General features: G+C 40.2%; 2 protein-coding genes and 1 pseudogene across 4 annotated transcripts in view; all 3 read left to right on the forward strand.

Annotated features, from left to right (window-relative positions):
- The first annotated feature begins 3808 nt into the window (after positions 1 to 3808).
- On the forward strand, positions 3809 to 60066 carry NUP107 (nucleoporin 107). Of its 3 annotated transcripts, none has more exons than XM_050748588.1 (28): positions 3809 to 4048; positions 5965 to 6056; positions 6537 to 6623; positions 7548 to 7663; positions 9204 to 9348; positions 14508 to 14611; positions 18729 to 18856; positions 20737 to 20785; positions 26567 to 26638; positions 27330 to 27418; positions 30113 to 30191; positions 32028 to 32141; positions 36080 to 36170; positions 36317 to 36393; positions 37841 to 37900; positions 38572 to 38717; positions 38835 to 38883; positions 42439 to 42508; positions 43207 to 43325; positions 44053 to 44091; positions 48480 to 48630; positions 48976 to 49088; positions 50348 to 50450; positions 51147 to 51307; positions 52403 to 52528; positions 52925 to 53038; positions 59215 to 59382; positions 59737 to 60066. In XM_050748588.1, exons 1-28 carry the CDS (start codon positions 4041 to 4043, stop codon positions 59842 to 59844), a joined length of 2778 nt encoding a protein of 925 aa, XP_050604545.1. In that variant the 5' UTR covers positions 3809 to 4040; the 3' UTR covers positions 59845 to 60066. The 3 variants fall into 3 exon arrangements, with proteins under 3 accessions (XP_050604545.1, XP_050604546.1, XP_050604547.1); XM_050748589.1 differs by lacking the exon at positions 3809 to 4048 and adding an exon at positions 4073 to 4625 and having other exon boundaries at positions 7520 to 7663; XM_050748590.1 differs by lacking the exons at positions 3809 to 4048; positions 5965 to 6056; positions 6537 to 6623; positions 7548 to 7663 and having other exon boundaries at positions 9247 to 9348; positions 14540 to 14611.
- On the forward strand, positions 20792 to 26559 carry LOC126930984 (keratin, type II cytoskeletal 8-like; annotated as a pseudogene).
- A 4044-nt stretch (positions 60067 to 64110) lies between the features above and the next one.
- Positions 64111 to 72089, forward strand: part of SLC35E3 (solute carrier family 35 member E3) — a 20440-nt gene continuing 12461 nt past the window's right edge. The window contains exons 1-3 of the mRNA XM_050746804.1: positions 64111 to 64782; positions 65951 to 66061; positions 69970 to 70128. Of these exons, the coding sequence (XP_050602761.1) occupies positions 64381 to 64782; positions 65951 to 66061; positions 69970 to 70128 (672 nt within the window). The 5' untranslated portion in view covers positions 64111 to 64380. The remainder of the gene's footprint in view (positions 64783 to 65950; positions 66062 to 69969; positions 70129 to 72089) is intronic.

Here is a 72089-nt window from a genome sequence, read left to right on the forward strand (position 1 = left end):
AATGGCGAGGTCTTGGCTCACTGCAACCTCCACCTCCCGAGTTCAAGTGATTCTCCTGCCTCAGCCTCCGGAGTAGTTGGGATTACAGGGGTCCATCACCATGCCTGGCTAATGTTTGTATTTTTAGTAGAGACAGGGTTTCACCATGTTGGCCAGGATGATCTCGAACTGCTGAACTCATGATCTGCCTGCCTTGGCCTCCCAAAGTGCTGGGATTACAGGCATGATCCACTGCACCCAGCTCAAAGAGCTGTTTAAAAAAAAAAAATTGGGGTGGGGCAGTGGGGGTGCAAATAATGATATTTGATGCCTCAGCTGTTGGGGATAAGGAAGGTGAAGGATGCTCCGGAGTGAACAGTTGGAGTTTGAGTGCCTCCGGGAAAGACACTTCCTGGCCTTCAGCTCCTGAGGAGCTGTGCTTTCCCAGACCTTTTCTCCAGTTTCTTAACAATTTCAAGAGCTCCTGATGTGTTTCCAGTAAATTCCGTTTTAAGTTAACCATAGTCAATTTCTGTCATTGCAACCAAGAAAACTAAACATAAAGCTACCATGTATACAATATACACCACAGAAGAAATTTATTTCACATCCTTTTAAGGTAATGAAATGAATATGTTTTGAAATTTTGGCGGGGGTGGTATGGTGTTTATGTCTACTAACTAAATGTGTTAAAAGTGAAACCCAGTGCACTTTCTTTACATATGAACTGAACACAGGGATTTTTGGCCCCAAATTGCTCTTCTTTTTTATTGTGTGCTTCAGGGCCAATCAGCTCAAGTACTCTTCAAGTATATTACATGACTAAAACTCATTGGAATTCAATTGCTGAGGGACACAGAGCAAGAACATGAACCACAGATCACACTTTGAATAAACTTGCCCCAGCACTGACAAAAATCATTAGGACTACATTTCACTTTCCATAAGAAAAAGTGAACTTTTCTACAGGAAAATTAGGAGGTTGGGAGAATGAGACCATGCCAGGGCATAATTCTTCAGAAAGGTTATTAAAGGAGAAAAGTAACATTTCAATGACCTGCTATGTACAGTATACATTTGATGTCTCTCTCTTTGGTTTTTTTTTCTTTTTTTTGAGACAGGGTCTCACTTTGTCACCCAGGCTGGAGTGCAGTGGCATGATCATAGCTCACTGGAGTCTCGGCCTGCCAGGATCAAGTGATCCTCCTGCCTCAGCCTCCCAAGTAGCTGGGAGCACAGGCACGTGACCACCCCTGGCTAATTTTTAAAACTTATTTTAGAGACAGGGACTCCCTATGACATCTTGTTTAATCCTTACGACACCCCCGTGACAAAGGTATTGTTTTCTCCATTCTACAGATGAGGAAACTGCAGGTGCAGGGGGCTTGAGCCTAGATGGAGCCCAAAGCAATGTTTTTATCAAAATGCCATGTTGTCTGAGAGGGGATAATAAGGTATGAAGAGGCCTTCCAGAGAACTAGGCTTCTCAGAATTATAGCAGAACATAAATGGCTAAGGCAAAACTTCCACTGATTTCCTCTTTCCCAGCTGAAACCATAGAGGGTATTGAAGACAAGAAAAAGAGATTCCTGCTGTGCCAGAAACCCTTTAAAAATGTGAGGGAAGGCTGGGCGCAGTGCTTCACGCCTGTAATCCCAGCACTTTGGGAGGCCGAAGAGGGCAGATCGCAAGGTCAGGAGTTTGAGACCAGCCTGGCCAGCATGGCGAAACCCCGTCTCTACCAAAAATACAAACATTAGCTAGGCATGGTGGTGCGTGCCTGTCATCCCACCTACTTGGGAGGCTGATGTAGGAGAATCGCTTGAACCGGGGAGGCAGAGGTTGCAGTGAGCCAAGACTGCACCACTGCACTCCAGCCTGGGTGACAGGGCAAGACTCTGTCTCAAAAAAATAAAAACAAATAAATAAAACACGTGCAGGAATTTCACAGAGCTGAAGGTCAAGTGCCTGAGAAAGACGTTTGCCCACAAAATGCTTGGAAAAGAAAGGAGAAGGCCAGGCACAGTGGCTCACACCTGTAATCCCAGCACTTTAGGAGGCTGAGGCAGGTGAATCACCTGAGGTCAGGAGTTTGAGACCAGCCTGGACAACATGGTGAAACCCCATCTCTACTAAAAATACGAAAATTAGCCGGGTGTGGTGGCAGGCACCTGTAATCCCAGCTACTCAGGAGGCTGAGGCAGGAGAATCGCTTGAACCAAGGAGACAGAGGTTGCAGTAAGCCGAGATGGCACCACTGCACTCCAGCCTGAGCAATGGAATGAGACTCCATTTCAAAAAAGAAAAAGAAAAAAGAAAAGCAAGGAGAAAGCTACATCTATGAAAAAGCTAAGCACTGTTGGATGTGGTGGCTAACCTTGTAATCCCAGCACTTTGGGAGGCCCAGGCAAGAGGATGGCTTGAGCCTAAGAGTTTGAGACCAGCCTGGGCAACAACATAAGACCTCGTTTCTCCAAAATATTTTTAAAAAACGGGGTTGGGGGGCAGGCATGGTGGTGCGTGCCTGTGGTCCCAGCAACCTCAGGTACTAGGGAGGCTGAGGTAGAAGGATTGCTAGAGCCCAGGAGGTCAAGGCTGCAGTGAGCCATGACTGTGCCACTGCACTTGAGCCGGGACAATAGAGCAAGACCCTGTCTCAAAAAAAAAAAAAAAAAAAAAAGAAGGAAAGAAGGAAGGAAACATAATTTAAAAAATCAAGTCCAAAAAAAAGCAAGCAAGAAGAAGAAGAAGAAAAAAGCTCAGCACTGTCACAAGGAATATATGACAAGAAAAGCTGGCAATTTCTATATACCTGTGAAATCCAAATTGTCACTTGCCTTAAGGTATCAATGGTGTGAGCCCAAAAGTCTGTCAAAACCTCTTCACTTTCCCCAGATCTTCCATGGCACCTCTGCTAAACTCAAGGCTTCAGTTAACATGCTGACTATTGTGGAACCATACATCGCATAGAGTACCTGAACCTGAAATCAATAAATGAACTGATCTACAAATTGGTTATGGCAAAACCAATAAACAAATTACCTTAACAGATAACTCTTTGATTGATAGATTTCTTGATAAATATGGCATCATCTGACTGGAGAATCTGATTCATGAGATCTATGCTGTTGAAAAACTCTTCAAGTTCCTGTGATCCTTCAAATTATCTTCTCCACGAGGGAGAATGACTACCTATTCTGTATTACTAAAAAGTACAAATGCCAGCAACAGAAAAGACCATATCAACAGGCTTATTAAACGGATAAACTGAAGCATCTAACGTTATTTTTGTAATCTGGTCAGTTAATAGCCAGTCGCTACTTTCAAACTGGAAAAAACAAAAACCGAAACAAAAATGTGACTGACTCCTTCAAGACCAAAATATACCACTTTTTGCCTAGACGGCACTTTGAAATAGAGGGCAATACCATCATGTTTTACGCTTGCCTTTCTACTTTTTAATACAGGTGAACTGTTTCTCCTTAATAGAAAAGAATACCAAGTAAAGAACAAATAGCAGTTATGGAAAACAGTTTCAAAAACTGCAGGGGGCTAGAGAACAAAGGACTGAGTGTAGGGAGAGAGATAAGAGATTCCCGAGGTGTGGGGCAGAGCCCACGCATCTGAATTCCAAGAACAGGCGCTTTCTGACAGAGAATACCAGGAAATGACTTCACGTCTTTCCAGACTATCAACATGCTTCATTTTTCCCAGTAGGAGAACCCAGGGCCTGTTCCACGCCCACAGACGTTGGTCAGGCAAAGCGGCCGCAAGGCGTCTGGGCTAAACGCAACCAGGTCCCGCCCCCGGCCCTGTCTGGTCCAGCCAGGCACACGTTGGCAAGCTTTTGCGCCTGCGCCCACCGGGCCGGCACCTGTAGGCTGAAGTCGCCCATGCGCTAGATGGGAACGTCGTTTCTTCTCCCCTACCCCTTTTCTGTGGGGCTATTTTAGGGAGAGACTGCTTCCGGGTCGAAGGGCTTGCTTCCGGAGAGCGGGAAGGCTAAAACGCGGTAGCTAAACTGGAGCCGACATTTATTCTGTGTGGAAAAGGCTTTAGGCATGGACAGGTCAGTTCTGATGATGGCAGCTGAACCCAAAGCCTTGCCCCTCTCGCCTGTTGGCGAAACGAAATAGGTGAAACTAGACTCCCAGAAGAAGCCAAGGAGGTCCCGGGTGCTTCCCCTAAGACTCCTTCCCCATGCCGGGAAATTTGGCTACAAATGGGGAAAGGCCGCTTGGCCTGCGTCGGGTGGGGTACGGATCATAATGGTCCCCTACATTCCCACTACGTTCTGCAATCTATTCGGCGCTTTGGGGCAGCAACACTTATCGCTCCTGGGGTGGGCGGGGTAGGTAGCCCGGCGTTCGAAATGCTAAGTGACCAGCCTGTGATCACAAAGCCAGTCAGTGAAGATACTGGGATCTCAGCTCAGACTTTCTGATTACAAGTGCTAGCATCAGATACTGAGTTCCCTCTGTGATCTGGGTACTGTGCTAGCCGCCTGCAACAAAGATCAGTTATTCAAGATCCTTCACCTCGGGGAATTAGTTGTGTAGTGGAGACAACCAAGCGGTATAAAGTGATAAGTGTTTGGGGGCGATTAAGTCTCCCTGTCACTCTATCAGAAAGACCTCTCAAAGAAGGTAACTTTCTAGCTGGTCTTTGCATAATAATAGTACATTATTCGTACTCCAAACATTGAGTACCTACTATATGACTGCCATTGTTGGCTTTGAATATATATTATCAGTTTATTTAATCTTCAGAACAAGAGCAATCCTATGAGGATAGGTACTGTTATCCCTTTTTCATATATAATACTGAGACTAAAAGAGGTTAAGGAACTTGCTGAAAGTTAGGAAGCTAATAAATACAAGAACCAAATTGCCAACCTGCCTCTGTGTGTCTCCAGCCTACCTGAGGCTCTTTGAGGAGTAATTAGTTGTTGACCAGGTGCCCAAGGGGGCAAATGTAGGTCTTAGTAAAAGAAACATATTCAAAGGTGCTAGTATATGAAAAACAAAAGTACATGTAGCTCAGTGGTCACATGCAGTATATGTTTAGAGTGATGTTTGTGGCTGAATAGAAGACTGAACGCCTAAACTGGGGTCACATTGTAAATATCATTTTAGGAAATTTGCACTTCTATAAACCAGAGAGAGCTATCTGTAGGTTTTTTGTTTGTTTTGTTTTTTAATTTTAATTATTAAACATTTAAAATTTTTTCTATGTGGTTGTTTCCCATACTTTCCTGCTGAAGGAATATCTGAAGGTTTTAAGTGGAGGAAAAGCATATTAGATTCTTGTCTTAAACACAGGCCTTTTAGTCCACACAATTTAGTTTCTAGACCTTTGAGTGAAACTGACAGAGTGTTGTGATGGGACAGGAGACCTCTTTGGTTGAAATAACTTGAAGGGTCATTTTGCTACAATTTACCAGAATTTTTTTACTACTCTTCTATCTCACAAGCTCTGTTTGTTGTTGTGGTTGTATCTCACAAGCTCTGGTTGTTGTTGTTGTCTGGTGGTGGTTGTTGTCTGGTTGTTGTTGTTTGTTTTTTTATAGTACCCATGGTTTAAAGCATTTTGGATTCTGCAGAAAATCTTTTAAGAGAGAATTCCTGCAATTAGGTAACTTCTCAATCCAACCAGGGAAATAAGATTCACTTTTATGAAGCAATTACCTAAAACAGTGTTATAATATAGATTCCAAGTGTTGAAATAATTCTTTAGGAGAAAATAACATAGTGAGTACTAGAAAGTCGGAGAAATCTTTGTGCAGGTAACATTTGAGTAAGACTTTGAAGAATAAGCAGGATTTGGAGCCACGAGTGCATTCTCAGCAAAAGATCCAAGACTTGGCTACTGGAATGACCTATATCTTAACTTACTCAGGGTCCTTTACTCCAGCTGTGATGATAAAATTCTTTACAAATGCTATATTCTCGTTTCACTTATATAAGCTTGATTATACTACTTTAGGAGTGGCTTTGGAGATATATCATCCCCTGTAATCCGGGAGGCAGAGGTGACACGGACTGCACGGAAACAGAGTGCTCAAAAAAGAGTTTTAAGTATCCTTTGCGATTTAAGCATCATTATAAAAATTGTAACATGTTTGGAATCAGTGTTATAGAATTTTCTTTTTATAAGAGTATTAAATGTTAGCTATAATAAAATCCTGTAGAAATTTTTTTCACTCCACAGAGCTGTCATTAGGTAAACATAATGCAAAAATTTAATAAGATTATATTTCCTTAAAAATAAAGATATTTCTTACTGCTGACTATCATATTGTGGTTAGCTTCTGCTGAGATTTTTATTATTTGAAAACTGACTAAAAACATTTAGTTCAGTGTGTAGTTATCTAAGACTGACGTCTGAGAATTTAAATGGCAGAAGGAATGGGTTATTTACCCTTTGCATTGAAAAATGGTAGCCGTAAAATACCTTGTTCTTGAAAAATGTATTCACATAATTTGTATAGTAAAAAGATGGTTAATTCTCATTTTAATCTTTTCTACATGGAAAACTTTTCTTAACTCATTGTACAGTTCAGGCATCTCAAGATGAAAGTTTCGGTAATACTACACCAAGAAACCAGGTTATCCCTCGAACTCCTGGCTCATTTCGACAGCCTTGTAAGACTTTTTTGCTTTTAAAGCATTTAATAATAATGATAATTATAATAGCAACTAACATTTATTGTAACATGGTAAGTATAGTATTTGGTTACAATATCAATAAACACTAATAATAATGATTGCAGTTATTATTTGTTTGAACTCTTGCCATGTACAAGGTACTGTACTTTCCATAAACACACAGTAACTATGACATAGGTATCGTTAGCTCTATTTTACCGAAACTGAACGCGAGACTTAGAGAAGTTAACTAATATAGGCAGTAAGTATGTAAATAGGCTGGATGCAGTGGCCCATGCCTATAATCTCAACACTTTGGGAGGCCAAGGTAGGCGGATCACTTAAGGCCAGGAGTTCAAGACTAGCTTGGCCAACATGTGAAACCCTGTCTCTACTAAAAATACAAAAATTAGCTGGCGTGGTGGCGCATGCCCATAATCCTAGCTACTCAGGAGGCTGAGGCAGGAGAATTGCTTGAACCCAGGAGGCAGAGGTTGCACTGAGCTGAGATTGTGCCACTGTACTCCAGCTGGGGTGACAGAACAAGACTAGTATGTAAATAGTGGAACTGGGATTCAAACAATGATCTGTTTACTCCAAAGTTTATGCCCACTGTACTACACTGCCTTGGTATGCCTTATAAAATTAAAATATGAAGAATCCATTGACTGATTAGTGGCTTTAACTGCTCAGTTAGGCTATAATGAAAGCATCTGCAATTGCAGTAAAATTTTTCCTGTTAGGCTCAGTAGTACTTACAGCTCAAATTTAGAAAAATAATTTAAATCCTTGTATCATGGAAATGTTAGCATTTAAAGTATTTATTTGGTTAGAGTACAGTAAAAATTTATTCTTCATTGTTTGTTTTGATAATGAATGCTCACGCACTTTAGGTTCTTTCTACCAACCTTTTGTTTATAGTTACCCCAACAAGCCGAAGCTTACTAAGGCAGCCAGATATTTCCTGCATTCTTGGAACAGGAGGGAGGTCGCCCCGACTTACACAGTCTTCAGGGTTCTTCGGAAATCTCTCCATGGTATGTAGAAAAATAGGACTAAGAACTTTTGGGTCGAGTGTGGTGGCTCACACCTGTAATCTCAGCACCCCCTGAACTCCTGACCTCAAGTGATTCTCCCGCCTTGGCTTCCCAGAGGTCAGGAGTTTGAGACCAGCCTGGCTAGCATGATGAAACCCTGTCTCTACTAAAAACAAAAAAATTAGCTGGGAGTGGTGGCTTACGCCTGTAATCCCAGCTACTCGGGAGGCTGAGGTGTGAGAATTGCTTAAATCCAGGAGGCAGAGGTTGCAGTGACCTGTGATTGCAAAAGAAAAAAAAAAAGAGAGAGAGAAAAGAAGTTCTCCCTTTTTATAAAAGTATAACATTTGATGTAAAAGCCTTTTAATGAATATTGAGTCAGAATCATCACAAAAGTAACTTTAGATTATATGGATTGAAATAATTAATTAGACATTAAAAAAACTGAAAACCTTATGCATCTGATATCACAGATGGAAACTGTGACACCAGCAACCTTTAAATGCAAATAAGATGTTTTAATCTGTCAGTTTGCTGACCAGAAGAAATACATGCTGTGGTTGGTTGCTGATGGCTATAAAATCTGATCCCTGTTTTGAAGCATACAAGAGTAGGAATCAGAGGGTAATAGATGCAGAGTATCATAAGGAAGAGATAAAATGTATTAAAGAGGATACAAGAGAAAATTGGAAAAGGTAGATGAGATACTCTTTAGGAATCACTATGGAACAGTATTGAAAATAGCAAAATAAATGTTATGTAAGCTGTGATTCAGAATGACTTCACCTAAGTATTAAAAATACACTATAGGCTGGGCGTGGTGGCTCATGCCTGTAATCCCAGCACTTTGGGAGGCCAAGGCGGGTGGATCACGACGTCAGGAGATCCAGACCATCCTGGCGAACACAGTGAAACCCCGTCTCTACTAAAAATACAAAAAAATTTGCCGGGCGTGGTGGCAGGCGCCTGTAGTCCCAGCTTCTCGGGAGGCTGAGGCAGGAGAATGGAGTGAACCCAGGAGGCGGCGGAGCTTGCAGTGAGCGGAGATCGCACCACTGCACTCAAGCCTGGGCGATAGACAGAGCAAGACTCTGTCTCAAAAAATAAATAAATAAATAAATACACTATAGTAGCCAGGCATGGTAGCTCACATCTGTAATCCCAGCATTTTGGGAGGCTGAGGCAGATGGATCACATGAGGCTGGGAGTTTGAGACCAGCCTGGCCAGCATGGTGAAACCCTGTCCCTACTAAAAATACAAAAATTAGCCAGGCATGGTAGCACGTGCCTGTAGTCCCAGCTACTTGGGAGGCTGAAGTGGGAGGATGGCTTGAGCCTGAGAGGCAAAGGTTGCATTGAGCTGTGATCGTGCCACTGCACTCCAGCCTGGGCAACAGATCCAGACCTTATCTCAAGAAAAAAAAAAAACCCACATACATACATATAATTTTTAGAAATCTTACTTGCTTTTAAAGTATCCACTCAGTGACAATAACTCCATCACTTTTCTCTATTTTTACTTTTTTGTTTTTTTTTTAAGGTTACCAATCTGGATGACAGTAACTGGGCAGCTGCATTTTCATCACAGCGTTCTGGACTCTTCACAAACACAGAACCTCACAGTGTAACAGAAGATGTAACTATCAGTGCTGTTATGTTACGTGAGGATGATCCTGGAGAAGCTGGTAAAATGGCATTGAGCTTTGTAACAAGTAGCTTTTCACTAAGATCAAGGAAATCGTCTCTTCCTGTTTCTGAACATCATTATGTTTTTCTTTTTCTTTTTTTTTTTTCTTTTTTTTTGAGACGGAGTCTTGCTCAGTCGCCCAGGCTGGAGTGCGGTGGCGTGATCTCGCCTCGCTGCAAGCTCCGCCTCCCAGGTTCACGCCATTCTCCTGCCTCAGCCTCCCCAGCCTCCTGAGTAGCTGGGACTACAGGCGTCCGCCACCACAGCCAGCTAATTTTTTTTGTATTTTTAGTAGAGACGGAGTTTCACAGTGTTAGCCAGGATGGTCTCGATCTCCTGACCTCGTGATCCGCCCGTCTCGGCCTCCCAAAGTGCTGGGATTACAGGCGTGAGCCACCGTGCCCGTCTGTTTTTCTCTTTCTTTTCTTTCTGTCTTTTTTTCTTGAGACAGTAGCTTAAACAACAAATTTTTGTGTGTGTTTTTTGAGACAAGAATCTCACTCTATTGCCGGGTGTGGTGGCTCATGCCTGTAATCCTATCACTTTGGGAGGCTGAGGTGAGCGGATCACGAGGTCAGGAGTTCAAGACCAGCCTGGCCAACATGGTGAAACCCCGTCTCCACTAAAAATACAAAAATTAGTTGGGTATCGTGGCACATGCCTGTAATCCCAGCTACTGGAGAGGCTGAGGCAGGAGAATCACTTGAACCGGGAGGCGGAGGTCGCAGTGAACTGAGATTGCACCATTGCACTCCAACCTGGGCTACAGAACGAGACTCCATCTAAAAAAAAAAAAAAAAAAAACTCACTGTGTCACCCAGGCTACCTGCAGTGGCATAAGTATGGCTCCCTGAAGCCTTAACTTCCCAGGCTTAAGCAATTCTGCAGCCTCGGCCTCCTAAGTAGTTGGGACTGCAGGCGTCTACCACCATGCCCAGCTAATTTTTTTTTTTTTTTTTTTTTTTTTTTGAGACAGAGTCTCACTGTGTCACCCAGGCTGGAGTGCAGTAATGGGATCTTGGTTCACTGCAACCTCTGCCTCCCAGGTTTAAGTGATTTAAGTGATTCTCCTGCCTCAGTCTTCTGAGTAGCTGGGATTATAGGCACATGCTACCACACCCGGCTATTTTTTGTATTTTTAGTAGAAATGGGGTTTCGCCATGTTGGCCAGACTGGTCTCAAACCCCTGACCATGGGTGATCCACCTCAGTCTCCTGCCTCAGTCTCCCAAGTAGCTGAGATTACAGGTGCCCACCACCACACCTGGCTAATTTTTGTATTTTTAGTAGAGAGAGGTTTCACCATGTTGGCCAGGCTGATCTCGAACTCTGACCTCGAGTGATCCGCCCTCCTCAGCCTCCCAAAGTGCTGGGATTACAGGCGTAAGCCACTGTGCCCAACCTAATTTTTTATTTCTTTGTAGAGACAGGGTCTCACTATGTTGCCCAGGCAGCTCTCAAACTCCTGGACACAAGTGATCCTACCACCTCAGCCTCTCAAAGTGCTGGGATTATAGGCAACAACAGAAATTTATTTCTCACAATTCTGGAGGCTAGATGTCTGAGGTAAAGGTCTTGGCAGGATTGGTTTTCTCTGAAGCCTCTTCTTTGGCTTACAGATGACTGTCTTCCTCCTGTGTCTTCACGTGGTCTGCTGTCTATAATATATTTTTCATTAAGCTAATTAGTTGTGGTTATGGCTACGGTGTTTGATACAGTATCACTAGAAGGTTGAGAACCTCACCTTAGTTCTCAATCAGAGCAACATCTTGCCATTTTATCTTTTAATGTAAATAGCAGCCAGTTAGACAAGTCTCATATTGTAATTTATTTCTTATTTGTGCTGTTGAAAGTGCATCTGTTAGGTCGGGGCACGGTGGCTCAAGCCTGTAATACCAGCACTTTGGGAGGCTGAGACGGGCGGATCACGAGGTCAGGAGATCGAGACCATCCTGGCTAACACGGTGAAACCCCATCTCTACTGAAAAATACAAAAAAAAACACACTAGCTGGGTGAGGTGGCAGGCGCCTGTAGTCCCAGCTACTCGGGAGGCTGAGGCAGGAGAATGGCGTGAACCTGGGAGGCGGAGCTTGCAGTGAGCCGAGATCTGGCCACCGCACTCCAGCCTGGGTGACAGCGCGAGACTCCGTCTCAAAAAAAAAAAAAAAAATAAGAAAGTGCATCTCTTTCTTTAGGTTTAGTTCTTAATCTAACATTGTTGATGTGTTTTGTTTTGTCCTGGACCCTAATACGGTTATTTTTTTTCAGATAGTGTTATGACCACTGTACAAGCATTAACTCATGTAATCCTTATGGTGGTCCATTAAATAGGTACAATAATTATTCCCGTTTTAGAGAAAAGGAAACTACTGCTCAAGGTGGTTAAGTAACTTACCTCAAACCACCTGGCTAGGAAGTGGTGGTATCAGGATTTGAAACTAAGCAGTTTAGCTCCAGAGCCCTGCTCTTAACACTTTGGTAACTACTACTTTCTTGTAGTGTCTGTTAAAAATAGGTACTCATATTAAGTGACTCAAAATACTTTCTACTTAGGCCAAGTGCCTGTATTTTCCCAGAGTGGAACATGCCATTTAGTATGTATTATAACTTTCTCCACTACTTTGTAATGGTGTGCTTAAAATATAATTCAGGTATTTTAAAATCTGGCTCAATTTCTTAAGTAATTGTTTATAAAATAAGTAGTATATCTTTGAGATCTTAAAAGACCTTTACCAAAAGAAAAAAATAGATAAATTGGGCTACATCAAAATTTTAAACTTTTGTGCATGAAAGGATACAATCAGCAAAGTGAAAAGGCAATCCACAGAATGAGAGAAAATATTTGCACATCATATCTGATTAGGGGTTAATATACAAAATCTATGGAAAACTGCTACAACTCAACAACAGAAAAATCAACCCAATTTAAAAATGAGCAAAGAAATAGAATAGGCACAGGCTGGATGCAGTGGCTGATGCCTGTAATCCCAGCAATTTGGGAGGCTAAGGCGGGTGGATCACCTGAGGTTGGGAGTTCAAGACCAGCCTGACCAGCATGGAGAAACCCTGTCTCTACTAAAAATACAAAATTAGCCAGGCATGGTGGCGAATGCCTGTAATCCCAGCTACTCGAGAGGCTGAGGCAGGAGACTCGCTTGAGCCCAGGAGGTGGAGGTTGTGGTGAGCCAAGATCACACCATTGCACTCCAGCCTGGGCAACAAGAGCAAAACTTCGTCTCAAAAAATACATAAAGAAGGAAAGAAATAGAGTAGACACTTTTCTAAAGAAGATATACAAATGACCAATAAGCACATGAAAATATACTCAAATGTCACTAATCGTTAGGAAAATCCAAATCAGAACTACAGTGAGATACGAGATACTGCCTTACACCCATTAGTATGGCTACTAGAAAACAAACAACACAACAACAAAAACCCAGAAAATAACAAATATTGACAACAATGTGGAGAAATTCAAATCCTTGTGCACTATTGGTTGGAATATAAAATAGTGCAGCTGCTATGGAAAACAGTATGGCAGTTCCTCAAAAAATTAAAAATACGATTACCATATGATCCAACAAACCTGCCTCTGGGTATATATCCAAAATACATATATATATCTGCTTTGAAAGCAGAGTCTCAGAGATAATTGTATATGCATGTTCATAGCATGATTCATAGTAGCCAGAAGGTGGAAGCAAGCCAAGTACCTGTTGATAGATGAATGGGGGGAACAAAATGTGATCTATACATGCAATGGAATATTATTCAGCCAAAAACAAAGGACATTCTGACACATGCTACAGCATGTATGAACCTTGAGAACATTATGCTAAGTGAAATAAGCCAATCACAAAAGGGCAATACTCTGTGGTTCCACTTACATGAGATATTTAGAAGAGTCAAAACGTGTAGAGACAAAGTAGACAGATGGTTGTCAGGGGCTGCAGTAAGTGGGGAGTGGGGAGTTAATGTTTATTAAGTACAGAGTTTCAGTTTTACAAGATGAAAATAGTTCTGTGGATACATAGTGGTGGTGGTAGCACAACAATGTGAATGTACTTACTGACGCTGAACTATACACTTAAAAATGATTAAGCCAGGGTTAGTGGTTCATGCCTTTAGTCCTACCACTTTGGGATGCTGAGACAGGAGGTAGCAAGACTCTCTCTACAGACTAATAAACAATTAGCTGGGCATGGTGGCTGGTATATACCTATAGACCCAGCTACTGGGGAGGCTGAGGTGGGAGGATCGCTTGAACCTCGGAGTTTGAGGCTATAGTGAGCCATGATTGTGCCACTGTACTCCAGCCTAGGTGACGGAGCAAGAGCCCCCCTCTCTTAAAAAAAAAAAGAAGAAAAATGATTAAGATAAATTTTATATTATATGTATCTTGCCAATTAAAAAAAATTTTAAGGCCAGGTGTGGTAATCCCAGCACTTTGGGAGGCCAAGGTGGGCTGATAACGAGGTCAGGAAATCGAGACCATCCTGGCTAACACAGTGAAACCTCATCTCTACTAAAAATACAAAAAATTGGCCAGGCGTGGTGGCATGCGCCTATAGTCCCAGCTACTCGGGAGGCTGAGGCAGGAGAATTGCTTGAACCTGGGAGGTGGAGGTTGCAGTGAGCTGAGATCATGCCACTGCATTCCAGCCTGGGTGATAGAATGAGACTGTCTCAAAAAAAAAAATTTTTTTTTTTTTAATATAGCAGTGAATTTATAAAAGACTTGTAGCTATTTCGATTTTCAAACAGGCTGGGTGCGGTGGCTCATACCTGTAATGCCAGCACTCTGGGAGGCTGAGGTGGGCAGATCACCTGAGATCAGGAGTTTGAGACCAGCCTGGCCGATATGATGAAACCCCATCTCTACTAAAAATACAAAAATTAGCCGGGCATGATGGTGCATGCCTGTAATCCCAGCTAATTGGGAGGCTGAGGCAGGAGGATCACTTGAACCTGGGAGGTGGAGGTTGCAGTGAGCTGAGACCATGCCATTGCATTCCACCCTGGACAACAAGAGTGAAACTCCATCTCAAAAAATAAATAAATAAACATAAATAAATTTTAAAACAAACAGAATTACCTAGAAGTATGTCACTTAACTTTTCTTTATTCCTTTTTTTTTTTTTTGATGTATTCTAGCATCCATGAGTATGTTTTCTGATTTCCTGCAGTCTTTTCTGAAGCACTCTTCGAGTACAGTTTTTGATCTTGTGGAAGAGTATGAAAACATCTGTGGTAGTCAGGTAAGCTAATTTCAGTCCATCATTAGTCAAACTTCAGTATTTTTAGTTTTTATAAACAGCACGAATCTCCTAATTTTCATAGTGTTTAAGGGAGATGTCTTAGGGGAACAGTGGCAGGAATGGAGGGAAAGTCAACTAGAGCATCTCTACATTTTACATATTGAGGGCCCATGTAAGATTTCTTTGGGAGAAAAAAGGATTCTGCTGCTTTACAAAAGGAAAATCCAGCCTGATGCAATGGCTCACACCTGTAATCCCAGTGCTTTGGGAGGCCAAAGCAGAAGGATCACTTGAGCCCAGCAGTTCAAGACCAAGCTGGGCAACATGGGAAGGCCTTGTCTCTACAAGAAATACATTTGCCAAGCATGGCGCTATGTACCTGTGATTCTATCTACTTGGAAGGCTCAGTTGGGAGGATTGCCTGAGCCCGAGTTTGAGGGTACAGTGAGCTGTGATCACACCACTGCACTCCAGCCAGGGTGACAGAGTAGACCCTGTCTCAAGGAAAATCTAAAATATACAAGGAATATGTAGAACTCAACAATAAGAAGGGGGGTGGGGGGAGGGAGAGCATCAGGAAGAATAGCTAATGCAAGCTGGTTTTAATACCTAGTTGATGAGTTGACAGGTACAGCAAACCACCATGGCACACGTTTACCTATGTAACAAACCTGCACTTCCTGCACATTTATCCTGGAACTTAAACAAAATAAAACTCAACAATAAGAAAATGAACAATCTAGTTAAAAAATGAACAAAAGATGGGAACAGGTACCTCACCAAAGAAGATATACAGATGGCAAATAAGCATATGAAAAATGCATCCACCAGGTGCAGTGACTCATGCCTGTAATCCTAGCACTTTGGGAGGCTGAGATGGGCAGATCACTGCAGGTCAGGAGTTTTGAGACCAGCCTGGCCAACATGGTGAAGCCCTGTCTCTACTAAAATACAAAATTAGCCAGATGTGGTGGTGGGCACCTGTAATCCCAGCTATTTGGGAGCCTGAGGCAGGAGAATCACTTGAACTTGGGAGGTGGAAGTTGCAGTGAGCCAAGATTGAGCCACTGCACTCCAGCCTGGGCGACAAAGTGAGACTCCATCTCAAAAAAAAAAAAAAAAAGAAAAGATGCTTCACATCATATGTCATTAGAGAATTGCAAATTAAAATAGAGATACTACAACATACCTGTTAGAATGATGAAGATCCAGGCCAGTGCTGTGGCTTCCGCCAGTAATCCCAACACTTTGGGAGGCCGAGGCAGGAGGATCACTTGAGGCCAGGAGTTCAAGACCAGCCTAGGCAGCATAGCAAAACCCCATCTCTGCAAAAACAAACAAAAGAAGAAATAGAATGATGAAGATCCAAAGGACACCACCAAATGCTGGAGAGGATGTGGAGCAACGGGAACTATCATTCATTGCTGGTGGAAATGCAAACAGCTATAGCTACTTTGGAAGGCAGTCTGCAGTTTCATACAAAACTAAACATACTATTGTCATATGATCCAGCAAACTCCTTGATATTTACCCAGGTGAGTTGAAAACTGTGTACACAAAAACCTACACAGACGTTTATTACAGTTTTATTCATAACAACTTGAAAGCAACCAAGATATCCTTCAGTAGGTGAATGAATAAACTGGTACATCTGAGCAGTGAAACATTATTCAGTGCTGAAAAGAAACTGGCTATCAAGCCATGAAAAAACATGGAGGAACCTTAAATGCATATAGCTAAGTGAAAGAAGCCAATTTGAAAAGGCTACGTATTATATGATTACAACTATATGACATTCTGGAAAAGGCAAAACTTGGAAACAGTGATAAGATCATCGGTTGCCAGGAGTTAGTGGGGAGGGAGCAATGAATAGGTAGAACACAAGATTTTTAAGGCATTGAAACTACTCTTTATGCTATAATGGGAGACACATGTCAGTATACATTTGTCGTAATTCATGGAATGTACACCACCAAGAATGAATCCTAATGTAAACTATGGACTTCGGGGGATAATGATGTATCAATATAGGTTCCTCAGTTGTAACAGATGTACCATTCTATTGTTAGATATTGATGGTGAGGGAGGCTGTGATTGTGTGGAGGAAGAGATATTTGGGTACTCTGCTTTCTGCCCCATTTTGCTGTGCCTCTAAAACTAGGCCAGGTGCAGTGGCTCACACCTGTAATCTCAGCACTTTGGGAGGCCGAGTTAGGTGGATTACCTGAGGTCAGGAGTTCATCACCAGTCTGGCCAACATGGTGAAACCCCATCTGTACTAAAAATACAAAAAAATTAGTCAAGTGTGGTGGTGCGCACCTGTAATCCCAGTTACTCGGGAAGCTGAGGTGGGAGAATCGCTTGAACCTGGGAGGCGGAGGTTGCAGTGAGCTGAGATTCTGCCACTGCACTCCAGCCTAGGCAACAGAGTGAGACTCCTCCGTCTCAAAAAAAATAAAACTACACTAAAGAAGTCTGTTTTTAGAAAGAGGAAAGACTTCAAGAAAATACTGCATTCAGTAATAATTGAAATAATAGTAATAGACAACTTTTTATCATTTCATGTTTTCATAATTGACCTCTGAATTGTTCTATTATAAATGCAGTAGCTTCACTAAATAACAAAAGCAATAATGATCACTTAGTGGATCACTGGAGTCAGGATTCCAACTGAGAATGTAATGAATGAAGTGCAGATAACACTTTTATGAAGTACTAGTCTTAAAGACAGTAGTAACATTACTTTGTGAATACTTATTAAGGGGTGGGAAAACCCATTGTGGTGTTCTGAATGAGAGTAATCTTGTTCCTTAATTCCCTTGATAAGATAATGAGGTACTGTTAATAACCTTTGAGAACGGTTTTCTTTACCCTGGGTCATTAAACCTCCTGGTGGACCGGGCGCGGTGGCTCAAGCCTGTAATCCCAGCACTTTGGGAGGCCGAGACGGGCGGATCACGAGGTCAGGAGATCGAGACCATCCTGGTTAACACGGTGAAACCCCGTCTCTACTAAAAAATACAAAAAACTAGCCGGGCGAGGTGGCGGGCGCCTGTAGTCCCAGCTACTCGGGAGGCGGAGGCAGGAGAATGGCGTGAACCCGGGAGGCGGAGCTTGCAGTGAGCTGAGATCCGGCCACTGCACTCCAGCCTGGGTGACAGCGCGAGACTCCGTCTCAAAAAAAAAAAAAAAAAAAAAAAAAAAAACCTCCTGGTGAACAATTGTGTGTGTGTTTCTAGGGGGACCATTCATGCCTTTTCACATGTGCCTCAGTCCTGAAAAGGTATTTTTGTTTTTGTTTTTGTTTTTCTCCCCAGACAGAGTCTCGCTCTGTTGCCCTGGCTGGAGTACAGTGGCAGGATCTCTGCTCACTGCAACCTTTGCCTCCTGGGTTCAAGTGATTCTCCTGCCTTAGCCTCCTGAGTAACTGGGATTACAGGCACGCACCACTACGCCTGGCTAATTTTTTATATTTTTAGTAGAGATGGGGTTTCACCATGTTGGCCAGGCTGGTCTCGAACTTCTGACCTCAAGCAATCCACCTGCCTTGGCCTCCCAAAGTGCTAGGATTACAAGTGTGAGTCACTGTGCCCAGCCTCTGAAAAGGTTTAAGACCACTATTTTGGAATGAGGAAGGACTTTGGTGAAGTTTTGTTTAGAAATGATAATGTTTTTGGTGCCTATCTTAGGAAAACATCTTTCTTGATTAGTTACCTGATACAAATTTTTCAAACATAATTTTAAAATAACTTTTAAAATTTCAATTGCTAAAATGTTGGCTTATGTTATGATTTTTTCAGGTATAGGTTTGATTTAAGTTATCCTCTGGGTAGATATACAGGGAGAAAAAAATATCCCATCACTGCCACTGTTGGATCTGAAATCAAGAGTATGTTAGACATATATATACTCAGATAAACACACCTTGTTCCAAATTAGATCCATTTCTAGTGGAAACATCACATTACATTTAATTTAAAAAGACACAATAGAGAAGGCAATTTTATAATATACACTTATTAAATACAATTATTTTAGCACTTTGTTCAAATACAAACTTATCTGTGACTCAAAATTGTAGAAAATTAACCTCTTTACGTCTGTGTTTTTTATTCAGGTGAATATACTGAGTAAAATAGTGAGTCGAGCAACACCTGGACTTCAAAAATTTTCAAAAACAGCCAGTATGCTCTGGCTTCTTCAACAGGAGATGGTCACATGGAGGCTGCTGGCTTCTTTGTATAGGTAATGGCGTCTACAATTCTTAAGTGAAATAAACATAAGGTAATAAACCAAAAGGCAGATTAATTTAAAAGTTAGGGTAGGTCGTGCTTGGAAATAGGTTTTACTATTTTTGATGCTTATCATTTCTAATACCTTAGTTGTCAAGAGTGAGTTATGAGGGAAGAGGAAGATATCGGATCATAAAGCTGGTAGTTACCAAAATTGGATGTGTGTAAAGACTGAAGGAAAGTACTAAAAATAGTGCAATACTTAGGCTAAATTAAGAAAAGAGCTGAAAGTTAGACTTCATGTAATATGGAAGTTTGAAAGAAGTTAACCAAATTTTCTAGAAGACAAAGATTATACCATGTACATATCCTTGAATCTAGGAATTTTATGCCTAGAAATTTAACCTAAGGAAATAATGAGAAATATATATAACCACATATGAATAAAACTTTTAAATCTCAAAAAATTAAAAACTACTACTAAGGAATTGGTTAAATGAATTACAGCAGCTCTGTTACAACCAGAATAACTTGCAGCCATTTTAAATTACCACTTGTGGGCTGGGCGCGGTGGCTCAGGCCTGTAATCCCAGCACTTTGGGAGGCCAAGGCGGGTGGATCACTTGAGGTCAGGAGTTCAAAACCAGCCTGGCCAACATAGTAGAACCCTGTCTCTACTAAAAATATGAAAATTAGCCAGGCATGGTGGTGGGCACCTATAATCCCAGCTACTTGGGAGGCTGAGGCAGGAGAATCACTTGAACCTTGGAGGCAGAGGTTGTGAGCCGAGATTGTGCTACTGTACTCCAGCCTGGGTGACACAGTGAGATTCCATCTCAAAAAAAATAATAATTTAAATAAATAAATTACCATTTGTGTATATTCATTGACATGGAAAGATATTCATGACATATTGTTATATGAAAACGGAATTTCATATTAATATATAAATGATGTCCCCTCCGCCATTTTTTGTTTTTGTTTTTGAAAAAGAGTCTCACTCTGTCGCTCAGATTGGAGTGCAGTGGCACAACGCTGGCTCACTGCAGCCTCCGCCTCTGAGGTTCAAGTGATTCTCCTGCCTCAGCCTCCTGAGTAGCTGGCATTACAGATGCTGGCCACCATGCCTAGCTAATTTTTGTATTTTTATTTTATTTTTATTTTTGAGATGGAGTCTCGTTCAGTTGCCCAGGCTGGAGTGCGGTGGTGTGATCTTGGCTCACTGCAACCTCTGCCTCCCAGGTTTAAGTGATTCTCCTGTCTTGGCCTCCCGAGTAGCTGGGATTAGATGCGCATGCCAACACGCCCAGCTAATTTTTGTATTTTTAGTAGAGACAGGGTTTTGCCATGTTGGCCAGGCTGGTCTCAAACTCCTGACCTCAAGTGATCCACCCACCTTGGCCTCCCAAAGTGCTAGAATTACAGATGTGAGCCACCGTACCTGGCCTAATTTTTATATTTTTAGTAGAGACAGTATTTCACTATGTTGGCCAGGCTGGTCTCGAACACCTGACCTCAGGTGATCCATCTGCCTTGGCCTCCCAAAGTGCTGAGATTACAAGCATGACCCACTGTGCCCTGCCTAATTTTTGTATTTTTAGTAGAGACGGGGTTTCACTCTGTTGTTGGCCAGGATAGTCTCAAACTCCTGACCTCAAATGATCTGCCTGTCTCAGCCTCCCAAAGTGCTGGGATTACAGATATGAGCCACTGTGCCTGGCATGTTGTCCTATTTTTGTTTACAAAAATACAGGTATACATATTTGAAAAAATAAATAATAAAAAAATTTTTAAAAGAAGTTAGCCAGAGTTTCCTTCTGTCAGATGCTCAGTGGTGAATTCATTATATTCGTGTGAAATAAGGCTTTTTTATTTTGTGTTGTTTTTCCCCAGAGACAGAATACAGTCTGCATTAGAAGAGGAAAGTGTACTTGCAGTTACTGTAAGTTTTATATTAATTTTTTCCTTTATAAATACATAAAAATTAAAATGCTACTAATAGGATTTTTTTTTTTTTGAGATGGAGTTTCGCTCTTGTTGCCCAAGCTGGAGTGCAATGGTGCGATCTCGGCTCACTGCAACCTCCACCTCCCGGGTTCAAGTGATTCTCCTGCCTCAGCTTCCTGAGTAGCTGGGATTACAGGCGTGCCCCATCACACCCAGTTAATTTTTTGTATTTTTAATAGAAAATGGGGTTTCATCATGTTGGCCAAGCTGGTCTCAAACTCCTGACCTCAGGTGATCCACCCACCTCGGCCTCCCAAAGTGGTGGGATTACAGGCATGAGCCACTGTGCCCAGCCAGGATTTATTTTCAACCTTCCATGCTGAGTTTCTTCATTTTAAAGATTTTACAAGTAAATAAAAGGTTCAGTCTCATAAAATAATCAAATACTGATTTATATTAGAGAGTTAAAGGTAAAAGTCCCTTTTTATCCCACTGACTAATGTAACAGTTTTGGTATATATCCTACCAGACATTTTTCTATGCATCTTTATGGATACATACATATATACAAACATACACACACATATTTGTATACACACACGTATTTGTTTTTTAACATAATATGATTGATTTCATTTATACATTATACTGAGAGGTTTTTTTTTTTTTTTTTTTTTTGAAATGGAGTTTCACTTTCACCCAGACTGGAGTGATCATGCCTCACTATAACCTCCGCCTTCCGGGTTCAAGCAATTCTTGTGCCTCAGCTTCCCAAGTAGCTGGGACTACAGGCTTGTGCTACCACGCCTTGCTAATTTTTGTATTTTTAGTAGAGATGAGGTTTCACCATATTGACCAGGCTAGTCTCTATCTCCTGACCTCATGATCTGCCCCCTCAGCCTCCCACAGTGCTGGGATTACAGGTGTGAGCCACTGTACCCGGCTTATACTGAGAGTTTTAAAATTAATATTTGTTAGATTTTTTAAAATTCATCTAGGTTTTACCATATTTTTTCATACTATGTCAGAGTATAAATGTACTGTAATTTTTTGAGATATTCAGCTGCATATTTAGGTTGTTACTAGTATTCTTACTGTAGCCATTAATAATGCAGTAAATAGTTTGGTATAGAGGCACATGCCTGTGGTCCCAGCAACTTGTCAGGCTAAGCTCAGAGGATCACTTGAGCCCAGGAGTTCAAGGCTACAGTGAGCTATGATCACACCACTGCACTCTAGCCTGGGCAACAGAGTGAGATCCCATCTCTAAAAAAAAAAAAATGCAGTGAATGTTTTTCTTCATACATATGTATGTGTGTGAAAGTCTGGACAAGTAAACACCATCCTTTTGCCCTTAGGATTCAATGCTGTCTTCTACAGCCTCCAGGCCTGGGATCCTGAAAGGACCTTGGGTGGTAAAACTGGACTTGGCTGGATTGAGGGTTTGGGGAAGAAACATGCAAATAGCCTCAGATGATTTTTAAATGCAGCAAATAACGTTTCTGGATGAGACTTGTTTCCAAAATAACCAGCTATATCTGTTTTGAAAAAATATGTACACATATATGCCCGTTAAACCACCAAGACCAGATGCCTTTTTGGGGTTTAACTTCTTTATATTTTCTGATTTTTAAAAGTAATTTTTTTTTTTTAAGAGATACGATCTTGCTCTATTGCCCAGGCTGGAGTGCAGTGGCATGATCTCAGCTCACTCCAACCTCTGCCTCCTGGGTTCAAGCGATTCTCGTGCCTCAGCTTCCCTAGTAACTGGGATTACAGGCATGCATCACCACACCCAGCTAATTTTTGTACTTTTAGTAGAGACAGGGTTTTAACTATGTTGTCCAGGCGGTCTTGAACTCCTAGCTTCAAGTGATCCACCTGTCTTGGCCTACCAAAGTGCTGGGATTACAGACGTGAGCCACCATGCCTTGCCCAGAAGTAATTCATATTTGAAGCAAGTATATATAATTTAAAAAGATAATGTATATTTATAATAAATATTTTATGTGTATCTGTTAGACTGCTTTTTTTTTTCTTTTGTTTCTTTTTCTTTTTTGGGGGGTGGCCAGCACGGCGGGGACATGGTCTCACTTTGTCTCCCAGGCCAGAGTGCAGTGGCATGATCATAGTTCACTGCAGCCTCGAACTCTCGTGCTCAAGTGGGCCTCCTGCCTCAGCCTCCCAAGTAGCTAGGACTATAGGTGTGTACCACCATGCCTGGCTAATTTCTTTTTTATATTTTATAGAGATGGGGGGTCTTACTCTGTTGACCAGGCTGGTCTCAAACTCCAAGGCTACTTTTTCACTTAAAATATTTTTAATATCTTTCCAATCTTTTAATTTGTTTGTCCCACAAATACTTCATTCCAATAAAGTAACATGCACATCTAGGAAGACTGTCATATTTGGCTATTTATTGAGCTCACTTACTAGTTTTAATAGGTTTCCTCTGATTTTCCAGGCAATTCTGTTATCTACAGGTAGTGATGACTTTGACTATTTTTCCATACTTATTGCTAACTTAATTCTTTTCCTGGTTTTATTATGTTAGCTAGAATTTTCAAAGTAAAGTTGAATAATAATGAACTCTTACTCTTCATCTTCTGGATTTTAAAGGGAGTATCTCAATTTACAGTTAAGTATAGTCAGCCTTCCTTATATGTGGGTTCCACATCCATGAATTTAACCAACCACAGATCAAAAGTATTCTTTAAAAAAAAAAATAAAGAATCACCAGGAAGTGGCTTCTCTGCTCCTTCTTGAATCTCCGCCTGGCTCAGCCTGCCTGCCTTCACTCCTGCCCCCACCATGTCCATCAGGGTGACCCAGAAGTCCTACAAGCTGTCCACCTCTGGCCCCTGGGACTTCAGTAGCCGTTCCTACATGAGTGGGCCCGGTGCCCACATCAGCTCCTCAAGCTTCTCCCAAGTGGGCAGCAGCAGCTTCCGGGGTGGCCTGGGTAGAGGCTTTGGCAGGGCCAGCGGTATGGGAGGCATTACTGCCGTCACAGTCAACCGGAGCCTGTTGAGCCCCCTTAACCTGGAGGTGGACCCCAACATCCAAGCAGTGTGCACCCAGGTAAAGGAGCAGATCAAGACCCTCAACAACAAGTTTGCCTCCTTCATCAACAAGGTACAGTTCCTGGAGCAGCAGAACAAGATGCTGGAGACCAAGTGGGGGCCCCTGCAGCAGCAGCAGGTGGCTCGGAGCAACATGGACAACATGTTCGAGAGCTACATCAACAACCTTCTGCTGGCAGCTGGACACTCTGGGCCAAGAGAAGCTGAAGCTGGAGGTGGAGCTTGATAACATGCAGGGGCTGGTGGAGGACTTCAAGAACAAGTACGAGGATGAGATCAAAAAGTGTACAGAGATGGAGAATGAATTTTTCCTCATCAAGAAGGATGTGGATGAAGCTTACAAGAACACGGTAGAGCTGTAGTCTCGCCTGGAAGGGCTAATTGAAGAGATCAACTTTGTCAGGCTACTGTATGAAGAGATTAGGGAGCTGCAGTCCCAGATCTCGGACACATCTGTGGTGCTATCCATTGACTGGTGTCCGAGTCCTCTGACGTCCTGACCAAGTGAACAGCCGCGACAGCCTCTCCTAGCCTAACCCTTCTGCAGCTGCCCCAGAGAGGCTGCTGTGCAGAGGAGCACAGGGAACAGGAGACCCACCTGAGGCTCAGCCCTAGCCCTCTGCCCACCCATGGGGGGAGTTTACTGCCTGGGGTTACCCCCGTTGCCCATGCCTACAGCTATAAAACAATTCAATTTTTTTTTTTTCCAAAATAAAACCTCAGCTAGCTCTGCCAACTGTCAAAAAAAAAAAAAAAAAAAAGAGTCCAGGTATGGAGGCTCATGCCAGTAATCCCAACACTTTGGGAGGCCAATGTAGAAGGCTCACTTTAGCCTAGAGTTCAAGAGGAGCCTGGGCAAGATAGCAAGACCCTGTCTCTGCAAAAAGTGACGAACTTAGCTGGGCATGGTGGTGCACACCTAGTCCCAGCTACATGTGAGGCTGATATGGGAGGATCGCTTGTGCCTAAGAGGTCAAAAATGTAGTGAGCTGTAATTGTGCTACTGCACTCCAGCCTGGGTGACAGAGCGTGACCCTGTCTCAAAAAAAAGATCATTGGGTTTGTACTGAATATGTGCAGATGTTTTTAATCTTTATTCCATAAGTGATACAACAACTATTTACATATATAGCATTTACTTTATATTAGATATTAGATATACATAATCTAGAGATGATTTTGTTGTTGTTTTTGTTCATTATTTTTTTATCACAGCCAGGTCCAATAGAGATGATTTAAAATATACTACAGCATTTTGGCTGGATGAGGTGGCTCATGCCTGCAGTCCCAGCACTTTTGGAGGCCGAGGCGGGTAGATTGCTTGAGGCCAGTAGTTTGAGATCAGCCTGGCTAACATGGTAAAACCCATCTCTACTAAAAATACAAAAATTACCCAGATGTGGTGGCAGGCACCTGTAATCCCATCTTCTTGGGAGGCTGAGATATGAGAATCGCGTGAGCCCAGGAGGCAGAGGTTGCAATGAGTTGAGATCAGGCCCATTGCACTCCAGCCTGGGTGACAGAGTAAGACACTGTCTCAAAAAATAAATAATTAAATAAAATATACTACAATATTTTATATAAGGGACTTGAACATCCACAGATTTTGGTATCCACAAGGGGTCCTCCTGGAACCAATCCCCCATGGATACCAAGGGATGACTATATGTTTACTAGAGGTTTCAGTTAGTCTACTTCTAACTTACAAAGATATATATATTTTTTCACATCAAAATGACAAGGTAAAATTTATGAGGATATTTTTATGAAATATTCTGGTACCTGTTAAGAAGTCCATGTAGCTTTTCTCCTTTAACCCATGGATAAAATGGATTAATTAATTTGACCCATTCTTGAACTGCTCACAATATATTATCCTTTTAATATACTGCTTAGTATTACTTGCTAATATTGCATTAAATTGTCTTTTAAAGTTGGTTATAAGAGCCTTGAATTGCTCTTAGCTTTTATTATCAACTTCTGTATAGACTATAAAGAATGTTAAAGTTTTTAAATGTTTAGTTTCTAGCATGTGACATGGCTGTATTCAGCCCTTTATTACAGTTTTTTTTTTTGTTTTTTGGTTTTTTTTTTGAGATGGAGTCTCGCTCTGTCACCCAGGCTGGAGTGCAGTGGCGTGATCTCAGCTCACTGCAACCTCCGCCTCCTAGGTTCAAGTGATTCTCGTGCCTTAGCCTCCGAGTAGCTGGGATTACAGGCTTGCATCACCATGCCCAGCTAATTTTTGTATTTTCAGTAGAGATGGGGATTCACCATTTTGGCCAAACTGGTCTCGAACTCCTGACCTCAAGTGATCCGCCCACCTCAGCCTCCCAAAGTGCTGGGATTACAGGTGTGAACTACCATGCCTGGCCTATTAAAGTTTTTTGTTTGTTTTATTTTGTGTTTATTTTTCCCCAAAACACCATCTCTGGGAAAATGGAATTTTAAATTTCAAGTGTAAAGAATCAAAATACCGGGTAAGAGCAGCTACAATTGATGTAGCAGTTTGGAATTTATACAATAGATACTTTTCAATGATGAATATACAGATTTACTATGTGGTAAAATGTTTATGTATAAATGATTAACTGTACTTGTTTCTTACTGGCTTGTTATCTTTCTGTTAAAAAAATATTTCTTACAGCATCTTCTTTTTGTTCTGTTTATCCTTTAAATATTTTTCATAATAGCCTCTTAATGCCAGTGAAAAAACAGTTGTGGAAGCGTTATTTCAGAGGGATTCACTTGTTCGACAAAGTCAGGTATGACTAGAATGTTAAAATTTTTTTTATGAAACTTGGAGAAAAGGTTAATGACATACAAAGTACTGAAGTTTTTTTTTAACTTAAAACTTTTCTGAATTTTTTTCTACTTGATCTTTTTATTTGCAATTAAAAGGAATTAGAAACCTTATTCTTTGATTTTTAAGTAATAGCCCTAGTATTTTCAGGAATAGCCTGTTAAAAACGATTATTCCTGTAGAAAATTTTATTCTTTTGCCATAATATTTATTTATCTTAAAAAAGTAAAAATAGTGTTTGGAAAAATTGTTACTTGGAATTTTTAAAATCAGAAACTTCACGCCTGTAATCCCAGCACTTTGGGAGGCCGAGGTGGGTGGATCACGAGGTCAGGAGATCGAGACCATCCTGGCTAACATAGTGAAACCCTGTCTCTACTAAAAATACAAAAAAAACTAGCCGGGCTTGGTGGCGGACACCTGTAGTCCCAGCTGCTCGGGAGGCTGAGGCAGGAGAATGGCGTGAACCCAGAAGGCGGAGCTTGCAGTGAGCCTATATCATGCCACTGCACTCCAGCCTGGGCAACAGAGCAAGACTCTGTCTCAAAAAAAAAAAAAATCTGACACTGTTTGAATTAAGGGTAGTAATGCCACTACAAATAAAACACGAATAGATTTGGTAGTTAACACTATTTTTTTCTTTTCTTTCTTAGCTGGTGGTAGATTGGTTAGAGAGTATTGCTAAAGATGAAATTGGAGAATTTTCTGATAATATTGAGTTTTATGCAAAATCAGTATATTGGTAAGTTACCAAACTTTTATTCTTGAGGTCACTCAATGTTGATACTGTTCATTCATCTTTCAATAAGTATTACTCAGTTTTTACTTTGTTCAGTGTGAGCAAAACAAATAAAGTCTTCACCTTTATGGAATTTATAATTGTTTAAGAGAGTTAGATAGCTAATTTGCAAATATACAGTTGGCTCTCTGTATTTATGGGTTTCACATCCATGGATTGAACAAACCGCAGATCAGAAATAATTGGAATAAAACAAGCCGGGCGTGGTGGCTCACGCCTGTAATCCCAGCACTTTGGGAGGCTGAGGCAGGTGGATCACGAGGTCAGGAGATCAGGACCATCCTGGCTAACACGGTGAAACCCCGTCTCTACTAAAAATACAAAAAATTAGCCGGGGCGTGGTGGCAGGCGCCTGTAGTCCCAGCTACTTGGGAGGCTGAGGCAGGAGAATGGCATGAACCCGGGAGGCGGAGCTTGCAGTGAGCCGAGATCGCACCACTGCACTCCAGCCAAAAAAAAAAAAAAAAAGAATTAGAGTTAATGGATAGATAGGACAGGGAGTCCTACTTTAAATTGAAGAGGTGGCCAGAGAAGGCTTTTCTAAGTTAGTAAGAAACTTTTAAGAAATAAAGGCGGCAAGCCATGCAAAAATCTGGGGGATAACTAGTCTGAGCAGGAAAACAAACTGTAATGACCCAGAGAACATAAAGTGTTGGCAAAAAGAAGCCAGTGGGAACACAGCAAGGAAAAGAATGGTAGAAAACAAAATTGGAGGAAGCCAGATATAGGGCTTTTACAGGCAGGCCAGTGTGACTATTCTGGACTTTATTCTAAATGTGATGGAAAACCTTGAGAATAGAAGAATGACATGGTCCAATTTATGTTTTCAAACAATCACCTGCCTGCTTTTTTCTTAGTAAGATTATTGAACATATCAGAAGATGATCTTCTGTCAAGAAGATCACTTCTGTCCTGTTTTTAGCTACTTGTGTGGGTTTGTTTTGTTTTGTCTTGCTTTTGCTTACACTCTTCAGTACTTCTAAATTATTATAGACCCTTGAAGCTAGAAAGCTCCCCTAAGTTAAAGGGACAGTTTATTGTAAGACTTGCAAAAGATTTTTAAAAGGTCAGATTGCGGCTGGGCACGATGGCTCATGCCTGTAATCCTAGCACTTTGGGAGGCCGAGGCAGGTGGATCACCTGAGATCAGGAGTTCAAGAGCAGTCTGGCCAACATGTTAAACCACGTCTCTACTAAAAATACAAAAATTAGTTAGGCATGCTGGCAGGCACCTGTAAGCCCAGCTACTCAGGAGGCTGAGGTAGGAGAATCGTTTGAACCCGGTGGGTGGAGGTTGCAGTGAGCCAAGATCGCACCATTGCACTCCAGCCTGGGTAAAAAGAGCAAAACTCCATCTCAAAAAAAAAAGAGGTCAGATTGCCTTTGAATTCAGTAACGTGTGTGCAAAGTCTGTAAGTCAATTATATATTTTCTCTGCTTAACTAGGAAATTACTGCTGCTAAGCATTTGTTAAAAATTAAATCTTAAGTGGATGTGATTTATTTCTGAAAGGAAGTTTTCATTTTCAGAAAGTAAGTTTTTTGGGTTTTTTTGGTTGGTTTTTGTTTTTTTATTTAAAATGCCCTGTTGGGTTTTTATAATTTTTAATGAGTTAATCTCCTTTTTTTTTTGCTGATCAGTGGAACAGAACAGAGAACCCCAAAACAGATTCACACTGATATGGTCATTTGGTTTTCAACAAAGACATCAAAGCAATCCAGCAGGAAATGGAATGCCTTTTTTACAAACTGCAGAAAAATATTATCTATGAGAAAGAAGATTAACCTTGATGGCTCCCTCACTCCATACCCAACAATTAATTCAAGATGTGTCGTAGTCCTAAATGTAGAAGCTAAAAACCATAAGGCTTTTAAAGAAAAACATAGGAAGATATCCTAGTAACTTGAGAATAGATGTTTCTTAGCTCATAGAAAGCAATAATCAGGGAAAAAAATTGGTTTGACTTTATCAAAATTAAAAATGTATCATTAAAAAAACACCATTGGCCAGGCGTGGTAGCTCACACCTGTAATTCTAGCACTTTGGGAGGCCGAGGCAGAAGGATTACTTGAGGCCAGGAGTTCAAGACCAACCAGGGGAACATAGTGATACCCCCATCTCTACAAAAAAATTAAAATGTTAGGTGGGCATAGTGGTGCCTGTCTTTAGTCCCAGCTACTCAGGAGACTGAAATGGGAGGCTCACTCGATCCTGAGAGGTTGAGGCTGCAGTGAGCCGTGATTGTGCCACTGCACTTTAGCCTCGGCGACAGAGCAAGACCCTATCTCAAAAAAAAAAAAAACACACACCATTAAGAAAATAAATGGGAGCAAGCCATAGACTGGGATGTGTAGTTCATAAAGAACTATAACTCATATAATCCTAGTAAATCCTAGTAAAAAGGGCAAAAATTTGAACTGATACCTCACAAAACCAGATAGATGAATGGCCAGTAAGGACATGAAAAAGCCCTCAACGTCATTAGTCATCTGAGCTAAAATGTACTTCTGTATTAAGGATTTTTGCATGTTTTTTCTGGGATTGTAGTCTTTCTTCCTTTGACTTAATTTGGTTTTTTAAAAATAGACCTATTAAAATTACCCCTTTAAAAAATTTGGTACTTATTATTTCTTTCAGGGAAAATACTCTGCATACCTTAAAACAACGGCAGCTGACTTCTTACGTTGGAAGTGTTCGTCCGCTTGTCACTGAATTGGTAAATGTTCTTTGAAATGAAAGTTGCCTTCAGAGTTAACTGATTTTTTTTTCAGACTGAGAATTTTTTCTCGTGGATCTTTGTTTTGGTTTTCTAAAGGTTTGCACACACTAACATTTTACTGTAAAACGACTAAGTTGCATTGGAATCTGATGGAATACATTGAAACATGTCCGTGACCTTTGAATTGTAAATAATAAGTTGTGGAAAGTGTACTTAACTTGCCAGCATTAAAAACAAATTAATTTTGGTCTTATCTTAAGATTTGACTCTGCCTATGTAAGGTAGTGACTGACCTATGAAAGCTCTTTTATGTTGAAAGCAAGTGAAAAAAAAACTAAAGCCTTATTAGTTTGAGGTTAGAATGGTTATTATAGGATATGAGTAGTAGGAATAACAGTGGATTTGAAAAGAACTGAAGCTGAATTATTCTAGAAACAAAGGAATGAAGCTTTATGACAGGTAAGGCATGTGAAATGTTTATAGTGAAAAGTGAGAGAAATAAGTAACAATTGAAAAAAACTTCTAGAATTCTGTTTAGTAACAAAATGGTTTTGATGAAAATTGGGAAAAAGAAAAAGAAAATTGTTTGGAAACTACTCTTAACAGCTTAAAATTGATTGTAGCTAAATTACATTGTAGCAGGCAACAGCTGAAAATCATTTAATCTTACCAGCTGGAAAGTGGTGATTTCCTTTTGCCAGAAAGAGACCATGTTCCAAAATTGAATTATATGTTTGCAAAATATTTTTGAAAGTAGCCAACTGATCTATTATGTATTCCATTTTCTGAATTGATATTCATATTACCATATACTAAGTAACATGTGGAGTAAGGATTACTTCCTTTCTTGAGTCACATTGAAATTGTTTTCAATTGGAAATCCATCATGTAGATCACGTGTGCTCTTTGCTGCTAAAGTGAGAACAACATATTATCCTAAATGCTTAGAGGCACATGAAAAAAAGGTAGGTAGAAATAACTGTTTTGGGGGATTTGCACTTATTAGAAATCTGTTTAAATTTTTTTTATTAGGCATTGGTGTGTTTTATATGGCATTAATCCCAAAATAGGTCTTAATGGGCCCTCTTCCCACACGTTCTCAAAAAGTACCAGGTAAACACTTCATAGTCACAGAACAGAAGGTTTTTGCTTTGTGTTCATGTTCCATCTAGGTCTAATTCTGTTTAGACTTGACCATGTAGCTGCTATGACAGTGAAACTCAAGTCATCTTCTAGTGTAACCTGGGCTGGGATAGGCTTGTAGTAGTTCTGCCTTGCCTGACTGAGGCATGCCCTTTGTGGGCCAACTGAGTATGTTTTAAGTGGGGAAGCAGACAACTGTGTGGCTATTTGGAACACTTGTAATCTTGTGACAATTTCATTCCCTTTGTTACTTAACTAAATTGAAACTGAATTTGTTTCAGCCAGGCGCAGTGGTTCAGACCTATAGTCCCAGCACTTTGGGTGGCCGAGGTGGGCAGATCATGAGGTCAGGAGTTTGAGACCAACCTGGCCAACATGGTGAAACCCCGTCTATATAAAAAATACAAAAATTAGCTGGGCGTGGTGGCGTGCACCTATAATCCCAGCTACTCAGGAGGCTGAGGCAGGAGAATTGCTTGAATCTGGGTGGTGGAGGTTGTGGTGTGCTGAGATCATGCCACTGCACTCCAGCCTGGGTGACAGAATAAGACTCTGTCTCAGAAAAGAAAAAAGAAAAAATGAATTTATTTGTATATAAACTCAGGATAGGTTTATCATCTCTTGATGATGTGTAAAATGTATGTAAGTATAAAGGATTTATGGTTGATGATGACTTTTTTTTTCTTACAGGATCCTGATGCTCCCATAAGACAGAAAATGCCACTTGATGATCTGGATAGAGAAGATGAAGTTAGATTACTCAAATATCTCTTCACTCTAATCCGTGCTGGAATGACAGAAGAGGTCAGTCATGTATACCCTTCTTGTTTAATTTCAAAAAGTCATAGACTCTGAGTTGGAAGAGATTTTTGTGGCTGCCTAGTATGCCTTAATGTAGTAATTCCATTCGTGGTATTTCTAGATCTAACTTCCTGTTAGAATATTTCCGGTGATAAGGCACATGTAACTTGTGAAAACAATGTAATCTAGTTTGTACAACTCTAATTAATAGAAAATTATTTATAACAAGTCATACTTTTCTTCCCCATATTGCACTGCATACTCTTAAGTATATCCCCATTATGTATTTTTTTGTTCCGTTTGGGATTTTTGTTTTTGTTTTTGTTTTGTTTGAGACCGTGTATTGCCATGTTGCCCAGCCTCATCTCGAACTTCAGGCCTTAAGTGATCCTCCTGCCTTGACTTTAAAAAGTGTTGGGATTATAGGCATGAGACACTGCACCTGGCCCAATCTCCATTAATTTTTTTTCTTTTTCTTTCTTTCTTTCTTTTTTTTTTTTGAGATGGGATCTCACTGTCACCTAGACTGGAATGCAGTGACATAATCACGGCCCACTGCAGTCCTTACCTCCCAGGCTCAAGCCCTGCCTCAGCCTCCTGAGTAACTGGGACTACAGGTACATGCCACTATGCCCAACTAACTTTTTTATTTTTTGTAGAGATGGAGTCTCACTATGTTCGTCCAGGCTGATCATGAACACCTGGGCTCAAGTGATCTTCCTGCGTTGGCCTCCCAAAGTGCTGGGATTGCAGGCATGAGCCACTGCACCTGACCCAATCTTCATTATTTCTAATGCTGATTTTTCAGAGTTTAGAATAAACCTAACCCTAATTCTAGGTGATACTATTTAGGCACTTGAAGGCTACAGTGGCTCTCAAACTCCTTCCTTTTAACCTTACCTTTTAAAAATGTGTGTGATAGTTAATATCTTATATGTAGAATGATAAGTATCTAATTGGACAGTTTACCAGATGGCTCTTTAGGTGAGATAGTGTGATGTGTAGGAGTTTCAGGCTTCAGTATTATGTTGTACTTGGTTTACAGTACTTTTTGCAATGGTCTTTAGATAGATTCTATGTTAGTTCAAAGTGTTGTTTATTCTCTTCTATGTTATCAACCATAAGCATATATTAATTTCTTATGTAATTTCTTACAGTAATTTCTTACAGTAATAAATATTGGTTTATTAAGCATCATTCTTACTGTTTTTATTAAGAAAAGAAGTTGGCCAGGCTCAGTGACTCATGCCTGTAATTTCAGCATTTTTGGGAGACCAAGGCAGGAGGATCACTTGATGCCAGGAGTTTGAGACCAGCCTGGGCACCATAGCAAGACCCTGTCTCTATTATTACAATATTTTAAATTTAAAAAGTTGATACCATGTATTTGTTTATTCAGAAAATATATAAATCCCAGCCACTCTGCTAGACAGTGTGCAAGATGCTAGAAATTGCTATAGTAAACGAGGGATTTATTTTATTTATTTATTTTATTTATTTTTTTTTTTTGTAGAGACGGAGTCTTGCTCTGTCGCCCAGGCTGGAGTGCAGTGGCGTGATCTCGGCTCACTGCAACCTCCGCCTCCCGGGTTCAAGCAATTCTCCTGCCTCAGCCTCCCAAGTAACTTGGACTACAGGCACACGCCTCCACACCCGGCTAATTTTTTGCATTTTAGTAAAGACGGGTTTTCATGTGTTGCCCAGGCTGGTCTCGAACTCCTGAGCTCAGGCAATCTGCCTACCTCAGCCTCCCAAAGTGCTAAGATTACAGGCGTGAGCCACCGCACCTGGCCATGGGATTTATTTTAAAAAACAAAAATACAGTCATATTATTGAAGGCTCAAAAAACAGAAATTCTCAAGGTCTCACTAGCTTTATAAAAACCACAGATAGTGAGCTTTTTGTTTTTAATTATAGAGCTTTTTCTTTTGTCTTCCTTTTTAAGATAGTTGCAGTCATGGTATACATTCAAGTTTTTTCCCTCTTTTTAATAGTAATTTGAGATAAAATTTACATACCATATAATTCACCCATTTCAAGTGACACCATTCATTTTGTGAATTGTATAATATATATTGAATTATATAACAAAATTTGCCATTTTAATCATTTAAGTGTATCATTGTATAATGAATTATATAACAAAATTTGCCATTTTAATCATTTAAGTGTGCAGTTCAGTGGCATTCATTACATTAACAGTATTGGGAAACCATCACCACTGTCTGTTTCTAAAACTTTTTCGTCAACCCAAATACAAACTGTAACCATTATATGCAGTAACGCCTTATTCTCTTCTTCCCTCAGCCCCTGTAACCTTTAATCTACTTACTATCTCTATGATGTATAGGTGGAATCATACAATGTGCTTTTGTGACTATCTTATTTCACTTAGCATAATGTTTTCAATATTATATATTGAGTTTTTAATCCTGCCTTTTTAAGATACCCTATCAAAACATTTTTCCGTGTTAATTCCTACATAGCTCTCTTAGATTTTAAAGGCTGCAAGTTTAGAATGATGTTAGGGGTATGATATTCTTTAACTGGTTGTATTAATCAGGCTTTCTGGGTTCAAGTGATAGAAAGCCAACCTAAGTTACTTTATGCTTACAAGAGGAGAATTCATTGGCTCATGGAAGTGGTAAGTATAGAAGGTATAGCTGGCTTTCAGCAGGATCCAGGGACCACAAAGATATCACTAGGATACTATCTGTTTCCAAGACCCATAGCTCTACCCTACTCTCTGTGCCTTCATTCCCAGGAAGCTACTCCCCATGTTGTATCAGAGATGGATATGAGACGCTCCAAGCTTACATCCTCCTGCCAGCTAGCAATCTCAGTAAAAGGAGTATATTTTCTTTCCCAGTATCTCCAGCAAGAGTCCTGATGGTGAATCTTGCTATAGCTCACATCCCTAAACTTAGAGTTCTGGAATGGGATCAGGCCTATCCAAAACATAGGAGCTAAGAATGGGGAAAAGGTGATTCCCTAAAGGGATGATGGAACAACAAACATGTATTTACCTTACTGGTATATAAACACATTTACTAACTGACCTACTGGTCAAGTTGAACATGCAATATTATCAGGGGAGTAAATGAGCAGTAACAGCCTTGTCATTAGAGACTGTTTTTGTAGTAGTTTTTCATAAATCAGAGGTCATCAACCTCTTTAACCCCATTTGTTTCTAGCAGAATTAAATGCCAGTGGGTGCCGTGGGAACCTATTGTTAAGCCTAAAGTCAAATAGAAAAGGGATTTTTTAGAAATAAAAACAGGGCCAGGTATGGTGGCTCACACCTGTAATCCCAACACGTTGGGAGGTTGAGGTGGGGGGGATCCCTTCAGTCCAGAAGTTCGAGACCAGCCTGGGCAATATAATGAGACTCTGTCTCTGCAAAAAATTTTTAAAAAGAAAGAAAAATAAAGGCAGAAGCCACAGAAAGACATACATATGTTTTAAAAATAGAATACCATTATTTATTATTTATTTATTTATTTAATTTATTTTTTTTTTTTGAGACAGGGTCTCACTCTGTCACCCAGGCTGGAGTGCAGTGGCGCAATCTTGGCTCACTGCAACCTCTGCCTCCTGGGTTCAAGTGATGCTCCTGCCTCAGCCTCCCAAGTAGCTGGGATTACAGGTGCCTGCCACTACGCCGGGCTAGTTTTTCTATTTTCAGTAGAGACGGGGTTTCACCATGTTGGCCAGGCTGACCTGGAACTCCTGACCTCAGGTGATGCACTTGCCTTGGCCTCCCAAAGTGTTGGGATTACAGGCGTGAGCCACCGCACCCAGCCAGAATGCCATTATTAACTGCCTACATCCATCCCTTGTAACATTTGTTCCATAAGTTATCTAAACTTGTCATATATTGGTTATACTTTACTATAAAGTACCCTGGTTATTGTACTGACTGCTTTTTCTTGTTTCTTAAGGCACAACGACTCTGTAAACGCTGTGGTCAAGCATGGAGAGCTGCAACACTTGAAGGCTGGAAACTGTACCATGACCCTAATGTTAATGGAGGTATTTTAGTAGATTTTATATTGACAGTTGAGGACAAAGGCATTTCGCTCTAAATGCCAATCTTTGTGAACTATAGCTTCTCTTTTTAGAAAGGATTGTAATAAGGTTTCATTTTAAACCAGAAATTTTCTTTTACTGTTTTATAGGAACAGAATTAGAACCTGTTGAAGGGAATCCATATAGACGCATTTGGAAAATAAGTTGCTGGAGAATGGCAGAAGATGTAAGATAAATAAAATATTCAGTGATACTGTTTTTAACTCCAATTAATTGAAAGCCTATTCAGGGGCTATGAAACGTTGAAAGTAGTGTAAAACTGGTTTTCAAAGAACTTCCAATTAAATTGAGGAATAGGCTTAACAACTTATCAGAATTATTAAAACACTATGTACTAAGAATTAAGCATTGATATAAGGCAGAAATGTAAAGGAGGTACCAAATGAATTTAGAGAAAAAGTATTGGACTAAAGCTTAAAGCTGGCTTCCCTAAGGAAAGAATTGAATTGAACTTTTAAAACTTAGTAGGATTTGCGTTTTGGGGAATGAAAAACAAGAGGAAGGAATTCTAGGTAGGATACATAGATTGGGAAACTCAAAGTAAGGTAGGTCTACCAGGTTGGAGTAGAATGCTCATAAAGGAAATACTGTCAGTTCTGTTGTAACATGACACAGGTATTCAAAGTCACCACAATGTGCAGCATTGTACGAAAACCCCATAGGACTTAACAGGAAAATGGAGTTAAGAGAAAAATACTCAAAAACTTCATTAGTGATACGTAAAATAATAAAAAGTTAATAAAAATGGTAGCACAGTTTTACATCTGTCAAACAGTTTAAAAAATACATAAATACTACAATAAATATGGCACTTTACCTTGAAAAAGGCCCAAAGTTTGCTTGTGGAATTGGCTGTCAGGGTGGTAGAAGCTTTAGCGCAGATAGCAGAAGTGTTTTTGAGAAGATCAGCCTGGCAATGGAAAAATATACTTAAAATTAGATGGACAAAAGGCTGAGAAAGTAGTTAGGAGCCTGTCAGAATTATTTGGACACTAAGTCATAAGGGTCTGACCTAGGATAGTATTGATGGGAATGGAAAGGAAGGAAGAGACACTGGTTAGGAGCAGTGATTAGAAACAGAAGGCAGAGGTGGACTCAGTTATGCAGTAAGAGTCTCTGAAGTCTCTTGTTTGGATGATAAGAAAACTGGAAATACCAAAAGTAAAATGGGGAATTAGTTCTACATAGAAATTAGATGCAAACTAATGCATGCCTTGTTTTGATGTTGTACATAGGTCAGTATCAGAGAGTATCAGGTCAATATCAAAGAGTATCAGGTATTGAGAAACATTCTAGGAGAAAATAATATATAGGTTGTTTCTGGAATAAAATTTGATTTTAAATATTCAAAGCATCCACTAGAGTTGGATTTGCTTTCACCCGATATTTGGCATTTAAATGTTTTACTTTTTTTCTCCAGATCTCAGCATTGATTATTTCATCACACTGAAGTTCTTCCTTGTTATTACCCCACTAGATCTTTCACTAAAGTTTAAAAACTATCAGGTGAATAGGTTCAGTCTAGAAGAGATTGCAAGACTCCACATTATGAGGAAAATTGACATACTAAGAAAAACAGTATTTCAAATTTGTTTATGTTCATTGTGTTTTAGGAGCTTTTTAATAGATACGAGAGAGCAATTTATGCAGCTTTAAGTGGGAATCTTAAGCAGGTATGCAATCTGTTTTAATGTTTAAATTTTTTCTGTGGAATAAAACTAAATAGATAAAATATTCTAACAATTGTATATAACAAATATAAACTTAAGTGTATATACTTAAGTATGTATGTACATACTTAAGTGTAGCAATGATAGAGATAATCATGAATCAGATAGTGACTCGTTGTGCTTAATTTGATGTATCCCATAACATACATGGTGTTTTAATGAATGAAATCAGATTTCAGTTTTTAACTAAGAATTGTAAACTTAACTCCAACACACATTTATTGATGACTTAAAATACTCATAGCTGTATGCAGAAATGTGCCAGAAAGGCACAGTGAGTCCTTGGGTTGTCTTACATACGCATGTTTTTCTCACAACCCAATACTCCCTACATATTATAGCTATCTTTAGGGATACTACACTAATCAGTTGAAATGTCATATGAGCCTGGAAAACATGTTGTTGTTAACAGTATGAAAAAATCTGAACAGTTCAAACATCTTACAAGATGTAGTTGGCAGGGGAAAGCTTATTTGGCATAATTTTTTTTTAAATCCGCCATGTTTTATATCATTATAAAGTGATTTTATAGTCTGTATCATTGGATGTAATTGATTTTCCTTTCTTTTCTGTTGAATATGTCTATATGTTTCTGTTTTGTAATGGGGAAAAAGCTGCTTCCTGTCTGTGACACCTGGGAAGACACAGTTTGGGCCTACTTCCGGGTGATGGTGGACAGTCTGGTAGAACAGGAGATCCAGACATCAGTAGTAACTCTGGATGAAACTGAAGAACTCCCTAGAGAATATCTGGAAGCAAAGTGAGTTTGTTGGATTGTTTTGAGTCATGGTGATTTGTAGCATGCTCTTTGATGTTTCATTTTACAGCCCTTTTTCATATTATTAATATTATTCTTTTCCCGTTGTTTCTTTTGAAGCTGGACCTTAGAAAAGGTTTTTGAGGAACTTCAAGCTACAGATAAAAAGGTAAATGTTAATAGGAATATGTTAGACATCTGGAATAGGAAACAGTGTTATTCTGTTGGGCACTGTAGCTGAAAGGAAAAAGGTGGAACTTTCTCCCTTTTTCTCACCTATTAAAATAAGAATCATTCTTTGAAAGGAAGAAACTCAATTACATAAATGATACATCATTTTTAGTTTTTTGTTTAGGATTAATTTCATCTACATATATGCACATAAGCTATATTTATTCCTTTTTTAAAATTTAAAACACATTTTGAAAAATTATTAAGACTTTATTTTCCTAGATCTTAAAATCTAATTTTCTAAAAATTATATTCTTTTAAAAATGCTTAAACAACTATAGTAATATTGTATGTACTTGTAACAGTAAAATAATTTAAGAATGTATAAATAAAACCTTTATAGTACTATCTACCCCTTTATGGTTATTCCCCTGATATGATAAAACATACTGATATGTATCCTTCTATATTTCTCTCCATGATCTTACAACTATGTGTAAATAACGTAGATATTCCAATTTAGAATTTTGATTTTTGTGTTTTTCACATTGTACTACATATATTACTCTATAGCTTGATTTTTTTTTTTCATTTAATGATAATCTCCAAATTAGTTTATTCATTTTCACTTAACCTTATTCTTCTTAATAAATAATGTTCTTTAGAATAATGTATGATTTATTTCAATTATTCCCCTTTGGGTAATATTTAGGTTATTTCTAGTGCTGTAATGAACTTACGTGTGTGCATACTTAGCTACTAGTCCTTCTATTTCTTTGGGATAAGTTTCCTGAAAGCAGGGTTACCGGGTTAAGGAGTATAAATAAGTATATGCTTTATACATTGTATATACGTATATACAGTGTTTCTGAATGAATTCTCTGAAGACATCACGTTTGATACCTTAAAAATATATACAATAAAAATAAATAAAAAGGCCAGGTATGGTGGCTCATGTCTGTAATCCCAGCACTTGGGAGGCCAAGATGGGAGGATCACTTGAAGCCAGGAGTTTAGACCAGCCTGGGCAGCATAGCAAAACTTCGTCTCTAAAACAAAAATTAGCTGGGTATGGTGGTGAACCCACTTGTAGTCCCAGTTCCTCCAGAGGCTGAAGTGGGAGGATCATGGCTTCAGTGAGCTGTGATTGTACTACTGCCCAGGAGGTCATGGCTTCAGTGAGCCCTCATTGCACTACTGCACTTCAGCCTGGGCAACAGAGCAAGGTCCTGTCTCAAAGAAAAAAGAAAAATTAAATAGATAGGTGGGTAGGTAAGTAAAGAAACATTTTGAAATGGATGCCGCATGCCTGTAATCCCAGCTACTTGGGAGCCTGAGGCAGGAGAATTGCTTGAACCTAGGAAGTGGAGGTTGCAGTGAGCCAAGATCGCAACATTGCACTTCAGCCTGGGCAGCAAGAGCGAAACTCTGTCTCAAAAAAAAAAAAAAAGAAAGAAAAAGAAAATTGAAATGGAAAAATAATGTATTACCTAGTTGTGGCAGTTAATTCATACTTCCACAAGTAATTTATTGAATTATACATTCTCATCAGCCTTAAATGTCACACTTTTTATGTTTTGCCAGTCCATCAGAATAGGTGGGAAGTAATCTTGCTATTCTACTCACATTTTCTTGTCTGTTCATAAGGCCAAGCATGTTTCCTTATGTTTATTGACCATTTGCGAATTTTTTGTTCATATCTTTTAGCTATTTTTCTTTGGGATTTTATATTTTTCTTATTATTATATGAGAGCACTTGATATAGTAAGGAAATTAATGCTTTTTCTGTCAAGTGTTTATTACCAGTCTATTATTTTGGAGATTCTAGCTAATGAAATAAAATAAGAAAATTAAGGAACAGATATAAATACTAGAAAGGGAAGAACATTTACATATGATAAAAATATTAGTCTAGAAACTTAAAGCTCAGTAAGTTACTAGAATTAATAAGAGAATTTGTTAAAGTAGCTAGATACAAGACAAAGTTTTTTTTTTTAAGTCAGTCTTTCTTACTTGTTATAACTATTTAGAAAAGGATTTAGTACCCCCTCCCCAAAAGTTCCATTTAAACTAAAGAGATCTAGGAATAAAAAATTAATCCAGGGTTTCAAGCCCTTCATTTAAAAAACTATAGAATCTTACTGAAGGACATAAAATAAGACATAAATAAATAGATATATCATGTTCCTGGATGAGATCATTTAATATAAATGTTACTCATTCCAGAATTAGCATAAAAACCTAATGCTGTGGGGTATTACTTCTGGACAGAAAATTGTCAAGTAAAAGAATAATTGAGAATGGCAAGAGCGTTTTGAAAAAGAACAATAGGCTGGGTTTGGTGACTCACACCTCTAATCCCAGCAGTTTTGGAGGCTGAAGCAGGAGGATCACTTGAGCTCAGGAGTTCAAGACCAGCCTGGACAACATGACAAAACCCATCTCTACAAAAGAATTTTAAAAATTAGCCAGGTGTGGTGGCATGCTTCTGTAGTCCTAGCTTCTCAGGAGGCTGAGGTGGGAGGATCACCTGAACCCAGGGAGGTAGAGGCTCCAATGAGCCGTGATTGCACCACTGCACTCCAGCCTGGGCAACAGAGTGAGACTCTGTCTCAAAAACAAACAAACAAACAAAAAACCACACTCAAAAGGAAAAAAAATAGAGGGTACTTGCCTTACTCAATAATAAAACTTAATATGAAGATACAACAAAACAGTATAGAACTGACATGAAAATAAATAGATGAGTGGAACACAAAGTCCAAACTAGATCCAAGTATATATGACAACTTAACAGATGTCAGAGGTGACCTTTCATTTCAGAGGGAAAGGGGTGGTTTATTTAAATAAATGGTGCTGGCATAATTGGATTTCCATCCAAAGAAAACAAAGCTAGATCCTACCTCATGCCATGTAACTAAAATAAATTACAGGTAGAGCAAAGGTTTGAATGTAAAAATGAATAAATGCTGAAAGAAAATTTAGACAGCCAACTAAATAAAAATTGAAATATGTTTGACAACAAAAAATGAACTATATTCTTCAAAAAAATCAAGCTGCAAATAAGTTAGAAAAGGTTTTCTCTACTCTGTACCTGATCACTATTTTGTCTTTTTTCACCCTTGGTGCCATGTACAGAAGAGAATACTCAAAGAATGCTTTCAAGTACTGCTGCTCATGTTGAAAGAAATCTTAATAGTTTATTTTGCTTAGATCACATGAGTTCTTCCTTTCTGGTCCACTATGTGTAGTGCCAAGGTAAACAGGAATAAAATATAAGAACAAAAGTTTAATACCATTGAAAGATTAAATTGTTATAAGTCTCTACTTTCAAAGATGCTTTTCAGTTCTGGATTTGTAAGCTATGAGTATATTCCAAAGGCAGTATCCTTTCCATGTTTTATTTTGTTTTGATCTTTCTAAGGCCCTTCATTTCCAGCTTTTTCTTTCTATATGTTCCTTCAAAAGTTCTAACATTTTTAGTTTAACAATGAATATATACTACAGAATGACTACTAGAAGATTTATGGAAAATTAAAAACTTTTTTTTCAGAGAGTTCTGGAAGAGAATCAAGAACATTATCATATAGTTCAAAAGTTTCTTATCCTGGGAGACATTGATGGTAAGATATGGTTTTATTTTACTTTGTGTTTTTTTTGTTTTGTTTTATTTTTTTTGAGACAAAGTCTCACTCTGTCACCCAGACTGGAGTGCAGTAGCGCAATCTCAGCTTACTGCAACCTCTGTCTCTTGGGTTCACAAGATCCTCCAGTCTCAGCCTCCTGAATAGCCGGGGTTACAGGTATGCACTGCTATGCCTGGCTAATTTTTGTATTTTAGTAGAGATGGGGTTTCACCATGTTGGCCAGGCTGGTCTCCAACTCCTGACCTCAGGTGATCTGCCCGCCTTGGCCTCCCAAAGTGCTATATGTTATAGACATTGTATTACAGGCATGAGCGACTGCACCCAGCCAGTTTTATTTTACTCTTTATGAGTTCTTCATTGTCTTACAGTAATTTTTAAAATTTATCCAAACAATGCATATGACTTACCATATCTTTTAATCTTGCTAAATATTAACCTATTTGAATGCAACTATTTACTTTATGTCAGAGGTGACCTTTCATTTGGTTTTTATAAAATAAAGTTTGGATTGAACCCAGACTCTGTTTAAGAGGGTGTAGAGTTATATCATGGCTATTAATTATGAGACAGTGACTTTAAAGCACTATAGGAGTGAAGTAAATATTCTTGGTAATGTTTATTTTTTTCTTTTGATTTTATTCCTATCGTTGAATCTTCACTTTGATGGCTTGTAGGTTTGATGGATGAGTTTAGCAAATGGCTTTCCAAAAGCAGAAACAATCTACCTGGACACCTCCTTCGCTTTATGACTCACCTCATTTTGTTTTTCCGTACTCTGGGACTACAGACCAAGGTATATAAAAATGAACGATTTCTTCTCTGTAATGTTGATGCTATATACCTATTGTCAAGAAAACACTACTTTTTTGTTATTGTTTTCTAGAAATGGTGATAAGGAATCAAAAGTCTTATATAGTCTTGTATAGTCACTCAATGATAACTCACTGGGAGTGGCCCTTTAGGGTTCTAGTCTGTGGCCACAGAATGCTGTTGGCTAACTGGTTTTTAATAGATTCATAACTTTATCCTTGTCTGTACCAACTTTAAATCAACCAGCTAAGCTAACTAAACAAAGTGAGTGCTATGTGAGATTTTAAAACTTTGTTGGTTGTTGTTTTGTTGCTTTTTTTCTAAAAAGGAAGATAACATTTTGGTCAGAGTACATATAGAAAGTGAATGATAAAGTAGTTGAAAGCTTGGGCTTTGGAGTAAGAGTCCTGAGTTTATACCCTTATTCAGCAGCTTCGATCTGTGTAACTCTGGGTAAATAAAACTTCCCTTGTCTTATTTCATCCTCTGTAAAATGTGAACAATAATAGTAACTACCCAAAAAGAGTTATGATAAGGTTAAATCAGGCAGTAGATGAATTTTGGTAAGCACTTAGCTTGGTGTATACTTACTGCTCAGTGGTAAACATTACAATTATTGAATTATTTAATAGTGGAATTTGTATTAAAAATTCTATTACTCTTTCATATAAGCAGTTGTATTTATAATTATGTCTTTTTTTCCTACGAAGGAAGAAGTTTCTATTGAAGTTTTAAAGACATACATACAGGTAAACTTTGAGAACCTACAACCTGATTGTTTTTTACTATTTTAATGAAAACAAAACTCAGAATGATACTATTTTAATTCTCAATGGTAAGAAAGCATCAGAATCCATAAGTGATCTTTTAATTATCAGCACAGTTGACCTTTGAGCAATGCAGGGATTAGGAAAACAACCCACCTGCCCTGCACAATAAAAAATTCACTATAACTTTTGACTCCCCAAAAACTTAACTACTGATACCCTACTGCTGACCAGAAATCATACCAATAACATAAACACACAATTAACATTTTGTATATTACATGTATTATATACAGTCATCCCCTCAGTATACTTGGGGGATTGGCTCCAGGACCCCCATATATAACAAAATCTTTGTGTACTCATGTCCCACAGTTGGCCCTGCAGAACCTGCATATATGAAAAATCTGCCTTCCATATTTGCAGATTTCACATCCGGATAATACTGTATTTTCTAAGTTGAGTTGAAAAAAATTTGTGCATAAGTGGACCTGCACAGTTCAATCCCGTTTCAAAAGCTGAACTGTACTGTATTCTTACAATAATGTAAGCTAGAGAAAAGAAAACATTACTAAGAAAATCATAAGGGGCTCGGCGAGGTGGCTCATACCTGTAATCCCAACACTTTGGGAGGCAGAGGCGGGAGGATTGCTTGAGTCCAGAAGTTTGAGATCAGCTTGGGCAACATAGGGAGACCCCTCTCTCTACTACAAAAAATGTTTTAAAATTAGCCGGGCACAGTGGTTCATATCTGTAAACCCAGCTACTCGGGAGGCTGAGGCAGGAAGATTGAGTGAGCCTAGGAGTTGGAGCTTGCAGTGAGCTATGATCTCAACACTGCCCTCCAGCTGGGTGACAGAGTGAGAACATCTCAAAAAAAAAAAACCAATCAGGCTGGGCATGGTGGCTTGTGCCTGTAATCCCAGCACTTTGGGAATCTGAGGTGGTTGGATCACTTGAGCCTAGGAGTTCGAGACTAGCCTGGGCAACAGTGAAAACCTGTCTTTTTTTTTTTTTGAGAGGGAGTGTCGCACTGTCAACTGGGCTGGAGTGCAATGGCACGATCTTGGCTCACTGCAGCCTCCACCTGCCAGGTTCAAGTGGTTCTCCTGCCTCAGCCTCCTGAGTATCTAGGTGTCCACCACCATGCCTGGCTAATTGTATTTTTAGTAGAGATGGGGTTTCATTATGTTGGCCAGGCTGATCTTGAACGCCTGACCTCATGATCCACCCTCCTCGGTCTCCCAAAGTGCTGGGATTACAGGCATGAACCACCACACTTGGCCTGGACCTGTCTTTTTTTTTTTTTTTTTTTTTTTTTCTAAGTTAAAAAAAGAATAAATAATAAAAATCATAAGAGAAACTACATTTATAGTACTATACTGTACCTGTTAATACTGTAATTTTATGTTGTCTGTTTACAAGATGAATTGTCTGTTTGAAATGGACAACCACAGTTACAGACCTCAATCTACAGTATATCAAGCAATTCACCTTTTTCTTGTAATCTCATGACTTTTCTCTGCTTCTTGGGAGAACTTCCAGTATCAGTACTGGCACTTTGTATGGCTCCCATGGTGTTATTAAGGGTTTTTAGTATTGCACTCAAAAAATAGGAGACCTGGGAAAGATTACTTTTTATTGCAGTGTGCAACTGAAGAGACCAACTGCTCTTCAGAGATGATTAGCATCACACGGCATTTTAAATGGATACTCACAGCACTTGAACTCACCCCAGTAGTGGCAGGAAGTAGCTATAAAATTATTACAGTAGTATAGTACCTACTACAGTTAGTTTTATGTAGTTATGATTTAATACAGCATCTGTATGCTTGTTTACATTTCTCTAGACCACAATGTATGGTCTGCAAATGTGTTATGTTTTGATAAATTTTAACTTTTTATAATAGATTCATATATATTTTATAGTAGTAAGTGATAAAGTAAACCAGAATCTACATATAATGGATTTATGACATACCTAGTTTTTTTTGTTTTTGTTTTGTTTTGTTTTGTTTTTGTGTGTGTGTGTGTGTGTTTTTTTTTAAGACGGAGTCTCACTTTGATGCCCAAGCTGGAGTGCAGTGGCATGATCTTGGCTCACTGTCACTGCAACCTCTGCCTCCCAGGGGTCAAGCGATTCTCTGGCCTAGCCTCCCAAGTAGCTGGTATTACAGGCGTGCACCACCGTGCCTGGCTAATTTTGTATTTTTAGTAGGGACAGGGTTTCACCACGTTGGCCAGACTGGTCTCAAACTCCTGACCTCAGGTGATCCTCCAGCCTCAGCCTTCCAAAGTGCTGGGATTACAGGTGTGAGCCACCTCGCCCGGCCTACCTAGCTTTTTCTTAATTTACTCAGTATTTCTAGGCTATTAATTTGTTTGTGAGTCTTTTTTTTTTTTTTTTTTTTGAAACGGAGTCTCACTCTCTTGCCCATGCTGGAGTGCAATGGTGCAATGTTAGCTCACTGTACCCTCCGCCTCTCGGATTCAAGCGTGAATTTTTTTCAGATTATCACAAATCTCCAAAAAATGTTCTAATATATATATATTTAAATTAATATGTTTATTTATTTAGAGATAGGGTATTGTTCTGTCACCCAGGCTAGAGTTGACTGGCTAGATCATAGCCTATTGTAACCTCAGACTCGTGGGCTCAAACAGTCTTCTCCCCTCAACCTCCCAAGTAGCTGGTATTATAGACACATGCCGCCACCATGGCCAGCAAACTTATTTATTTATTTATTTATTTATTTATTTTGAGACGGAGTCTCGCGCTGTCTCCCAGGCTGGAGTGCAGTGGCCGGATCTCAGCTCACTGCAAGCTCCGCCTCCCGGGTTTGCGCCATTCTCCTGCCTCAGCCTCCCGAGTAGCTGGGACTACAGGCGCCCACCACCTCGCCCGGCTAGTTTTTTGTATTTTTTAGTAGAGACAGGGTTTCACTGTGTTAGCCAGGATGGTCTCGATCTCCTGACCTCGTGATCCGCCCATCTCGGCCTCCCAAAGTGCTGGGATTACAGGCTTGAGCCACCGCGCCCGGCGCAAACTTATTTTTTATTTTTCTTTTTAGAGACTGGGTCTCACTATGTTGGCCAGGCTAATCTCAAACTCCTGGCCTCAGGTGATACTACCTTTTTTTTTTGAGAGAGTGAGTCTCACTGTCACCGAGGCTGGAATGTGGAGTGCAGTGGCATGATCTCAGCTCACTGCAACCCACCTTCCAGGTTCAAGTGATTCTCCTGCCTCAGCCTCCTGAGTAGCTGAGATTACAGGCCTGTGACACCACGCCTGGCTAATTTTTGTATTTTTAGTAGAGACGGGGTTTTGTCTTGTTGACCAGGCTGGTCTCAAACTCCTGGCCTTAGATGATCCGCCTGCCTCAGCCTCCCAAAGTGCCAGGATTACAGGCAGGAGCTACCAGGCCTGGTCTCAAGTGATACTTCTGCCTCAGCCTCCCAAAGTACTGGAATTACAGGCGCGAGCCACCATACCCAGCCAATTTTCCAATATATATATATATATTTTTTTTTTTTTTTTTTTTTTTTTTTTGAGACGGAGTCTCGCTCTGTCACCCAGGCTGGAGTGCTGTGGCCGGATCTCAGCTCACTGCAAGCTCCGCCTCCCGGGTTCATGCCATTCTCCTGCCTCAGCCTCCTGAGTAGCTGGGACTACAGGCGCCCGCCACCTCACCCGGCTAGTTTTTTGTATTTTTTAGTAGAGACAGGGTTTCACCGTGTTAGCCAGGATGGTCTCGATCTCCTGACCTCGTGATCCGCCCGTCTCAGCCTCCCAAAGTGCTGGGATTACAGGCTTGAGCCACCGCGCCCGGCCTTTCCAATATATTTATTGGAAAAAATCCACTTATAAGTGGACCCACACAGTTCAAACTTGTGCTGTTTAAGAGCCAACTGTACTCACTTTTTGGAATTTAAAATTATTCTAGGCTGGACACAGGGGCCCATTCCTGTAATCCCAGTACTTTAGGAGGCCAAGGTGGGCAGATCACTTGAGCCCAGGAGTTTGAGACCAGCCTGGGCAGCATAGCGAAAAGCCGTCTCTACTTAAAAAATACAAAAAATTAGCAGGGCGTGGTGGCATGCACCTGTAGTCCCACCGACTGGGGAGGCTGCGGTGGGAGGATCACCTGAGCCCGGGAGACAGGTTGCAGTGAGCCATGATCGTGCCACTATACCCCAGCCTGGGTGACAGAGTGAGACTCTGTCTCAAACAAATAAATAAATATAAAATAAAATTACTCTGTTAGCAACACAAATCCACATCTGTATGAACCTTTCCTGAATACATTTGAAATTTTAAAGTAAACTTTTTATTTTATTATGACATACTTTGATCTTTTTCTATTTTTTAGCTTTTAATAAGAGAAAAACATACAAATCTCATAGCATTTTATACCTGTCATTTGCCTCAAGACCTAGCTGTTGCCCAGTATGCATTGTTTTTGGAAAGTGTTACAGAATTTGAACAGCGCCACCATTGCCTGGAGTTGGCTAAAGAAGCAGGTAAAAATGGTTGAAAAGTTTGTCTTTTGGCCTTTGTAGGCAAATATTCATTTTGGCTGTAGTAACATTTATCCTTCTAGTTTTAAATCTTATTTCTGTTGAGGGGAAAAAAGGAATAAAATTTTCAGGGAATTTTTGTTTTAGGACTAAAGTTACTTATGCTGTAACTCATATGTAAAATATCTTTTAATTTTGGCATTTTCTTTTGTATAAATATCTTTCATATTTTACATATTTTATTTTAAGGAATTATTGTTCCAAATTTACTGAATCATTATGACTGTTTAGAAAATATTACTATCAATTATTAATCTCTGTTTTTTGTTGCTTCAAAAAATTATTTAGATTTGGATGTTGCAACAATAACAAAAACTGTAGTTGAGAATATTCGAAAGAAAGATAATGGTGAATTTAGTCATCATGACCTGGCCCCAGCCCTAGATACTGGCACTACTGAGGTAATTTGGGATGGGGGGCAGAGGTGTTGTGTAACTTCTAATAATCTTTTATGTTATTCCTTGCTGAACTTCTCCCTTCATAAAAGAAGTAGTACATTAGTTTTTCTTTTTTAAGAATGTCTCTTTGTCAGCCCAGACCTTTTAAATTTAAAGTCTTACATAAAGGATTACTTATAGTAGTATGTTAAAGGAGCTTCTTTAATAGAAAAAAAATCTCAGCTTTGGCTTGTTGCTCATCAGGTTATTTTAAATACTTGATTGAATCACTAACTTATGTAGCTTGCTTACTCATATTTTCAGAAAGAAATAGAAAGTTATATCTAAGAAAACTATTTTAGAGTAGCATTTAAAGGAATCACATGGTTAAATTGGTGAGCATACAATATATAATTCCAGATTAATAATCCAGTAAGTTTTTTCTATAATTTATTTTTATTTTTATTTTTATTTATTTATTTATTTATTTATTTTTGAGACGGAGTCTTGCCCTGTCGCCCGGGCTGGAGTGCAGTGGCCGGATCTCAGCTCACTGCAAGCTCCGCCTCCTGGGTTTACCCCATTCTCCTGCCTCAGCCTCCGGAGTAGCTGGGACTACAGGCGCCCGCCACCTCGCCCGGCTAGTTTTTTGTATTTTTTAGTAGAGACGGGGTTTCACTGTGTTAGCCAGGATGGTCTCGATCTCCTGACCTCATGATCCGCCCATCTTGGCCTCCCAAAGTGCTGGGATTACAGACTTGAGCCACTGCGCCCGGCCTTATTTTTATTTTTTTGAGACAACAAGGTCTAGCTCTATTACCAAGGCTGGAGTGCAGTGGCGCTATCTCTGCTCACTGCAACCTTTGCCTTCTAGGCTCAAGCCACCCTCCCTCAGTCTCCCGAGTAGCTGGGATTACAGGCATGTGCCACCATGCCCAGCTAATTTTTTGTATTCCTTGTAGCGAAGGGGTTTTGCCATGTTACCCAGGCTGGTCTCAAACTCGTGAGCTCAAGGGATCCGCTCTCCTTGGCCTCCCAATGTGCTAGGATTACGGATGTGAGCCAGCATGCCCAGCAGTATTTTCTATAATTTAATAGAGAGCTGTTAAATATGAAAATACACTAAGGAAAGTTAGATGCTTTCATAATTTTGTATAACTTGAGGGAAAATGATGTTTACTGGAAGTACAGGTGTAAGTTAATTCTACTAATTTGTAGAATATCTTTAAAAAAAAAAAAAAACCCTGATGTTCCTTTTTCTTTTTTTCCCATTTCATAAATAGGAGGATCGTTTAAAAATTGATGTAATTGACTGGTTGGTATTTGACCCAGCGCAGAGGGCAGAAGCACTGAAACAAGGCAATGCAATTATGAGAAAATTCTTAGGTATGCTATATTTTTATGCAGCTTCAAACTCCTGGGCGCCATTCTTCTTTCTACCTCAGCCTCCCAAGTAGCTGGGACTACAGGCACCTGCCACCACACCCACCTAATTTTTAAACATTTTTTTCTAGAGATGGGTTCTCACTATGTTGCCTAGGCAGGTCTCGAACTCCTGGCCTTGAAGCAGTCCTCCCACCTTGGCCTCCTGAAGTGCTGGGATTATAGGCGTGAGCCACCACACCCAGACTTTTTATTCTTTTTTTAAACGTTTTTATTCAAATTCATGTGTTTTTGAATTTGGGGGAGTTGTTTTTGATCCTTCCATGGGGAGGGAAAAACCAGCCACTCTTTATCAAACATGATATTATGAAACAAAACATTTTAACAGTGAATTTTCATTATCTTAATCAATTTTGCAAATAATCGCAAGGCTATCAGACTTTGAAAACTTAATTGCTTCAAGACATAGAAGTATGTAAAAGTAACTGCATTTGGTGTATCCTTTTGTGATAGTATCACATTGAGATAGGAAAAAGCCAGTCTATCAGGTAGAAAGATCACCAAGACTTTTAACAGAGTGCTTTGGGCCCTGAAATAGATACAGGTCACTGTAAAATTTGGAAACCAGTGATTTGACTCCTTTAGAAACCATTACAGAGAAGTCCACGGGTATTCAAAATTGTGTGTCTTTTTTCACAGCATCAAAAAAGCACGAAGCTGCAAAAGAAGTATTTGTGAAAATTCCTCAGGATTCTATAGCAGAAATCTATAATCAGTGGGAGGAACAAGGAATGGAAAGTCCACTTCCTGCTGAAGATGATAATGCTATCAGAGAACATTTGTGCATCAGAGCTTATTTGGTGAGACTGTAAAGAAAGCCGCAAATGTGCCTATCTTCGTGATGATTTTTCGGATTCACTCTCAGAGTTTGAACTTTTTTCTAGAAGTAGTGTTGGTTCATCTTACCTTTCTTGTGACTATAGTGCTGAGTCATCCACAAGGGGACTGACATGACCTTGTCTTCATTAGCATGATTCTCTAATCGATGCTAACCAACCAAGATCATCTCACATGGTAGATAGTGTCTATGATGTCTGGAAGTTATGTTTTCTTAAGATTTTGTGAACGCATGTCTCAGCTTTAAATTTCTGCTTTTATCAATAACTGAGAAAAAGCAAGATGCTGTAGGTTTGTTATGACTGAAATAGCAACATACTCATTCAAAATTCATTCAAGGCCAGATGCGGTGTCTCACGCCTCTAATCCCAACACTTTGGATGCCAAGGCAAGAGGATCGCTTGAGCCTGGGAGTTCAAGACTGGCCTGAGCAACACAGTGAGATCCCCCCCATCTCTACAAAAAAATAAAAACGAAATTCGCCAGGCATAGTAGCATGTACTTGTAGTCCCAGCTACTTGAGAGGCCGAGGTGGGAGGATCACATGAGCCCAGGGAGTTGAGGCTGCAGTGAGTGGAAATCATGCCTTATCTTCATTAGATCATGCACTCCAGCCTGGGTGACAGAGCAAGGTCCTGTCTCAAAAACAAAAAAAAAATTTATTCAATAAATAATTATGTAATTATAGTGGGTTAGGTAGTAGGGCCAAATCTGTGGATAGCACCCTATCCTTGCCCTCTAAAAACTAATAGGCTAGTTAAGAAGACGAGTACACATGCCTATGTTACAGAGCGATAAATGTCAAGATACATATACAGTCAGGGTGCTGATATTGGAGAAGATGCCAGAAAACACAATATATATACCTTGTTTGTCACTTGACAAAACATTTATTCATGATATGAATTTTTGGAGGCAAAAAATATATATATTTAACAGTTTTTATTTCTTGATGCTGCAAAATTATTTCTAAGAATCAAATGTTAAAAATTTTGGTGAAACGATAAAAGTGAAAACTTTTGTTATTTTATATTTTGGTTCTTTATTTTACATTTTAGGAAGCCCATGAAACCTTTAATGAGTGGTTTAAGCATATGAATTCAGTTCCACAAAAACCTACTTTGATACCTCAACCAACTTTTACTGAGAAAGTGGCTCATGAACACAAAGAAAGGAAATATGAAGTAAGTTAAATATGGATCTGGGATGTGCCTATTGCATCTTATAAATGTATGTTGTATATTTAAATAGATCATTTCTTCAGCACTATCTTTCTATCATAACAGGTAATCTTCCTGTTAATGTCCTGCTTTGGGAGACACAATCTGTTTAGTTACTTTTCTGTAGGTAATTAACCAAACATGAAAAATGCCTTCAGGTGACATGAACATTCATTTACAAAGCTAACATTTTAGCATTTTATTTAACTGCAGTCTGTTGATACTTATTTTTGTATTTGGCAGACTGAAACGTCAACTCTTTAGAATGATGTTCTATATGTATGTTCCTGTCTGTACTTTACAAATACATTATTTATTGGGTTTTATACATTATATGTCTGCCTTGTGTTTGTTTTGCAGATGGATTTTGGTATTTGGAAAGGGCATTTGGATGCCCTAACTGCTGATGTGAAGGAGAAAATGTATAACGTCTTGTTGTTTGTTGATGGAGGGTGGATGGTGGATGTTAGAGAGGTAAGCTGTGTGCATTGTTTATAGCCAAAAACCGAAACAGTCACCATGTTTTTTTTAAAATGTTCTGTCTCTAAATGGAAGCATCTACAGATTTTACATAATTGTAGATATAGCTAAATCCCATATTTTAAGCTAAACTGAAAATACTAGCTAGGGAATGGGAATATTTGATTCTTGGATAAAGTGTTAGTTCACATTTACTGTGTTCACACAGGATACAAAAATCTAATTTTTAAAAATTCTGGAGCTAAAAATTTAATTATACATGTATGTGACTCCATTTACAGATATAAAGATAACTCGAGTAGTATCAGTAAGGCATAGCTAAGGTAGGGGCTCTCACCTCTGGGCTGTCCATTTTAATGACCTGGCAAACTTTTTAAAAATACTACAGGGTTCTACTCCCAGAGATTCTGGTGTAATTGGTCTGAGGTAGGGCAGGGGTTTGTTTTTGTTTTTTTAATCACCTGGAGTGCTTTAATGTAATATATAGCCTGTGTTGAGAACCAGTTACAGAAGTATTAAGTGCCATAAGAAAGGCACAAGTTAAGTATTTTCTGAGTACCAGAAAAGAAAAGATTGTTTCCACCTGAAAGGGAACTGGAAAGTATGCTTGAAATGTATAACATTTAACTGAATCTTGAACATACTGGTAGAATTTGGATGAGCTGAGATGGGGAAAGGAAGGTTACTGAGATAATAGTCATATAAGGGAAAGACATTGCAGCCTGACCCTGGTGCATGACAGAAACAATGAGTAGCTTAGTTTATCCTTTGTAGACCTGATGAGCTGTCTGAGAACTGGAAATGCTGGCTTCTTGGATATTCGATGTATTATTTTGAACAAAGAAAATGATAGGAGTGTTCTTGATATCTTTCCTTTTGCTATTCTTCATACTCTCATCTATTTAATACTTTTTCTTTAATTTTAGCTGCTGCTTTTTTTTTTTTTTTTTTTTTTTAGCCTCTCTGACCGGAAGGAAAAAGAATAGAGGCGGGACAGTGAACTAAATTTGAGCCCCTATTTGCCACTATTACTGAGGGAGTAATTATCTCAAATGTCTCCACTTTATTTTTTTGTTGTTGTTTTAGAGACAACATCTTGCTCTGCCACCCAGGCTGGAGGACAGTGGCTTGATCATAGCTCACTGCAGCCTCAAACCTTTGGGCTCAAGCAGTCCTTCTGCATCAGCCTCCCCAGTAGCTAGGACAACAGGCACACGCCATCATGCCTGACTGTTTTTGTTTTTTTTTTTTTTTTTGAGACTGTATCTTGCTGTGTTGCCCAAGCTGGTCTTGAATTCCTAGCCTCAAGCTGTCCTCCCCCCTTGGCCTCCCAAAGTGCTGGGATTACAGGCATGAGTTACTGTGTCTCCACCTTTTTTTTTTTTTTTTTTTTTTTTGAGAAAGAGTTTTGCTCTTGTCGCCCAGGCTGGAGTGCAATGGCACAACCTTGGCTCACTGCAACCTCTGCCTCCCAGATTCTCTTGCCTCAGCCTCCCAAGTACCTGGGATTACAGGCATCTGCCACCATGCCCAGCTAATTTTTGTATTTTTAGTAGAGATGGGATCTCACCATGTTGGCCAGGCTGGTCTTGAACTCCTGACCTCAGGTGACCCACCTTCCTTGGCCTCCCAAAGTGCCTGGGATTACAGGTGTGCGCCACTGTGCCCAGCCGAGTCTCCACTTTTTATCCTAACGTTCATAATAGAACTCCCTTGACTTGTTTTAAACCTTCCACAGGTTCCTCTGGCAAAACCTTTCTCATCTGATTCATGCTGATTCTTTTGAAGATAAAATTTTAATGTTGTAAAATGCTAATTAAGTGTCACTTAAATTTTGAAAAGACTTCAATGCTTTACTTATATATAAATCTTTGCTATTCTAATTATTAATTAAGTGGATTAGGTAGTGAAAGCCACAAAATAGTCTGGGGTCTCGTAAAATTGGAGTTGAGGTCAAGCGTGGTGGCTCACGCCTGTATTCCGAGCACTTTGAGAGGCTGAGGCGGGTGGATCACCTGAGGTCAGGAGCTTCAGAACAGCCTGGACAACATGGCAAAACCCCATTTCTACTAAAAATACAAAAAAAATAGCCCAGTATGTTGATGCATGCCTGTAGTCCCAGCCACTGGGGAGGCTGAGGCAGGAGAATGGCCTGAACCCAGGAGGCAGAGGTTGCAGTGAGCCGAGATCGTGCCACTGCACTTCAGCCTAGGTGACAGAGTGAGACACTGTCTCAGAAAAAAAAAAAAGGAGTTGAGATGGAAGGCAATGAATGATATGCCATTTTGTTTCATCAGGGATTTAAAAATCAATATTCAGTCTCAATTATTTCTTTAAAACTAATCCAGAAAAGAGGTTTGTTGAACAGGTAAATGATTAATAACATTTTAATCACCTTTGTTGAGCCTAATACTCCTATATGGTCGATGACGTAGGGCACTGTTCAAGGCTCCTGCTAACACATGTCACTTGTATGTGAATTAGAAAATTGTAATTCTAGCCGGGAGCGGTGGCTCATGCCTGTAATCCCAGCACTTTGGGAGGCCGAGGAGGGCGGGTCACATGAGGCCAGGAATTCGAGGCCAGCCTGACCAATATGGTGAAACCCCGTTTCTACTAAAAATACAAAAAATTGGCTGGGCACAGTGGCTCATGCCCGTAATCCCAGCACTTTGGAAGGCCAAGGTGGGCGGACCACAAGGTCAGGAGATTGAGATCATCCTGGCCAACATGGTGAAACCCTGTCTCTACTAAAAATACAGAAAACTAGCCAGGCATGGTGGCACGTGCCTGTAGTCCCAGCTACTTGGGAGGCTGAGGCAGAAGAATCGCTTGAACCTGGGAGGCGGAGGTTGCAGTGAGCTGAGATCGTGCCACTGCACTCCAGCCTGGTGATGGAGCGAGCCTCTGTCTCAAAAAAATAAAATAAAAATACAAAAAATTAGCCGGGTATGGTGGCTCGCACCTGTAATCCCAGCTACTAGGGAGGCTGAGGCAGGAGAATCGATTGAATCCAGGGAGGCGGAGGTTTCAGTGAGCCAAGATTGCACCACTGCACTCCAGCCTGGGCAACAGAGGGAGACTCCGTCCCAAAAAAAAAAAAATTTTTTAATTCCCTTCCCTTACATAGATAGATTCCATGGCAAGTGCACACAGCATATAGAACAGAACACAGGCTAGATTTCAGCCCCACTGACTTGCTTGGCCAGCCACCCTTGTACAAGGCATGGCTGTATGCAATAGCCCAAGCATTATGTGCTTTTTTATATAGCTACCCCTCAAGTTTTTAAATAACTGGAATAGTCCCCTTAGTGTTGGGGCTGGTGGCACAGAGGGATGGCAGAGAAAATGGAGCAGGCAGGTCATCTTTACCTACCTTTCACTACCTCTACCTCTAGTACATTCTAGTCCAAGCCTCTGCTGTCTTCCCTGGCTTCTCACTGTTCTTTATACAACCTGTTCCTTATGCAGATGGACTAGTGACCCTTTCAGAATGGAATATATGCGACTCTCTTACTCAGAACTTTCTGATGCCTTCTTATTGCACTTGGAATAAAATCTTTCTTTTCTTGATGTACAAGAGTATACATACTTTTGTTTTGTTTTGTTCTTTTTTTTAAACTAACCCCCTAATCTTGTGGCCTACTGCTCTCCCGTCACTATATCCTAGCCTTCTGGGCCTCTTCACTGGTTCCGCTCTGCCTAGAATGCTCCTTCGCCAAGATATGTGCATGGATGACTTTGTACTTCTTTCAGCAGTCTGCTCCAATGTCATCTCTTTCAAGAACCTCTCCCCAACCCAGCCACCCTATTTAAAATAGCATGTATGCATGTGTATACACACACACACCTGTCCCTTTTAATCTCCATATCCTGCAGTAGTTTTCTTTATAGCACTTAGCACAATCTGATATAATACGTATTAATTTATTTGCTTTTTTATGTCTACCCTCATTAGAATATAACCTTCATGAAGGGAGTAACCTTGTTTTCTTTATTTCTTTGACTCTGGCACTTAAAATAATGCTGAGCACATGAGAGGCTTTCAGTGGTACTTGGTAAATGAATGATAATTGTGTTACTGAGGTTAATGTACTGTCTTCAGATTAGGAATAGCTGTAATAACAGTATCAATCAACTCTTGCTATCAACACATATTAGGTAATGAGTTTTTCTCACATACAAGACACTATATATCCCTAGTGGAAATAATCTGTCTGTTTTACATATTTACGGGCTATTTCAAAGGTTTTGTTCATTCAGATGAGAAAAATGTCTTCAGTTTTAGCAGAGCTGTTTATTTACTTTTCCCTGTAGCAAATTGCTGGGTCTGTCAGCCATTACCCTGGATGGTTGCTGGCAGCCTGCCCGCTAGTATCAGAATTCATTATAATTAGCAGAAGAGATTACCTGCAGCACACTCTGATATTATGGCAGCAACACGATTTAGGAAAAGCAAGTCTGTGTCCATCCTATGAGATGAGAAAGTAACCTGCTGCTTTTCAGGCAACAAGGAGTCAGAAGCCAGGGGCACCCGGCCTCTTTAACATAGACAGAAAGACTATATTGGAGCACAAATGGAAAGGTCCAGAAAGAAGCAGTCCCCTTATTCTTACTGGGTTCTAGGTTGGGATCACTAATATGAATTACAAATAAAACCTTGAAGTATTTAAAATCCACCTCTGAAGGTAGCAAGTATCTATTTGAGGAAAGAAATACAGGTGCTTCCCTTGTAAAGAAGCACTTTAATATTTGCTTTTATGTATTTATGCTTCAAACAGGACCAAAATATTAATAGTAATTTTTCCTATGTGTGGAAACCTGACTTAAATTAGCCCAAATTAGTACAATTACTCCTTGGTATTAATTACCAGATTATATTTTGTTGTTGATTAACCCCTCCACTTACATCTTCATTTGAAAAATGTTTTAGCAATTTAATATAGCCTCTCACATGAAGATATTTTTAGATATTCCATTAGGCTTTTCAAAGGAGCAGTTATTATTTTAGCTTATCCTGTTTTTATGTTTTTTGTTTTTTCTGCACTATTAGTGCTATTGATTTCCTTTCTGTTTTTAAGATTATTTCAGAAATTGTAGTGTGTCATTCCTGTAATCCCAGCACTTTGGGAGGCTCAGGCAGGAGAATCACTTGAGCCCAAGAGTTTGATACCAGTTTGGGCAACATAGGGAGACCCCATCTCTGCAAATAATAAAATTATTATTTTTTTAAAATAAAAAAATTAGCCAGGCATGGTGGCACATGCCTGTGGTTCTTAGCTACTTGGGAGGCTGAAGTAGGAGGATCGCTTGAGCGCGGAGATCAAGGCTTCAGAGAGCCATGATTGTACCACTGCATTCCAGACTGGGCAACAGAGAGAGACACTGTCTCAAAAAAGAAGAAAAAGGTAAAAAAAAGAAAAGAAAAAAAAAACAAGAAATTATGTGTTTGGTTACTTTTTAATTATTTTAATTTTCAAATTTGTTGTAAGTAAATGTAGTGGGCATAAGAGGTTTACTCTTTTTTCTGTACTTTTACTGTTCACATCGATTTTAAGAAAGATCCATGTATGTATAAAGGAATGACAATTGTTTTTCCTACTTGTTTTCCTCATATATCTGTTCTGACTCATTAATTGTATTATTCAAGTCTATAGGTTCTGTTTTTCTGTTTTTAAAAATTATATGAAGAAATCATAAATTCCATTTTCCTTGTTTATAAGAAAAGTAGTCTGCAGTGAAGTTGACCCTCCCTGTGTGCCCCTCCCCATATCCTCTTTTTCCCAGCAACAGTCATTGCTGTCAGTCTGGTGTGTCCTCTCAGGCCTCCTTAGAGCTATCTTGATTTATCTGTGTAAACATCCAAGGGAGTGGTGATTGTTTTCTGTTCTGATTTTTGCTCTAATGATATTCAGTTTCTAACTCATTCTTTTTATGCATGTTTTTATTCAGGACACAGTAAGTTTATTAGAAATACAAATGCAGAAGCATTTTATTTTCACTGTCATACCTCTGACCTCTCTGTAGTCTACTTTATTCATCTTCATACTTTTTTGCTGTTAAATCTTATCTACCAATTACATTCTGGATTTGATTCAGTACTTAGCTTTTCTTTTTGTAAGGATCTTTAGCTTAAATTGTTAAAATGATTTATTGATGTCTGTTTGTAGGATGCTGAAGAAGACCATGAAAGAACACATCAAATGGTTTTACTGAGAAAGCTTTGTCTGCCAATGTTGTGTTTTCTGCTTCATACAATATTGCACAGTACTGGTCAGTATCAGGAGTGCCTACAGTTAGCAGATATGGTATCCTCTGAGCGCCACAAACTGTACCTGGTAAGTTCTAGAGCATTGTAGTTTTAAATTTTAATGATTTGATATGCTCTGTAGTAATATTTTGTGAAGATGTGTTTACATTTGTAATTGTTCTTGGATTTTCTTAAAGTAATAGTCCTGTTTTAATGTTTGTGCTTTTTTCCCAAAATGTGTATATATTTGTAAGCAGTTAGAAATATATAGACTGACTCTGAGAATTCGCCTTGAAATTCCTGAACCACTCTAATTTACTAGCCTTTGGCTACATAAATCTTAAAGAGGAATTTCTTCTTATATGAAGCTAATCAGATTGATTAGCTAACTAAGTTCATACTTGTCTTTGTTCTCATTCTTATTTCTCTTTTTAAAAATCAGGTATTTTCTAAGGAAGAGCTAAGGAAGTTGCTGCAGAAGCTAAGAGAGTCCTCTCTAATGCTCCTAGACCAGGGACTTGACCCATTAGGGTATGAAATTCAGTTATAGTTTAATCTTTGTAATCTCACTAATTTTCATGATAAATGAAGTTTTTAATAAAATATACTTGTTATTAATTTTTTCTTTTGCATTGCCATGTAAAATTTAGACATTTGAATTTTGTACGTTTCAGAATATTATTGTGACACTTTGAACATGTATATATATCAGCGTTTCTCTGTATGCTTATTAATAAAACTATATAAAAACTAAAATTTTTGTTTTTACAAATTCGAGGATTGTCTCTTTATGAGAAAATTAAATTTTCTATTCTAGTTTTTTCTGTAATCATAAGCATTCTGATATTTTAAAATCATAAAGATGGGCCAGGCGTGGTGGCTCAAGCCTGTAATCCCAGCACTTTGGGAGGCCGAGACGGGCCGATCATGAGGTCAGGAGATCAAGACCATCCTGGCTAACACGGTGAAACCCCGTCTCTACTAAAAAATACAAAAAACTAGCCAGGTGAGGTGGTGGGCGCCTGTAGTCCCAGCTACTCGGGAGGCTGAGGCAGGAGAATGGGGTAAACCCAGGAGGCGGAGCTTACAGTGAGCTGAGATCTGGCCACTGCACTCCAGCCTGGGCGACAGAGCCAGACTCCATCTCAAAAAAATAAAAAATAAAATAAAATCATAAAGATGATGGAAAGTAGATTTATTTTTAAGCCAGGTAAGTAATTTTTTATAAAATGTAGTATTTTTTGAATATTAAAAGTAAGACTATAACAAGAATGTTTTCTAACATAACATGCTATTATTATTTTAGTTATTTTGAAGACATTTCTAGTTTAGCTTTCATTTAGCAAACTTCCTATCAAAACAAGAGCATATAAAGACTTAGCATAGTACCTGGCACATAGTAAGCACTGAATACATTGGAGATTACAAATCCAGCTCTTCTAATAGGGGAAATACCATAAGTACATTTAAAAGGTGTCATTAAAAAATACAAGTAGTGGCTGGGTGCAGTGGCTCACGTCTGTAACCCCAGCACTTCGGGAGGCCAAGGCAGGCGGATCACCTGTTGTCAGGAGTTTGAGACCAGCCTGGCCAACATGGTGAAACCCTGTCTCTACTAAAAATTACAGAAATTAGCCAGGCATGGTGGCAGGCACCTGTAAACCCAGCTATTCAGGGGAGGCTGAGGCATGAGAATCTCTTGAACCTGGAGACAGAGGTTGCAGTGAGCCGAGATCGCGCCACTGTACTCCAGCCTTAGGGACAGAACGAGACACTGTCTCCAAAAAAAAAAGAATTACAAGTAGTCTGAGCAGGAAGAAGCTCTCTCCAGCTGAAAAGACTCTCAGGAAGTAATATTGGGTTGGGATTTGAGTAATGCACTGAATTTGCAAAGGCAAAGAGAGACACAAGAAGGACGAGGCTCTCTACAGATTAAGAAATCAGTATGAGCAAGAAATGATAAATGCTGGGCATTTTTATGAACCAACAAATATACCAAATAGGCTAGAGTGTAGGGCTTATAAACAGGAGACAACTAAAAGAATGTGAATCTAATAGAAAACAGTAATTCCCCAAACTTGCTAATCATCTAAGGAATTTCTTGAATATGTATTTATAGATGCCACCCCTAAAGAGAGCTGGCTCAGGAAGCCTGAGATGGGATCATAGAATTTGATCAGCTCTATATTATGTGCTTTTTGTTGTTGTTGTTTCTCAAAGAATTAATCTTGTCATCCTGTTTTCTTTATTCTTACTAATATGCAAATGATTTTTACAGCTCATGCAGTCCTGTAATCATGATTATTGCTATGCTGCTTTGCAAAAAATAAAAACAAAAAATTCATACCAAAACAAATACAGACTAGATTGGGGGGGAAGGGGAAAGAAGTGAGTCTTAAAAGTAGTTTTGTTACTTGCAACAAACTATATATATAGAAACTTTGTACAACCTAGGGTGACTATTTCCAAAGACTATTACCTATTTGTTGAACAACAGTGGAAAACTACTTAGCCTAAATGAGGAGGAGGAATATTATATGCTTCCATCCTAACTGTATGTGGGTAAATGGACAAGGTCTGTCATCTATTTAGGAACTTGTTTTGCATACCCCCTCGCCTCTGTATTCATCTTTTGTTTTGCCTTGTTTTTTGAATGTACTTTTAAAAACAACAACAGAAACCCACTAAGGTTGTAGAATTACAAAATTCTTTCAACCTTAGACTCTTAATTAGGATGCTCTCAAATGGACTTGTTTTTCATTTTTATTTATTTATTTTTGAGATAGGGTCTTGCTGTGTCTCCCAGGCCAGAGTGCAGTGGCATGATATCTCACTGCAAACCTCCGTCTCCCAGGTTCAAGTGATTCTCTGCCTCAGCCTCCCTAGTAGCTGGGATTACAGGCGCCTGCCACCACGCCTGGCTAATTTTTGTATTTTAGTAGAGACAGGGTTTCGCCATGTTGGCCAGGCTGGTCTCAAACTCTTGACCTCAAGTGATCCACTCACCTCGATCTCTCAAAGTGCTGGGATTACAGGTATGAGCCACAGTACCTGGCCAATTGGACTCATTTGAGTCCTTAGGTAGTCAATATGTGTGTTGCTGCTTATTTAAATACAGTTCAAGTTGGAGCCCCAAGAGCGCCAATGTGCTCCTCACAATTCCCAGATGCCTCTGTCTTCCTGAACACCAGAAGTGGTGGGCACCTGAGTGGGAAATTTCAGGCAACTTAATTTAGTTCCTCAGTGCCTACTCTTAAAGAACTGGGTTTTCATTCTAGAGAAGAAACTCTTAACAAGGGCATGTTTCCTATCGCAGGTTCACATACTAATTTTTAAAAACTTTTCTTGGTGTGACTTATGCCAAGGAATTATGAAGACTTTTTCCCTGAGTATTGCATGAAGGCTACAAAGTTGCAACAGGCATGTCCTGGGTGTGAAAGTTTTAATTTCCCTACCTCATTCATTTAATTTAGAGATGGGGGTCTCACTGTGTTGCTCAGCTTCAAAGTCCTGGACTCAAACAATCCCCACGTCAGTCTCTCAAATAGCTGGGACTGCAGGCCCATGCCACCATGCCCCACTTGCTCATTTATTTTATTTTATTTTATTTTACCATATTCTTTCTCTTTTTAATTTTGTGACTGCTGAATTAATCCTAGACTCTATCTTAAAACTAAGAATTGATGTATTGGTAGGAACAGCTGGACATTCAAGATATTTTTGTGATTCCTTTTTTAAAAATCCCCTTTTGAGGCCGGGCGCGGTGGCTCAAGCCTGTAATCCCAGCACTTTGGGAGGCCGAGACGGGCGGATCATGAGGTCAGGAGATCGAGACCATCCTGGCTAACACAGTGAAACCCCGTCTCTACTAAAATACAAAAAAAAACTAGCCGGGCGAGGTGGCGGGCGCCTGTACTCCCAGCTACTCGGGAGGCTGAGGCAGGAGAATGGCGTGAACCCGGGAGGCGGAGCTTGCAGTGAGCTGAGATCCGGCCACTGCACTCCAGCCTGGGCGACAGAGCGAGACTCCGTCTCAAAAAAAAAAAAAATAAAAATCCCCTTTTGTACCTGTAATATCTACAATATATAATCTTGCTCTGTCGACTTGAGGAAGAAGGAGAAAGGAAGAACCTGACTTCTGTGTGAAGGACCTTACTGCAATGTCGATCAAGACTGTTACTCAAAGTTGTAACTCTTAGTCATTGCACCTGACTTTAGGATCCAAAACATACATACATATATATACACACACACACACACACACACACACACACACACCCCTAGAGACAGCTGTATACAGTTTCGGCAAGTTGTGCGTTTTTTCTCGAGTTGTAATTGAACACAATAGCACTTGTTTACATTGTCAAGGGGACATCTTTAGAGAACACATTTTCTCACTGTTGAGCTAATAATGCTTTGTGAATGTATGATCTAAGGAGAAACCCTTGTAGTTATACCCGATGATGCTGTCTGTTGGAAAGTAGATTTGGAATGTCTTTCTCGAAAAACAAAAAATAAAAATATGCTTTCGATAAGTTCTTTCCCCCTCTGGCGAGGGCTAAATTTGCTCAGCATTTAATAGGTAAAATTGGCTAACAGTGTCTGCACAGCCAGAGAGAAGTTGTCTAGCAAATCGGGTCAGTGACACACGGGAAACAAACATCAAGAAAGGGGTCCTAGATTGGTCTAGTCAGGTAGGCGTTAGGTGACCAAGGGGGCTGGGGACCCAGAGGACAGGACAAAGACGCGAGCGTCGCGCGCCCAGGGCTCAGCGCGCCTGCGCAGGGTAGCGGCCGTTCAGCCCGCGGCTCCGGGGCGGAGGCACCGGAGCCCCGGGTCACGTGGCCGCAGGCGGAGATGGGCGGGGCGTGGGACGTGCTGCCGCGTCCTCGCTGGCTTACAGGGCGGCGGCGGGGCGTGTGTCGTCTGTTAAGAGTGCTGCTCGCCCAGGTTGATCTGTGCATGCCACTCCTGGGTCAGACGGTGAGGTTGGCGTCTGCGAGGACGCGGCGGTGGAGGAGAAGGGCAACTGGAGACAGGCCAGGCGCCCCTTCTGAGGCTAAACGGCCCCGGCTTCGCGGGGATCATGGCATCGCTGGTGGACCGAATGCGGGGCCACGGGCGAATCGCCGCCGGGCTCCTGTTCAACCTGCTGGTGTCCATCTGCATTGTGTTCCTCAACAAATGGATTTATGTGCACCACGGCTTCCCCAACATGAGCCTGACCCTGGTGCACTTCGTAGTCACCTGGCTGGGCTTGTATATCTGCCAGAAGCTGGACATCTTTGCCCCCAAAAGTCTGCCGCCCTCCAAGCTCCTCCTCCTGGCCCTCAGCTTCTGTGGCTTTGTGGTCTTCACTAACCTTTCCTTGCAGAACAACACTATAGGCACCTACCAGCTGGCCAAGGCCATGACCACGCCGGTGATCATAGCCATCCAGACCTTCTGCTACCAGAAAACCTTCTCCACCAGAATCCAGCTCACGTTGGTGAGTAGCTTCAGCTTGCCAAGGCGCGGCTCTCCCGACCCACCTCCTGCACTGGCCCCGGGAAATTCGAACGCACACTGGTCTTTCCCTTCATCTTGAAATCCACAAATGAGTCATCTGTGAGCCAGTGAAGTTTCAGGCTTATTTTGGGGAGGGGGAAAAGGCCATCTTGTCAACCCAGAAGAGTGGGCTTGTGTGAGTTTTAGTAGCTGCCATTTGATGGAAATCGTTAAATGCTGTGATCGATAAGAAAAACTATTGTGTGGTACAGTCCAGTGTTATCAGAGTATCTGCAAAAGCTCAAACTGAAAAACAGCCTTTCTCCCCTAGGGGAATCAAATCGTGTATGATAAAATGTGAAGAGATTTAGCATAAAGTAGGTCTCAAAATGTCTGCAGCACCGTACTGCCGAGCTGTCTGCAACTTTAAATAAAAGGAGGTGGACTCAATTTTAGCACTTAGTAACTTAGTATATTTAAGGTCTTCTTCCTTTTTCTTTCTTTTTTTTTTATTTTATTTTTTTTTGTTTTTGAGACGGAGTTTCACTCTTGTGGCCCGGGCTGGAGTGCAATGGCGCGATCTCGGCTCACCGCAACCCCCGCCTCCCGCGTTCAAGCGATTCTCCTGCCTTTGCCTCCCAAGTAGCTGGGATTACAGGCATGCGCCACCACGCCCGGCTAACTTTGTAGTAGAGACGGGTTTTCTCCATGTTAGTCAGGCTAGTCTCAAACTCCGACCTCAGGTGATCTGCACGCCTTGGCCTCCGAAAGCTCTGGGGTTACAGGTGTGAGCCACCGTGCCCGGCCTTATATTTAAAGTCTTTATGCTTTTATTGTTTTATATTTATGCTTATGCTGTTTAGACACTATTTCGGGGATCCATTTACTCACCTTTGTATTCATGTGGTATTTTCTTGCAAAGTGCAATATATTTACCACAAATTTAAAATAGAATTAAATGTGAATATCAATATAGATTTATCATATTTCACGTTTAGGAAATAGGATTAACAACCAGTTTTCCCAAGTGAAAAAAGAAAACATTTATACAGGTTCATTGTTTCCCAGTTATGTGTTTATCATTAGCCTTGTAAGACATTGTGAAAGGAATACTAAATTTTTGTCTCTTGAATTTAATCTGAACAACATTTACCTCTTTTTCGTTACAGATTCCTATAACTTTAGGTGTAATCCTAAATTCTTATTACGATGTGAAGTTTAATTTCCTTGGAATGGTGTTTGCTGCTCTTGGTGTTTTAGTTACATCCCTTTATCAAGTGGTTGGTAATTTTTTTTTTTCTTTATGTGCCTTTTTAGCAGATTTCATAAATTTTGAAGCTGTATTCCAAGGTTTAGAAAATACAGTATAGAGACAATAGACTGTTGGGAAGAAAGCGTAATTGCTTAAGTTGACTCAAGGTGAAGAGAAGAAAGGAGACAGAGAAACTTGGGTGTGTGATGCTGACCAAATACCTACCTGTTTGTAAGTGTATAATATCCATGCTTAACAGTCTCAGCTTGGGGTGAAGTTATTTTCTGGGAAATCTTTACAAAATATGTAGTAAGACTTTATACTTCCTAAGTTTGTTTATGTTTTTTGTGTACTCTTTACTTTTAACATTGTTGTGAAGGAGTGAGTATACTTCCAGAAATCTGAACAGTAAAGAAAAATTTCAGATTTTTAGATTTTTTTGCCTTAAAAATTATACTGCTGTTGTACTTGTTTATTGGCTTTTAATAATTTGTCTAATATAGATTATTATTATATTAATATAATAGAGTAATTTATATCAATGAATATTTTACCATTTGTGCAAGCACAGTGCCTTGACTATAGCAGATATTCATTAAAAATGTGTTCATGGATTCAGTTACTTCATTACCATAAAACCTAACAAGTATGGTTTTTGTTTCTTATGTAGTGGAGAAAAAATAACTTGCTGTAGGGGACAGTGAAACGATATTCTCTCTATACTGAAAACCTTGGTCTGGAAATTCTGTGTGTGCCTGTATGGGAAATCAAAGCCAAAATGTGTAACCAATTTTACTTTTTTCACAAACATCCACTGGTTATTAAACTAAGGCATTCCTGTTAGAAATGTTAGGAGTTCAGTAATAGAGCCCTGGCATCTTAAACATTCTAGTAGTGATCATGTCAGAGATGGTGTTTGAAAATATTCTGCAGTGAAATACATTTTCTAGTGACAGAGAAGCAGTTTAAATAAAAGAAGAGGCTAGTGAACATTCCTATTCATCTTTCTTGTTAAATGCACTTGTTTTTGCCTAATATAGGCTATTAAACAGAGCAAGAAATTGTACTCCTTATATGTAATGGATTCAGAGTACTCACCATCTCTCTCACTATGACCATTTTTGTTCACACAAGTCTCAAAATTGCTATAGATTAGAATCAAAGGTTCTATATCCCTGAGGTAGATATTTGAAATGAGATTGACCAAGGAATGATTGTAGATTAATGGACGGTTTCTTATCAGTAAATGGTAAAGTTATTATTACAAAATAGGTATATTCCCAAAACATTCCTCTTAAAGTTGTATCTGCCCAATGTATCTTGGCATAATTTCTATGTTGTTTCTCTTATACTGCTGGAGACATTAAAAGGAGTTAAAAGACAAGTGACCAGCTATTAGCTTGAGTTGTAGAAAGATAGTTGGCTCACTCATTCATTCAGCAGACATCTTTTCCGCATTATGTTCACCGTTGAGGATACAAAGATGAAAAGCAGCTACAGTCCAGCAGTGTAGAAACACATGGAGACAGCTGGTCACAATAGCATATGTACCCCAAGGTAGGAGGAAAGTTCTGAGGAACACCAAGGAGGAAGTGGCAGCTCTAAAAGAGGGGCGGTGAGGTAAGACTTTACGGAAAAGTTAACCATTTAAATGGAAGGGCACACAGAAATGAGCTCAGCAGTAAAGGACAGCTGGTCTTTTCCTTGCAGTGTGCGTGAAAGTCTGGAGCAGTTTCGGAGAACTTGATTTGTTTGGTGAGGCTAGGCAGTCAGATGTCAGGGTCGTGAAGGCATACTAAGGAAGTGTGTCTTTATTGAGCACGCACCAGGAGAGGGGTTCAGACAGGGACTGACTTGATCGTTCCCCTTTAGAAAAGCAACTGATGGCAAGGAAGGGTGGGTAAAAGGGAAGGAAGGGTGAAAGGCAGAGCAGTCAGGAACCTACCTGTGCTTCACGGGACAAGCAGGAAGGGCCTGGGCTAGGGCAGTGGGAATGGACAGGGAAAGGTTAAAAGGCACTCCAGGGGCCTTTTGGGGAACACATGGGAGAACCTGATTGAATGTGAGAGTGAAGAAAGTAAGGCTCTGATCCCTGAGGGGGATTATATCATCAATTATTGGAACCACGCAAGAGGAGCCCATTTGTGGAAGAAAGGCACCAGTTGATTTTAAACAAGTTCCTGCAGATTATATAAGTAGAGATGGCCGGGAGACTGGCTAATACAAGGTTAAGGATGCTTAAGGGATGAGGGAAGAACAGTAGATCTCAGCAAATAGTAAAAGACATCAGTCAGGGCAATAAAGAGGAAGGCAGACATCTGCCTTAAAAACTAAGTGCAGGAGGCAGTGAGGGAGGAGTGTAAACCGGAGGGTAGTTCTTCCAAGCAAAATTTGCAGGTTCTGCAAAGAGGGCTCGCAGGAAGGGCCACAGGGAGTCTGGACATGGCCATGGAGGTCATGGTGCCCTTAGGAGAGCGTTGGAGGGGTGGTGGCAGGAGCCAGGCTGTGCTGCATTGAGGAACAGTGGAGGCTTGAGAGCCCCTGCTGTTCCAGGCAGTCCTGTGGCCAAGACACACAGCTGCCTGGAGAGGCTGCGAAAGGAAAGTGGGGTGAGCACACACCCTCTGTATCCATTTTTGCTCGTTGCTGTGCCCCGAGGAGCAGGCAGCTTAGAAGAATCAGTTCTTTGTCCTTCACATTCACAGAGAACTCTTAGTTAAAGCTGGCAGGAGTATGGTTCAAATTCCCTGCTCTTCTATTTTTGTCTTGATGAATTTCTATAGACTTAGAGTTTATGTAACAAGATACCCAGACCTACAGGAACAAGACGTATGTAGAAGTCATTCAAAAGCCTAGCTGTTCTTGCCAGATGTGATCCAAACAGTCCTGTTAGAGCTTCTTCAGAGCCTCTTTTTCAGTTATATTTGTGAAGCATTTTGTGGACAAATGGGATTTGAGGTCTTGAGATGTTGTTTCTACTGAATGGTACGGTATTTTAGGGTTAGTGATTATCCAATGTATCTAGGTGTATTGGTGGGGGATGAGGAATAGTATCCACAGAAAAGTCATCCAGAGAGAGGACAATGTCTTCTACCATTGATTGGGTTCTCCAAAGCAACTGACAAGACCACATACCTTTTCAAGCCACACACATTGGCAGCCATCTCTAACCTGCCCTATGCCCCATTGTCATCCTGTCCCCCCAACCTCTGTCTTCCTTTGTTTTTTTTTAGACAGAGTCTTGCTCTATCACCCAGGCTGGAGTGCGGTGGCGCAATCTCAGCTCACTGCAACCTCTGCCTCCTTGGTTCTCCTGCTCAGCCTCCCGAGTAGCTGGGACCACAGGCGTGCACCACCATACCTGGCTAATTGTATTTTTAGTAGAGATAGGGTTTCACCATATTGGCCAGGCTGGTCTCGAACTCCTGACCTCAGGTTATCTGCCTGCCTCGGCCTCCCAAAATGCTGGGATTACAGGTGTCAGCCACTGTTCCTGGCCCCTGTCTTCCATTTTTAAATTTTTGCCATTTTTAGAAAGAAATGAAGTCCAACACTGCATCTGTATTCCTAAGCACCTGAATTTCCATTTTTCGCTTATTTTCCCAAGATCTTTTATCCTTGTAGGCCCTCATGTGCGTTTATTTTTCCCTGTTTACTAGGATCAGGTAGAAGGAAATAGAGGACTTTTCTCCCCCTTCTAAGAATTGAGAAGAAGCTAGATTATCAGAAATTAAATTTATAGAGCTATTTTCATCCATGGTGCTTAAAGGGCATTCATATAGCTTACTGGTCTTTGAAATCCTGTAGAATAATAGACATTTTATCTTCTCCTAGTCTATACCCCACATTCCCATCTTTGTGACTCTAGTTGTTGCATCTTTGATTAAGTGATACTATTTCTTTTGTGCCAGACATGTTTTATCTCCTAATTTTCAGTGGGTAGGAGCCAAACAGCATGAATTACAAGTGAACTCAATGCAGCTGCTGTACTACCAGGCTCCGATGTCATCTGCCATGTTGCTGGTCGCTGTGCCCTTCTTTGAGCCGGTGTTTGGAGAAGGAGGAATATTTGGTCCCTGGTCAGTTTCTGCTTTGGTAAGTTCTAATTGTTTTGATATCTAAGAAACAGTATAATAATAACTCCTCCATTATTAATATAATTTTTAGTTTTCAGAGCACTATGTCCGATCCATTCTCACATTTATCTTCGTAATCACCATATAAGGAGGTAAGGTAAGGATTCTTTTTCAGATGAAGAAATTGAGGCACACAAAGGTGAAGGTACTTGCCTAGAGTGAGGCAGCTACTTAGTGGCAAAAGCAGAACTACAATTAATGTCTTCTGATGCCCGGTTACTGTACTGACCATGTCAAGCTAGAGCCCACAAATAATTTGGACATTTAGGTTAAGTTAAACTTTTTTTACAGTGAAAACATAGCTTTATAATCACTATGTCGATTTTGAACACATGTAAAAATATAAAGAAAGTGAAGGGGCCAGGCACAGTGGCTCACTCCTGTAATCCCAGCACTTTGGGAGGATAAGGTGGGCAGATCGTTTACGCTCAGGAGTTTTAAACCAACCTGGGCAACATAGGAAGACCTCATCTCTACAAAAAAATTTAAAAATTGACTGGGTGTGATGGCTCATGCCTGTAATCCCGGGACTTTGGAAAGCTGAGGCGGATGGATCACTTGAGCTCAGGAGTTCAAGACCAGCCTGGCCAACATGGCGAAATCTGGTCTCTACTAAAAATACAAAAAGATTAGCTGAGGCTGGGTGCGGTGGCTCATGCCTATAATCCTGGCACTTTGGGAGACCAAGGCAGGCTACTCAAGAGGCTGAGGCACGAGAATTGCTTGAACCTGGGAGGTGGAGGTTGCAATGAGCCAAGATCGTGCCACTGCACTCCAGCCTGGGCCACAGAGCAAGATTCTGTCTCAAAAAAGAAATCAAAAAATTAGCCAGGCATGGTAGCACATGCCTATGGTCCCAGCTACTTGGGAGGCTGGGGTGGGAGGATCACTTGAGCCCAGGAGGTCGAGGCTGCAGTGAGCCAAGATAGCACCACTGCATTTCAGCCTGGGCAACAGAGGGAGACCCTGTCTCAAAAGAAAACCAAACCAAACCAAAACAACAACAAAAGAAAGTGAAGGGCCCCTGGAACGCTATCACACTAAAGTAATTACCGTTACCATTTTGGTGAGCATCATTTCATGGATCTCTTTTGTATAAGCACATAGGTACACATGCATGTGTGTATAATTTTAGATATGGAATGATATCATAGATGCTGTTTTTATTGTGGATTCCTCTTCCCCAGCCTTCCTAGCCATACACTCTTCCACATTCCATTACTCCCTAATCCATGTCTCTTGAAGTCATGTTAATATTCTAAGTGCTTGTTCTTCCATATTTTTCTCCGTGCCATATATATCCATATAAACACACACACACAGACACACACACACACACACACACACCCCAATTAAACATCTATTTCTTTTTTTTTTCTTTCTTTTGAGATGGCGTCTCACTCTGTCACCCAGACTGGAGTGCAGTGGTGCAATTCTTGGCTCACTGCAACCTCCACCTCCCGGGTTCAAGCAATTCTCCTGCCTCAGACCCCCGAGTAGCTGGGACTGCAGGCGCACACCACCATGCCCAGCTAATTTTTGTATTTTTAATAGAGACGGGGTTTCACCATGTTGGCCAGGATGGTTTCGATCTCTTTATCTCAGGTCCTCCCGCCTCAGCCTCCCAAAGTGCTAGGATTACAGGCATGAGCCACCACACCCAGCCACATCTGTTTCTTTGACAAAAGTAGAATCCTATCACATATGCTTTTCTGTATCTTGCTTTTCTGACTTAATAATATCTCCTAAAAATCTCTCTAAAGCATTCTTTTCAGTGTCTGTATGTTTTGTTGTTGTTTTGTTTTGAGACAGAGTCTCACTCTGTAGTGCAGTGGCATGCTCTCTGTTCACTGCAACCTCCACCTCCCGGGTTCAAGTGATTCTTGTGCCTCAGCCTCCCAAGTAGCTGGAATTACAGGT

Source organism: Macaca thibetana, chromosome 11 (genome assembly GCF_024542745.1).
Source record: "Macaca thibetana thibetana isolate TM-01 chromosome 11, ASM2454274v1, whole genome shotgun sequence".
Classification (NCBI taxonomy): domain Eukaryota; kingdom Metazoa; phylum Chordata; class Mammalia; order Primates; family Cercopithecidae; genus Macaca; species Macaca thibetana.

Bases quoted from the DNA above. Each gene is read 5' to 3' on its own strand.
- NUP107 (XM_050748588.1), top strand. The intron at 30,192-32,027 runs GTAAATGTTCTT...TTTTTCTTACAG, and splicing joins GTCCGCTTGTCACTGAATTG to GATCCTGATGCTCCCATAAG. The intron at 50,451-51,146 runs GTATGCTATATT...CTTTTTTCACAG, and splicing joins AATTATGAGAAAATTCTTAG to CATCAAAAAAGCACGAAGCT.